At 49.1% G+C, this 71306-nt stretch overlaps 1 long non-coding RNA gene across 5 annotated transcripts; it reads left to right on the top strand.

The window, feature by feature from the left end:
* Positions 1-11262: 11262 nt before the first annotated feature.
* On the top strand, positions 11263-61403 carry LOC119060702 (uncharacterized). Of its 5 annotated transcripts, none has more exons than XR_008390537.1 (7): positions 14673-18211; positions 20927-21147; positions 41949-42095; positions 46238-46337; positions 47836-47973; positions 56635-56775; positions 60311-61403. It is a non-coding gene; the product is annotated as an uncharacterized LOC119060702 (long non-coding RNA). The 5 variants fall into 5 exon arrangements; XR_008390536.1 differs by lacking the exon at positions 14673-18211 and adding an exon at positions 19213-20240; XR_008390534.1 differs by lacking the exons at positions 14673-18211; positions 20927-21147 and adding an exon at positions 11263-11454.
* Positions 61404-71306: the final 9903 nt, after the last annotated feature.

Genomic DNA, 71306 nt, shown 5'->3' with positions numbered 1-71306 from the left:
CTCTCTCCTTGCTGTTAGTTAGCGTTTCCCTCCCTCCTTTTCTCCAGAATGGCTCTCACTCCCCGACTCAGGGTGTCTCGCGTTCCTCCCCTCATTTTCTAGGGTGTTGGAGAGATTCTCTAATGCCTTTGGTTACACACCCTCACCGTTCTCCTCTGCCGGGACAAACCAAAGCCAGGCAGCCCTGCTCCCTGGCCTGCTGCCCCACCCCGGGCCCCCTCGATCCGCCCGCCCTCTCCCACTCTCTCCTTCATCACACCACGCTGTACACCAAGCAGAGGTTAATGGCAGTTTCTGCCCTGGTTTTTCCCTGACCCGGCCCTGTTATCTGGCCTTTTTGCCTACTGATCCAGAGGACAGGCTGAGACACACAGTCCCCAAGGCCATATTTACTCATCACAGAACAAGGACAAATTCCACCGGGGAGGCAATGCACACATCACACAATGCAAACACCCGGTGGGCCCCACAGCGGGAGTCTCACCCGCCCAGACCAGCTCGGAGGCTCTTTGATCTTAACTTTTTAGTTTAAACCAGTTCTGGGGCCGTTTAGTCTGCACTTAAAACACCCGGTGTCCGGTCAGGCCGCAGTACCTAGGAATGCTCCATCTCAAGGCTTCTCTAAACAGAAATGGAGCTTTCTGAGGTGTAAGGAGACTGAGGTTTGTCAAAGGAAAACGAGAAATCTGTGCACATGCAAAGCCTGCCCCTCGGCCGCCCGTCCCAGCACGTAGGCGAATTACACCAGTTCAATCCTTGTGTTGCCCCCAGAGCTCTGGCCCTAGACACAAATGAATAAATCTGATTTGAATGTCTTACTCTTTTTCTCGTAGCTCCGAGCCCTTCATTTATAAACCATCATAGCCTTTTGGGTCTTCTTTTAGACCACCTGAATCTAAAAATACCCCTTCCGAGAAGCCTTCTTTAAACCTGCCTAGAACGTAGTCAGTCACTCCTTCCTGTGCGAGGTTCTCCTCGGAAAACACGCGAAATAAGAACATGAGGTTTCCTTATTGGGTCGGTTTGTTATTTAGCTCTCTCTGCAGAGTGCTGCTGGATTTTTTTCTTTTATGGCAAATAGATCATTTCTCATAAAGTCAAGTAACCTGACGCAGGAAAAACTGAACATACGCAACCACAGCGGGCAGATTCGCAGCAATCTGCTTGGAAAGTCTGGTGTAAAAGTTAAAAACCTCTCAGGGTTGGCACCGACGTCAGCTGGAAGGGTTAGCAAGCGCCCCTGCGCGCCCTGCCCCCAGCTTTCCGGTGACGTCACTTAGCGCCGTCAGGAAGATTTGCGTCATAGCAGATTTGCATCATAGCAGATCTGCGCCCTGGAAATCAGCAGTGGCTGTGAACCCGGGCTCCTTCCCAGAGTCCCACGCTCCACGAGAAACATCCCTGCTTAAAAACCCACTCCGCATGCATTTCTGTCAGCCTCATCACCAAATTTTCAGTCGGATCATCGGATTTTGTAAAGAGCGAGTCTTCGTTCGCAACGCGGTGCCCTCCGCGGCAGTGTCGGCTCACCCTTTGGGGTTGCTGCCACAACCGCCTGGAGTTCAGCTAACAACAGAGTCGGTGTGACTGATAAGATAAGTCTTAATCTCAAAATCAATATTTTATATCTTTCTTCTGGGAGAAGAGTGTGTAAAAACTCTAATGCGAGTGTGCACCCAAGCTAAACATTATTTATAAGAATAAGTGAATGGTTTGGATACATCAGGAAATATCATGTAGCGTTTCTATTATTTTTCACTTGTTTTCCTTGCCCTTGAACACCACGAAGCGTAGTTCTGAGACAAATAGAGGTCATTCGCGTGCCGGTCTGGTGGCTGCTGTAAGTGACAAATCGTCACAGACTTAGTGACTTAAAATAGGCATTTCGTCACAGTTCCAGAGGCCGGAGTCCTAGATCAGTGTCACTGGGCCAAGATCGCGGTGCCAACAGGGCCACACCCCTCCAGAGGTCCTGCTGGGGAGCCCCCTCTGCTCCAGCCCCCAGGGGCTGCTGCCCCATGTGAGCCGGACTCCGCCCTCTGTCTCCCCATCACTTCCCTTCTGCATGTGGCAGGTGGTCCTGGCCTTGGAGACTTTTCCGGTTCCCCGTGAATAATCTGGAGACGCCCCATCTGAAGACACGGAATCACGCCGGATACCATGGAAGGTCCCCTCCGCAGAGTGTAGGGATTAGAGTTCAGCATCAGCCCGGTTCTATCACCCCACTGCCTTGAGAAAAATTGAATACCTGTAGAGGTCAATTCCAAGGAAGCCTGGGTGTTTCAGCCGTTTTTCAGAGGTGCGCACAGAGCTCCCCAGTATTGCCAAGTGTTCACGGAGCACTAGGGCGGCTAACGTGAAACCAGGAGAGATCCATCTTGTTGATATTTGGGGGCTTATTTGGATTATGTTTCAATGTCAGCGTACCCAGTTCTCATTTTCATGTTTATATGTAAAAAATATCTTGTCTTTTCCTTCCATCAGCACCGTGTAACAATACGCTGTCCGTTTTTAAGTCACGTTATTTATTCACAAACAACCATATTTTTAACACTCATCTTGGGTACTTTTTTAGTTCTTACCTAAAGATTTTATGACAGGCGTTACCAATGACATATTTATTTAAGTTCTAATACACACAAATCAATTGGATTTGCCTAAATTCCTTATGATCCCGGCTCGAAGTCGCACGCTCCCACTGGGAATGTTCTCTGTTGAATGCCAAGTCCTCAGGGTTTCACTGTCTTCTGGAAAGAGTAACCGCACACCATGCGCCAGCACGGTGGGGCCGAAACGCCCGTGCACACTCGTTCATCTTCCTCCGGCCAGTGCTGCACGCCCAGTCACTAACACAGGAGTGTGTCAACGGAGAAAGTCCTCAGGCGATATACCGTGAAGGGGGCGAGTGTCCGAACTCAGACATGGTTTTCTTTTGAGCCTGGCACACACGTAAGAGAAGACAGATCTCTGACCTTGCTGTTTTTGTTTATGCCAAGTGACCAGACGGGGTAAGCCTTTCAATACAGGATAAGGAAGGAAGCATAGAAGACCCATAATATGTGGTTAGGGACTCCTGGGCCTACGTGTGCAGGGATCTTTTTAAGATGACCATTTTTCTTGAGGGAGTGAGAGAAGGCTTTCTAGGGAGAAGGGTCATCCGCTTTTAAGGAGCAAAGGAGAGGGGTGAGGAGGAAGAAGAGGGGGGTGAGGCTGGCCCGACCTACTTACGAGGCAGTGGGCAGTCCCGTTAGATAGAGCAGGGGCAATACCAGGGAGACATACCGCAGCACTGAGGAAAAGCCCAGGTACCGGAGAGCGTGAGAGGCAGGCAGACGTGACCCCATGCGCTGTGACAGGGGACGGGGCCCCATGACGGTCATTGACAAGGAGAGCGATGTGCTGGAGATCGTCGGTAATCTGCCTATAGGAAGAGTCTAAAGAACACCGATCAAATGAAATCGGGAACTGAGAAAAACATTTCGTCCAGAACAGACGCTTTCATGGAAAATTGTGACAGTCTCCACGTAAAGAGCGTAACAAGAAAAAGACTGCAGAACATCGATTTGATGCCTCACTTAAGCAAGAGGAAACCTCCAACCTGCATTACCTCTGCTCTATTTCCTCCTGCCTTGGACTGTGCAGCTGTTAACCTCCCTCCCAAGAACCGGCACGTATTTCCGCCTCGGTTGTTTGCTCGGGAGGTGCAGCGTCTAACAGTAGGACAAATTGCGCCTCACAGAGATTTCGGCACTCTTAGAAGTCCCTCTAAATACTCTTTTAATATGCCGTGGATTAGAATATCATGAATAAAAAATGACTGAAATTAAATTCAGACCCGCAGAGGGTAACTGCCATCAACGTCATCTGCTGGAAATGTGGCCCCGCCGCAGGAATCGCTCGCTGTGCGCACACAAGTTTGTAAATTGCAATCTGACCCCATTGTGGAAATCTCAATAGTCATGCGAAACGTGCAGAAGGACCCATTTAAAATAATTATGTTGATTCTCAGTTGCGCATTCAAATGACAGGCTCGGTTCACAGACTGAGTGCACATGCCCTAAAATTGGGATGAAAAGCTGAAGCCAGAGACAAAGGCCTATTGTTAATTTTTTCAGATGCACGGAAGAAAAGTCTTCCTCTGCAAAGTAAGAGGACTAATCAGAAAAGCAAACAAACAGAAGTTGTGTGTTTATTTCTGCATAGTTACTGAGAGTAGAGATAAAATTAGCCTTTGTTGCAATGAAAACTCCTTGGAATTCTTTTAGGGTAAGGCAAATACAGTCATTCCCCATTGAAATGAAGCAAGCAAATGCCTTATTTGGTCAAAGCAGCATGCATAATTTAATTAGATGCCCTAATATTCTGGAAAATGGCATTAAAGGGCAGCTCGGATGTATTTATTTACCGGTCCTGAGTTGTAGAGACACTACGGCAAAAAGACGCGGTCTCTACAAACCCTTTGTGACCGCAGCGTGCCTGCTCAGGAGGACAGGGGACCCCAGCCAACTTCTCCTCCCCTAAAATGGCAGAGCAGATCGGAGCGGGAGGGCAGGGAGGTCAAAGCCAGGAGGCAGAGGCTGAAAATCTCACCTCCGGCCGGCCCCTGAGCGGAACTCGGTCTGGCGTGGTCTGGACCTGCTACCCGTCCGGAGGACGCGGCTTTGAGAGGCGAGGGCAGAGGCAGAAAAGCCCTTGTAATTGACATTCACTGGGCGGGTGAGAAGTTGGGTCCCACTCCGGCTTTCATGAGTATACGCAAAAAAGAGAAGTGATATCTTATTATTTCTAAAATGCTGACTGTCTGGGGGGACACCTTCCATTTAGCATTGGAAGGGAGAATCAGAGGTGAGTTCCCTGTCTCTCTGGGGAGCTGATGTGACCGCCGTTCAGGGAGAGGACCCATGGAGTGGAAATGAAGCAGATGAACTGGGAACGTTGATAGCAAACGCCCCCAAAGAACTTCAGCGGAATCATGGAACGGACTCGCACCAGAGAACATCAGAAAGCCAACGGACACGTCCTGAGACATGGCTGCTGGGCCTGGTCTCGGGGCTTGGGAACGCGTGTGGACGTCCTCGAGACATCCACGTGTGCTTCCCGGTGTACACACAGCGACCCCTTTCCTAACCGATGCTTTTTACTGCTTATTCTACAGCTTAAAAGTGTTAAGCTTCACTCACAAAACTTCCTTTGTAAATTATTAATCCACTTTAATTTAAAATTTTATGTCATTAAAGGAGACTTCATGGGAGTTGGCAATCTTCAGTTTGGGAAGATCTAATTCAAGACAGTGCTGATGTGAAGCCTTTGGGTATTGACTTTCTTTAAGTAAAGCATGAAATAATTTCTTTCATCCAAGACAAAATGTGGATGGCAGATGCTTTTCAAAGAGTTTAATTAATGACCTCAATTTTCGACCACCCAGGAGTTGGAAGTGGCGTTGGGAGTGAGTGGAGTTGCAGATCAGAAGTGCTGTGATGTCTGGTAGGCCTAACAATTTTCCTAATTGGAGACCTCCACAGCCAATTCGCCGTGTCTGTGAAAAAGCCACGTGCCCACCCAGGGGAAGAGGCCGGAGTCGCGGGGCGCGCAGTAATCCCCGTGCCTTCTCTGTTTTATTTTCTAGGCTCAAACCGATCATTTCTCTAAGCAGATGGCCTTTAAGGTGCTTGTTTTCATTAAATTGAGTCTCCAGTCGTTTTCATGGCCTGAAGAATATTTTTGAAGCTAAGTAAGAAAAAAACAGAAAGAAGGCACAGGGATTTTTGTAAGAAGATGATGCAGGAAGAGTAAAAGAATATTCAGCAGAAGTTCCATGAATATTTATGATGCTCCAAATAGGGTTAGACGTGCTTTAACCTTGACACACCATGATGTTACGGCCACCCGGACGTCCAATTTACACCCAGGGAGCTACAGCCCCTTCGGTTAATCACAGGTGTGGGCATCAGAAGAACTAGAAATACGAAAACCAGAACACAGTAGAGAGTCACTTGGTAAGACTACTTGGTGATTCTCCCACGGGGTTCTTTGACCAAAACGTTTCTCTCCAGGTGGTTATCGCCTAGAATTTTCACCACCGGACAACCAGGTGGACAAACTCACTCGCACGGGCGCCGTGGGGCAGAACACCCCCATGAGAAAGCTTCTCTGCAAGATCCGTGCAGCAGAGCGCTGAGCAAACCTTTCAGAAAAACTCTCAGTTATTCTCAAACTCACTTTGGCGTGGAAACAAAGCTAAAACAAGCTCTATATTTGAGCCCCCAAAATAAAATCAAAATCTAGAGCTGAGTGAAAGCCGACCAGAGTTCAAGTTGTGAATGAAAGAGAAGCTCCAAAGCTGGGAGAGATACACGAGGCAGGAGAACCGGAAAAGCAAGCCGCAGGGTCGTTCGGCTGAATTTCTGTAGGTTCTGTTTTGCTCCATGAGGCCTCTCAGAAAATTAGATAAGCATTCTCATGATCCTGGGATTGGGCAACTGCATGAGGTGCCTCATGCTGTCAGGGGATGGGGCTTGGAGGGTGAGGGTGAGAGTCCACGGCAGCCGAGAAAAAGGAACAGGGTCCTGGCGGGGGCGGGGGGGGGGTGCTGTCTCATTGCAGGTGATCAGAGAGGCCGACTGGGTAGGTGCTCTGGGGTTCTGTCCTGATCTACTACTTCTGGATGGCCTCCAAGGCAGCACCTGGGAGATGGTTCTAGAGACGGACAGAGTCCAAGACCCCCCCTCCCCCCTCCCCCTGCAGAGTCCGTCTCTGCATTTGAACAAAGTGCAGGTAACGGAGGTATTTCCCACCCACCAATTGGTGGTTACTATTGGAAAAGCGTGGCCGTTTGGTGTCTAGATATAAACCCTCAAAGGATGTACTGATCAGTGAAATTAGGACTCTGATAAAATTATCTAGCCCGGGTCGATAGAATTGCGTTATTTTAACTTGGGGTTAACTAATAATGGTGCTTTGTTTTGGTAAATTTAATTCTCAACATTCAAGTCTCTGTTCATAAGTTCGTGCTGTCTACATAGATGATTCCGTATGATTGGAAGAAAACAGAACATATATTTTTGCCTTTCATCAACTAAGGCATTGGAAATTGGGAGATTTAAGACAATAGTTGCTCAACTATTTTTTTTCCTTTTCCACACAGAAAATGAAAACCAAAATAGTGAGTTTTTTACTTTATTCTATATAAATCATACGCATACTTGGAAAATCCTTTATGCTGAAATGTTTAACTTTTACTTACTTGTAGGAAATGTGGTCTACATACTCAAGACAGGAAAATAAACCAAGAAAAACCTAAAGTACTTTAGTCACTTAAATGTAAAAACCTAACTTCATAAAAAGGTTTGTCTCTTACAGAGTTCAAAAAAAAAAAAAAGCCCAAAGAGAGAGAGAGAGAGACTTCTTTAGCGTGTTTGGCTCAACTTCCAAAGATCTGACCGCACACCCTAATTTGTGCCCATTATAAATTCAGCCCAGTTGAGAAACTTCCTGCACAGATATCTCTCATTCTCATCTGATTCCAATTTTCCCACCCAAGTCTCAGACCACCCATGACAAACAAGCAAAATTACTCCCAAGAGCTAAGTTCACAATGTGAAAGGCGGACATTTCTATGTATCCTTCCTTTTCGAGCTCAAGGTTGAGGCCAAGTTAGGAGTCTGAACATCCTCCAATAAATCACGTGCTTGCCCAAGTTACAGAAGGCGACATTGTCCTTGCCTTCGCAGTCCCACGTGCGGGGGGCCGGTGACACAGTGCTGCCCCGGGGTCGTGCTGTGCGTTTCTCAAACCCTGTGATTTTCCATATCTCTGGGTCCCTATACGTGGCACAGGGGGGAATGATTCTTCTTCCACCTTCATTGTGTTCCTGTAAATATTCAGAAATATGAGTGGGCGGCCGGAGAGCATCGAGAGGTGTCAAATCCTGTATATGTGTAAGAGATTTTTATTGGTAAGTCTGTTTTCTTGAAGACGTTTTGGAATTTGTATAATGTAGTACGTGTCCCAGGCGTATTTAATAGCGTGCCTTTTGGGAAGTCCAGTTCCGCACTCAGTGACGCTCCTTCTTGAAGGCGAAAGGTGAAAAGCAGCCATACGCCTCTTGTGTTTACTGCGCCTCTTGATGGCGAGGTTTTCTCCCAGGCTGGGTTTCATCCTGTGTTGTCTTACTGACTCAGTGTAGCCTAAGTGTACCGTGCTTAGCGAGTCCATGTCGTGTACAGCGGTGGCCCACACCCTCGCGTCACTCCCCACTCACTCATGGCTCACCCGGAGCAGCGGCCAGGCCTGCAGACTCCGTTCACGGTCAGCGTCCTGCGCAGGCGCACCGCTTCCATCTCCCACGGCGCATTTCTACTGCACCCCTTCCACACTGAACTACGTTTAGAGACGCAAGTACCGTTGTGTTACAGTCGCCGGCGGTACGCGGCACAGTGGCCCGCTGCACAGGCGTGTGGCCCAGGAGCAGCAGGCCCTGCCGTACATATTGGGGGGAGGACTAGACCCCCTGGGTGTGTGATGTGCCCTCTGCGCTGTCAGCGCAGGGACAAAATCGCCTAAGGACACTTCTCAGGACACATTTCTCGGGACATAGTCCCATCGTGGAGTGGTGTGTGACGGCACGGAGTCGGGAGGTAGATATGAACAGAGCGGGAAGCACCCAGAGAACCCCAGGCAAGCAGGCGCCGCGATGTGTTAATGCTTTAAGTGCCTGCCACTCTGTGGAGCGAGCTGGGGTGGGCGTGAGGGCTCACGGAGCCAGAGCGCTCCGAGCGCCGAGTGCACTAATGCACGAGAGAGGCTCGTGGTTTGAACGCGCACAGCAGCAGAGGGCCTGGCGAGAGGTGATTGCATTTAAGGTTCATTTTGCAGATAAGCTCCCCGCCGTATTCACTTATGAGTGGAACGGGAGGGTGTGGCCGTCTCAGCCTCGGTCTCCGATGACACATCTGTGCTCTTGGTGACCTTTCCTGACTTTCCTGCCACCGCCCTTCTGGGTCTGGGCCATCTCTCCAGCTCTTGGCCGAGTCTCGGTTTGAATCGACCACTAAGCCAAGGTGAGCAACGGCTCTCCAATTTCGAGGTCTTCGTCACCTGCGCTGAAGTTGGGTGTCTCCTCGGTGTTGAGACGCAGTCCTGCTCTAGCACGTTCCTCCTGCACTTCCACCAGAGGTCATTTCAGATCACCCCAGCCCTCCGCCAGGAAGACACGGTCATCTGCACATCTTGAGTTGTCGGGGTGGGGTGGGGGGACCGCAAGCACCATTCAGTGAAAGAAAAAAAGGAAAAAAAAGGCAAGGACTACAAGCCGGCTTCCAATCCACCTAGGACTTGCCTAACCTGCCCTGGCTCGCCCTCCCTGCAGTCACGTCCGCAGCAGTCAGACCGCTCCAGGGTGGACGAAGGTTCTCCTACTTTGTACAAAGTTGGCTGCAGTGGGGGAGGGGCCCACCCAGGCAGCTCCCCGAGGGCTGCTGTGCTTCCAGGCCTGAAATGGGGCTGTTGGTGCCATTTCGGGAAGAGCCCGTGTTTGTGTGTCCCACGAGTGGACGGTTTCCAGTCTCAGCCAGTGGGGGACCTGTTAGGCCCAAACTAACGTGCTGGGGGACCCCCACAATACGGGTCTTTGACTGTCCCTCTAGCTGATGCCTGTTTACGGTCCAATGTGGGGTCACCTCATGGTGTGATCCGGGTCTGAACCAAACACGCTTACACAACAAGGGTGATATTCTTATGTAGGCTGAAATACTCCAATGTGTTACACCAGAAAAAACAAAAATTAAAAATCCTAATGCCACACCATGATGAGAATCCACGTGGAGTGTGAAAGAGGGAGAGAGTTGGTGTGAACAAGAGCCACCAGCTCCCAGCGAGCTGGGGCCACAAACCCCAGTGCCCCCTCTTCATTGGGGTTCAGAGGAGAGCACACAGGGCAGCAGTGGGCAGACTGGCCGGTGATTTAAGGTGCTTCCCCACCCGGCACGCACAGCGGGAGGGCAGCTGCGGGAGACACGCACTAGTGTTTGGGAAGGACCCGTCCTTGTGGAAAACGTGGGCGTGCGATGGGCCCCATATGGATTCCAATGAGGCTCTACAGCAACAGTGCAGGGTCCACGCCCGTTGGTGCCTCCAAGAAATGGAAGTAATAAAACTGAGTCTCTGGGCTGTTGTGACGATTATAAATCCAGCTCCCAGTGGGTATGCTAGAGAGACCCAACTACTGCTTAGTTCGACATCCCCTCCGTTAATTTGGGGTTACAGAGTTAATTTTAATAACTCTGTGGAGACGTGCAGGTGAGCACAGTGTCATTCGACAGAGCCCAGTGGGCTCCCCTTTCACCCGAAGAACGTGGGGGCTGAGGACCGCCTAGGTAATTTACGCCTCTAACCCTTCCACATGCGCCAGAGATGGCTTGGACTCCAGTGAATAAAATAATCTGGAAATCACTGAAAACAATACCTCCTGACTGCCAGTTTTACGGACCTTCTGCATTACCCAAAGAGATAAATTAAGAATGACTTTGGGAAAATTATATTTCCTCTTGATCTCGTCTTCACTGAAGCCCTTGCTTTGATTTATTTGACATGGCTGCCTTTTAATATTCTCCCATTATTCTTCCCCTGCGTTTTCCAAAATGTAATTGCTACTTGAAAAAGTTAATTCCGTTTCTAGTGTCACGAGTGAACAATTTAGAACTGGATTGTTGGTTTAGGACTGAAATAAAGCTTCTGCAAACACCAAAATCAGAGTTGAACTTGCATTCTTAAGAAAAGAATTGCATTTGTGCCCGAAAACAGGACCGAGTTCCGCCGAGGAATGAGACGAGAGTTTGCTTACGAAGTTGACCGAGGAAGGAAAAGAAAAAACAAAACCCAAATCCACAACTGAGTCTTTTTTTCTGACAAGAAACTGGCAAATCACAGTCCAAATGCAGGGCAGAGGGGATAGGAAGGGGGGAAAAAAAACCTTGAAAAAGCTCAGCTCCCAGTCCCCTCCCCCACCGGCCCCTGCGAAGGGCAGCTTCCCTCCCTTTCCTAACGAAGTCTGTCACTGTAAAATCCTACAGTCATTCTTCCACACATAAAGGACAAATAAGCCCAAGGGGCGGACCTCCATGCTTTCAGTTTTAACTCCTCGCCAATGCGCGGAGCGGGCAGAAGGCCCGAGCTGGGTGCCCGGCCAATGGGCGGGCTGCGTGCGCCCCACGTGACCCGCGGCCCCTGCCTTTCACAGGCGCTGCGCTGGAGTTCAATTCAGAACTGCGGCCAGTGCAGCCGGAGCGGGACGTCGGAGCGCCCGCGCTGCGTCCCGGGGACCCGACCGGGCCGAGCACCCCCCCACCCTTCCCCCCGCCGGGCGCGGGGCTCTGCACCTGTGGCGGGCGCAGTCTGGCTCCAGCCCCCGCGCTGCCCCGGGGACCAGGAGCCAGCGCCGAGGGCCATCTGCAGACGGTGAGTGCGCCTCCCTCCCCCTCCAGCGCCCCGGCTCCGAGAGTTTGAGGTCATCCGCCCCGAACGCTGGGCGATTTCGAAGGCTCCCCTTTCCTGCGCGGGGTCGGAAGGGTATCCCAGCGGCAGGGAGATCCCCGGGGCACAATTGTTGCTTGGGGCGGGGAGGGACGAAGAATGGAAGAGAAAGGCGGGCCCTGCACGGCGCGGCCGCGGGCGCCTCGGTCCCGGAACGGAGCCCCCGCGTGGTGCTTTGTTCCCAGGATCGACGAAGGCGCACACGCGTGCCCGCCCTCCGCGCCCCGCCCTCCGCGCCCGCCGTCCCAGCAGGTCCGCCCTGGCCCCCGGGGAAATAAAAGACAAACTTTGCTAACGCCACCGACCAGAGCCCCCTCGAGCCCCCCACCCATCCGACGGGCATTATGATTAGCGACGAAAGACGGCCGAGGCACTTGGGGCAAAGAGCGCTTCCATTCTGAACAATGGCTTCAGGCCAGGGCTTCCTTCGAATTTATTTTTTAGCCACCCCTTGGCACTTCGTATTAACGATGGAGGCCGAACTGTTTTCAGTGTTTTTTGCCCACAAAATGGACAGTCAGGTCCTGGCAGAAGCGAAGGGCAGGTCCCAGACGGCCAGTGTGGAGACCGGAGGGAGGAGGGAGGAGGGAGGAGGCGGCTTCCGTCCCACGACCCAGCCTTCCCTGTAGAAAGGTTTTTTTTGAAATTCCTAATGGGGCGGAGTGAGGGTGTGGGGGTGGGGAGGAAGCATGCGGAAGCTCCTTTATGGAAGAATGCTGGAAGGATAAAATAATTTGGGGTCTCTTCCCACAGCAGGCAGAAGGTAGCCTCCAAGTTACGTTCACGGTAAGATTTTTTTTTTTTTGGTGGAGTTTCAAACAGAAGCAACCTACCAAGCAGGTTTTTTTTTTTTTTTAATTTATAAAATAATTTGGAAACAAATGGGGTGGGGGGAATGCTGGCCACGGCTTCTCTTTTACGTGCAGCGAGCGTAATCCGGCCATGTTTGCGCCTTTACTTCTGGAATCAGCCAAAGCCTTCGAAAGTTACGAGCTAAGTCTGGTAAGAAATTAAAAAGGCAGCCCAAACGGACGCGGTTGTGGGTGATGAAGGTTTCGAACAACAAAGCTCCGAGAGAAAGAGAGTTGGTGAGGAGCTGTTGCCCTCCTCGTTTTTAAAAGAAGGATATTAACTCCATCAATTATTGAAAGGAATTATTCGCAGGCTCCAGACATAACTAATTATGGCTTCGAGAGCTCTGCCAGAGCAGAGCCTGCGTGCTCTAATTATAAAAGTCCAAGACGTTAGGATTCTTTTTTTTTTTTTCTTTTTTCTTAAAGAGGACCCGGACACACATTTTCACATAATCTGTGAAATACACCATTTTTTTTCCTTTGTCTGCTCTCACATTATCCCCACCCCAGCCACCAGCACCAACACCCCCCCCCCCCCCCCCCCCGCATGTGAGGACACCTGAAGGCGAGACACGTAATGACCCGCAGAGCTCCAGCCGCCCTGGCCTCCAGCCAGATCCCCCGCCCTGCAGCCAGCAGCCTGCACGCAGTGCCTGCTCAACCCTCGCCCCAGCTCCCCGCTCCCAGCTCCCCGCTCCCCGCTCCCCGCTCCCCGCTTGCTCGGTGCAGAGGGGCTGGGAATCCGGCCGCGGCTGCGGGAAGATTAAAGACAATATCCCCTTTCTCTTACCCCAGAGAGCCTGGGCGCTTAACCCTTTCATGGCCTCGAAAAGCAAGGCTCCTTCCCCCCTCCAGGGCAGCTCTCAGGGACCCTGCACGCGCGCGAGGCTCAGGCACAGACCCACCCCAGTCACCTCGGGCTCTGCCGTGTGCCCCCCAACCGGAGCCTGCTCTGCTCGTGCGGGGAGGCGCGTTCTTGATGAACTTGAGCTGTCTGAAATCTGGAACAAGCCAAAGATCCGGGGAAAGATTTTTGCAAACCTTGCAGAAGGTTGTGCTATTTCTGACGGTGCTGTTTTTTAAGCAACGCCCCCCCCCCCCCCCCCGTGTGTGTCTCTCTCTCTCTCTCTCACACACACACACACTCACACTCACACTCACACTCTCAAGAGACACACTCAGCCAGGCAACCCTATCATGGTATGGCAGAGAAACCAGGTTTGCGGGTGATGTCACCAGAACACTTCGCCTTTGTGGGCGCCGCTCGCAACCCCCTTCTCGCCCCCCCCCCCCTTCTCGCCAGGGTCCGTTGAGTGTGCGCGCAAAGGAACCTCCTGCGGCTGCGGGGCCGCCCGACCCCCACAGGAAGGGACTGTTTTGTTTGCAGCGCGCTCTTTCCTGAAGATGCGTTTGTGGGGCAGTGTGGGCATGTTTTTCAAGATTGTACCTCGCCAGGCAGAGTTTGCTGGTTCTAGGAAGCCTCATTAACATGCAGGCGGAAGACGGGAGAGGTGGCTGAATTTCAATGGCATGCCTAGGGTGCAGGAATGGTGAGCCTCTTTGAAATCACTTGGAGGAAAATGCCACAGTACGGACCATGGGTGTGAGGACCTAGTGATTCTTACTTGCCATTGAAATTTTTGCAACCGTGAAAGCTTTTTGACCGTTTCTGCTTAAGGAGGGGTTATACACAAATGATTTAAAAGTAATGCTGGTTTCATGTACTCTTGTTCCCATGGTCGTTGGGCTAAAACGGTATGGCTGGGACAGCGTTTGGATTTATTTTCTGTTTTATGGGTCTTACACTAAACAGTTCTCTACAAAACAAGTGTTCACATTTTAAGAATATGTAGATTTAAGTACATTATTTTACTTAAATAGAAAAAGTTTACTAATTTTACCAAAACATTACTATATTTGAGGTGTAAATATAAAAAACTATGTACGCAGTGTCTCTTAATTACCAAGTCTTAATGCATAAATAAGTTAATCTTTGTTCATAAAGGATTGCTGGGTATACTTACCAGTTCTCACATACCAAGTACCTGATACATTATTTTCTTCATACTATGATTTGCCCCGAAAACTTCTTTCTCGAATACTTAAAAGAGGATTAATTTTGAAAGGATTACGAGGCAAGCGTATAGGGACAGCACAGTTTTTTACGGCACGCCATAATGAGATTAATTTTGCCGATGGATTGTGTGATTGTTTTCAAACAAGCGAAGAGTGTTTTGTTGTTTTTTTTTTTTTTTTTTTTTTTGCTGTTGTGTTCTATTGTTGAGAAAAGTATAGAGAGCTTAAAGAACCGACACATTTTGTCCTGGGGGGGGGGGGAAACAAGCCACACGAGTTAGGTTACATTCTAAGGGGGTAAGACAGCCATGTGGAGGAACAAATAACTTTGAGAAATTCTGGGGCCTGGCGCAATGTGCTCATAAACAGTTTTCTCCTCGTCCAGTGGGGCTCTTGCCTGGGGATGAATTATGCAATTGTTTCATCAGAGATCAAAAACGAAGGAAGAGTTAGACTTCAATTTCACCTACTTTCTGAAAACAAACTGTCCACAGGGAACACTCCTTACTGAAAAGGCATCTACTAAAAAGGCATGTTTCAAAGAAAACAAGATCACGGACTGATTGAAACAGTTGAACTACGTAACGCCCATTCGGAACAAATGGTTTTTCAGATCCCGATGAGGAAGAACAATTTGCTACAGTGCAGTCCATTCTGCCCACACAATAGTAACAATTTATTGGAAAGGGCTGAACAAAGTAAATACACAAAAAACAGCCAGTGATGTGTTCCGCCAGGGACCTATCAGGATTCTCGTGTTCCATGTGTTAGAATACTCTTAATCCAAGTATTTATTTATCGGAAGACTTCAGTTAAAACGACACTCTTGCTCACCCCACGTGAGTAGTCACGTACCCTTCTATTTGCATGTAAGCGTGTGCAGTATGTACAATATGTCTATTTGAATATAGCCATATGGACAAAATAAGCGTTGGTATTGTCTTATGACCAGAGTTTTTTTCAATGCTCTGGAGTTAGGATATTAGCATGTTTTAATACAGTGAAATTTGGGAGCGGCCATCAGCCAGCTGTGTGTCTGCCAGTGGTGGGCCTTGTTCTGATACCGGCCAGGTTAGTGTAGGGAGGATGTAATTACTGCAAGTGCTTCGAATCAGAAAAAAATCGAATCCTATCAAAAGACACGGCTCTAATTTAGCATAGAGTGTAAAATGTTCTTTTCACTAATATCTCTTTTTCTTACCAGGATGAAGCTGATTTCTAAAAGCGCATTCACACACATTTTCCCTTTGTGGAAAGAGAGATTAGGGTTCCCCAAAACTTAGCCCGAGGGCACAGGGCCTGAAATTGTTTTGAGTGCAGTAGGCCCCTCCACACAAAGCAGGCGGGGGGCCGGGGGGCCGGGGGCGGCTCCAGCCTCAGTGAGCAAAGGCTCGGAGCTGGTTTGGCTGCTTCCTGCCTCAAATGGTCGTCTCCCAAATCACTCACGTCTGTGAAAACTATCAGGTTGTTCTCACAGTTTTCCAAAGACCCCTGGCCCTGGTGGTACCATGAAGGCAGTGTGTTTGTGCAGTGATGGGACATTCAGCCGGGTTCCAGGGGGCTCCTGTATCCCGGACCGGGCCTGGAGGTTCAGAAAGAAACATTGAGGGTATTTCACCGTCGAGGGATTTGGGGTTGATTTGGGGCCCATCTTTTTCCACAGCCAGCCCCCAGTTCAGCTGAAACAACTTCTCTGTACAGCTCGGACCAGGTGGCCACGTGTGCCTGTCCCATCTTTTCTCATTTAGATGAGATGCTTCCTTTCAATACCATCTTTCTTCTTGACCTGCTTAAAAATTCCAGCGAATGAAATCAGCCCAGGGTTTTCAATGCTAATTGGCCATGTGCGGGGGGCGGGGGGGGGGCGGGGGGTGAGCTCAGTGGCAGCATTGTGAGGCTGGCTGCTGCCGGGGTGACCCTGCCCGCTTCCCCCGCCCGCCGGCCTAAGCCTGTAGACCGCGCTTCCTTTGTATTAATATTAATAGAGCCCCGTGCAAACTGTTTGAGTTGGCTGTTTCTGCTGGGTATGACCACAAGTAATAAAAAAAACAAAGTCATACGCTTCCACAGCCTCCCGACTAGATAGTAAGCAACTCATTGGTTCCAAGTACATGAGCACATTGGCATCGTGATCGAATCAAGACAAAAGCCTGATGGCGCCACATTTAGTTTCCTTGTCACTTGAATAAATCACCATTTTTGGAGTGTGTATAAATACACACACTTTTACATACACCGTGAAAATAGCCAATACCTAAAATTCTTGGTCCATTATCTGCATAGTCATTATATAAACAAAAAGTCTTTCTGACTGGGGATTCTATTTGGACTTGGATTAGTAAAAAAATGTCGGGTTGAAGGTGGTAAGCTCGGCAGCCTGGTACATGGTCTCTGCAGTATGACTGGGCATGCGTGTTTTTAGCTGTTTTCTCTCCCCCATGAGTTCTGGGAGTTCTGGACTCCAATAATTTCCCCCTTGTTTGTTACTGCAAAGACTCAAAAGATGTTGCCTTTTTAAAAATTGACCTTAAAATCGTGAGATGAAAACAAGGCACCTTTCTGATAGTGATAGTATTTTTGCTGATATAAGATAGAAGCCTGCGCTGTATCTGCCTATTTTAAAAACGTGTAATAGAGATGAGAAAAACCTTAAAGTTGGGTCGGCCCTGTGCTCCTCCCCCAGGTAACTTCCTGTCTCAGGAAAATCGGGGCGTCAGGGGCGTCCCACCAAGGGCCTCACTGGTGGGAGTGCTCGGGACTGGGGTCGAGGACGGTTTGTCTGCATCCGAACCACACAACATGTGTGTGCATTTGCCTGTGGCCTTCACAGCTGTGAACAGGCCTGTTCTCAGTCACCGCCGTGTGACGACACAGAAGTCAGTTATTTGTGAGCCTTGTGAAGTTTACATTTCTGACTTCATCATGTATGTGTGCCTGTGTGCGTGCACACACGTGTCAATTTATGTTACCAAAATAGAAGAGCTCTCCTCATGCCATTAAGAATGTGTTGGTGAATACACCTCATATTTAATTCTTTCCCCACTGATTCATCAATGATAAAAATCCACCAGAAAAATGGATACGTGGGAGTGATTTAGTCTTGTTCTAAATCACTGCCCCAAATGCACAAAACATTTGTCAAAGAAGTCAAAATGTAAACAGAAAACCTAAGCGTAATACTGAGTCTAAGGTGACTCAGTGACACATTTTCAGCTTGGTTTTACTCCCATAACAACAGATTAATTAGTGAATCTAGCCCCGGACGTGAGAGCGGACGGTTGATGGGGTCTTGGGGAAAATTGCAGAAATTGCATTGGCATGGCGATTGCAGCTACGATGCTCGCAAACATATAAACGGGGGAGAGCTTGGAGCCTCTCCGGGTCTTGGCTCCGTAGGAGCACAGATCATCTCAAACACCGAGGGGGTTTTGATGTTTCCGTTCGTGTGGGGTCCTGGTGGGGGGGCCGCTGCATCTCCCTGTTTATCCGGGTTCTTTAGGTGGCGTGCAGCTGTGTGCGGTGCCTGCCCCTCCCACGCTCCTTTCCTGTCCCGTGGGACTGTCTCGATCAGTCGGAGATGGGGTCCGTGACACCTGCAGCCCCCTTCCCCTCCCCCAGGACACCCTGTCCGTTCCCTGGCTCCTTCTGAAGGGATCTGCCCTGGACCAGCGCACACACCTGCTCCTGAGGCTTCCCACCCCGGACGCGGGCTCCTCCGGCCACAGCTGCCTCTGTAAGGCTTCACCTCGCCCGTAAGTGTGCAGCTTTGGTTCAGTCAGGGCTGCGGGTTTTTTTTTTTTTTTTTTTCCACGTTCTGTATTTTTAGACTGTGAAGGAGGTGGTGCTAAGGGAGCAAGTGAGGCCCAGGTGTGAGGAGCAGGCTGCATCCCTCAACCTGTGAGTGGGCAGTGAGCTCACACTGAACTTGACCAGACCGGACAGCTCCCCCTGGTGCTGGCCTACAGGGGCCGCCTCAGGGTGGGGCCGGAGGGAGGCTGACTCGGCCGATTTCCTGCAGGGAAATGGCTGTTTTCATTTAAAGGGCCTAACTTCTCTGTGCGGAGCTGTTGACCCACAGAGGAAAAAAAACCCCAGGTATCCAAAGAGACGGCGTCCATAGGAATATGAGAGTGTGGACGGTACCTGACAATCCAGAGTGAGGGGACGGGTTGGGAAGTCGGTCAGATGTTTGCCGCACACGCGTGGATTGTCTGGAAGCCTGTCGGTGAGACCTCAGTGTGCAGGGAAGCCACACTGAAACAGATAATCCCATTCAAAGCCTTAAGTACTAAAGTTTGTTGCTTAGAAACATTCATGGAACAGACAAGTTCCCTGGTTGGGACAGTCGTCCAGTGGTCTCGTCACCATTGGTCACCTGTCAGGATATTACTCGGGGTGTGTGTTGGAAAAATGAGGTGTTCAGCCACTTCCCCAAGTCCCTCTGGCCCTGGAGGGACTTGAAGATTTAAGCCGACAGCAGGCACTAGGGTGAGGCTGAGGGCAGAAAGGGTTAACGTTTCAAACTTCTGTCCAGGCGTGGGTTCGGGGGAGCAAAGGGGAAGCTGCTGGTGAGTTGGTTGTATTTATGGATTGTCCACATCTTGAAAAGGAGATAGAAGAGCTGGGAGGTGACTGGCAGGGGGTCCCCAGGACCCCTCTCTGAGTCTCCAGGCTGGGTGGTCAGTGCTTCTTAAGGCCCCCCTCTGACCTCTGCTCCCCTCGCCCCTTCCTGTTCTGGGGCAGCATTTTTTTTTTTTTTGCAAGTGCTGTGAATTTCTGAGCCGACAGAGGGCGCTGAGCTGCAAACCAGCCTGGCAGAGATGGCTCCTGCATTAAGTTAAGATCCACTAACTTCCATCCCTGTCCTTTTATAGTTAATAAACGGTGAAGACAGTTCAGATTATAACTGAGGCTATTCAAGTGCAAATTACATGTAAACAGCTGGGTATGGTGGCCGCTAGGATGAACCTTTGCAGGAGTTTTCACAATGGCAATTTCTGTCTAAACAGATTCTCTTTGACAGGAATTTACAAAAGCATCTTTAATGATTTTTTTCTCATTTTCACGTACACACTCTTAGTAAGGTACACATGACGTTCTCATGCTCTAGCTTTGAAAATTAATTTTACTTTTAAAAACTGCATTAACTAAGAGAAGAAAACACAAAATGTTCTAGTGTTTTACCCTGAGATATAGTAAAACATTGATTTTACCTTTCTGCTGAAGGTTTTCTTTAGCAATTCTCTAAATTATGTAAATTTGCTCATTTCATATATATTTTTGAACTCTGAAGAAAATGAAATCTCTAACTTACGAGGGAAGCAAGGGTTTTAAAATTTCACCAAAGGAGCCATGTATAAATGTGTCCTTTCAGCTGCGATAAAAAAGTAGAAAGAAACTATTTTTAACTTACAGATATTTCAGACCACACCAAAAAGATGTATTTGTCCTGCTTCAGTTAACTTCCCTGGTGGCAGAAATCAAGAAAATAGACCCCCCTACCTTCCTCTTATTAAAATTCTTTAGAATTCTTTTAAATTCTGCCTATGTTCACATTACATAGAGGATTGGTAATATGGTTAAATCATTACATTTTAACATTGTCCCCACTGCTCTCCTTTTATCGGTTACAGGTAGCTTCACACCTGCATGTTAATTTTCATATTTCATACGCTCGTGGTGTGTTGTAAGGATGCTTATTTCAAAATCTTCTAAGAAGCCAGAGAAGTCCCCTTTGGCTCAGTGTGTTAAGAAGGTACCAGCAACATCACAGTTAAAGAAGTGAGTGCTTACAGCGAGGTTGGGTTTTGCCTCTTCATGTGGAGTCAGATTTCTTTTGAAAAGGAGCAAATGCATTTCTGAAAAAGTGGATTGAGACCCACCCAGAGCCGCATGCAGATGCGGTATCGCTGTGGATTTGCACAGACCGTGCTGTCATGTGTTTTGGCCACAGGGACCTGAGGGCACCTTGCTGCCCTGTGTTACCATAAACATCATCTGAAGAGAGAAAACTCACTTTCCCCCACACGCCCTTTGCCAGCTATTTGGGTAGCGATACAGAAAGAGATGCCAGCTGTCCATCAAAAACTAAGTCAAGGTCTTGATGCCTCTTTATAGGGAAAAGGTGCCACCAAAGTCCCTCATCAGGCACCTGAGGTCGCTCACCACCTGAGCTATTTCCAGCCCACGTCTGTGGACTAGAGGTTATTTCAGGAGCGGACAGTAGGTCCCCACTAGGAAGTACTTGCTCTAGGTGATATTTAGGCAGATGATGGCATCAAATGGTGAAGACAGACAGGGGTGCAGGACTCTCTCAGGCTCACACCTGAGGAGCGTGTGCCCTCCATCAGTGGTATGCCTGGTCTTTTGTGTTAGGTGCAAATAAAGATGATTCCGTGACTGTGACCGCACCGTTTCTTAAACAGTATTTTGGATGCAATGTCTTTAGATCTGACTTCTTTTCTCAGGGCCGTGCACAAAATGGTTCATTCAAAGACAGCATTTTCACCCCACAAGTGGAGGGGTGCAGAAAGCTGGTCTCTAAAGGCTCTTCCACGGACACAAGACACGCAAGCTCCACACATCTACACGTTCACGGGAGTCCTCTCCATCCCTCCGCTGTCCATCTCCTCCATTAGCCGTTCAGGTCCCCAAATGACCTAAGATTAACACGTCTGTTTCTTGCTGGGTAAGTAGTGAGAAGATGTGTTAACTCCTTACCTGGGCGACACGTTAGGACCTCAAGTTCCCCACCAGCAGGTTAGGGAGTCAGGGCTGGTAAGTCTCCCAGGTCCTGGGATATACCTCCCCGGTTCACTGAAATGGAGACGATTCGTGGGTGTGTTCCAAGAGCTCAGAGCAGCCTCGTGTCCCTTACACAGTGGTCCACAGCAGTACCCTGTGGTCACACTGATACTGAATCCAGACTGGTCCTTTTCAGCACTGAGTTTTCCCCTTTCAGATTCCTTTGTATATAAACCTGAACTGTACATGTTCCCCCAGAGCGTGTTTTTCACGAGAATTCCTGCCCATGTCTCTTCAAAGTGTCTTATGGAAATAAGCGCCCAGCTTAAGGAGGACGTAGCTCGTTCTGACGGTGCGCTTTCCGGACAAGCCACGTAAGGGCAGGAAACAGCACAGTCACCTCTACAGGCCCTTTCCAACTCAGGTGTCTGGGCAAACTCAGTAACAGCCTGGGGCTGCCGGGCCACTCAGCAAAAAGGATACACCAAAGGGGACAGACCTTCACGTTCATTACTTTGGTCATGTGACTGTCTAGGGAGTTTCCCGGATGCTGATTTAGACATTGACGCCAGCAGTTACAAAACAGGTCCTAGAGATGTTACAAAGTGACTATTGCTGTTTTATAGGGAAGTTGGCCACGGAGAGCCTGCTAAGGGATCTTGCTCATGTTTTGACCCTGAATTCTAGCGATGCAAAGTTACTCAGATTTCTGGTTTATGAACAACCTAGATAAGTCATAAATTCTGCTAATTCAGGCTGTGCCTTGGGTTTTAGCTAATCTGTAATGGTGGTGTGTGCGTCCCAAACATCCACAGGGAGTGAGTGGGTGAACGGAACTTACTGTTCCACATGTCAGAAGCCAAGATGGTATTAAAAATCCAAAAATCAAGGGTACAGCCTGGTAACAGGCACCCAGGGAGGAATAATAAATACAAAATGAATTCCAAAGACATACTTTCTATATGAAGTTGTAACTCCGTGGAGATTTTTTTTTCTACTAAAGTCTGCACAAAAGATTTAATTTCTTGTAAGAAATTGTAATCAGAAACTATTCAGATCATGTCAATAAAGCAGACAATTAGAAACTAATTTCTTAAACTTATTTGTCCACCAAAATTATCTCTGGCTCTAGAATATTGTGTAAACAAAGAATAGATGCAAATTAAACTGCTGTTGTAGATAAGAAACCCAGTCATCAGAATAGCTGTCGCATGAAATGGGAGAAATGTCTCATTTTCTCCATCCTTATTAAAAAGTAGCATTTTGTTCAAATAGTCATATAATATAAGCCTATCTATGAGATGGGGGGACATGAAGGAGAAAACTAACAGATGTAACAGCAGATCATATGGAATCTAGAAAGTAGTCTCTTCGGAAGTAGTTGCTCATTTCAGGTTTGGGTGTTTGTACTTGTTGGAAGCTGTAATGCCTTGTAGACAGGGACGCATTCATAAATACCGGGTTATTATTCACGGTGACACTTGGCCTTGGTAGAAAGAACTTTAATTCTGTAAGTGCTGTCCAGGGTAAATTGAATTTATGCATCTGAGTTTTCATTACAATTTTTCTTTTCAATGGGGTGGGAAGAACTGACCTAACACATAGCAGTGCCTAGGTAAAATGCACAAAATAAAGCGCATCAACATTTTTTATGATCAAAATGAAAATTCCTTGTCTTTTGACATTTATTAAGTCACACCTCAGAGCTTTGGGGTTGGCTTATCTACTCCGTGAAATCATACTATTTTCAACCAGAAAGGGGCCTTCAGGTTCACTAGCAGACCAAGAAACTGAGGCCCGCAGGTCGTGTCTGGTTATCCAAATTCCTGGGGTCAATTATCTGCAATGATACGATAGAATTCTTTCAATTGCTTTTTACAAATGGCGGGATAAAGGGAGACACAGAGATGAAAGCCCAGTGGGGCCTTGGGTTAATCACATTAGTTCTGATAAAAGTCCAGCTCAAGATAAAACAGAGCCCACTTGTTTTAATGAGGAACATCAAACCCAGCAGAAGCACTTAGGCCCTCTGTACTCGGCTTCCTCACTGGTCAGCCCGACAGCACACGCCCTGCCTGCCTCCTGCCTCCGGGGAGGTTTACGAAGTGCTTTCTACCAGTAAAGCACAGTGTCATGCGTGCGCAGCATCTAGTCCGCAAACACTACAAGTCCGATGGCCTCTGTCCACTATGCTCCCTATTTTTGGAACTGAGGGGACCTAGGAACAGACTGGCTAAGTAGCAAATTCAGGGGTGCCCTGACGCCTTTGGGGTGGGGGGGTATTTGGACCCAAAGACCAGCCTCACCCTCTGCATCAGATGGCTCTTCCATTATGGCGCTGAAATGTGTGATAAAATGGGCGGGGAAACATACGTGCAGTGAAGCGTTTTATGAATGTAAGTGTTCATTTTAGAGGGGATGCTGCATTAGAGTGATGAAGATACAACCAGGCAAAAGCCCATGTGTTTTCCTTCTTTGTTTAAACTTCCTGTGCACTGAAAACTCGAGAAAGTCACCATAGTAAGACCTTGACCATGTGGACAATTATGTACCTTGTTTCCACACCAGTTGCATTTCTTCTTTGAAATCAGTCCTTGGTTAAGTTACTTATGGCTCATCACTTTCCTCTTTTTTAGCTCCTTTACATAATCAGCATACTACATTCTGCTATTCCATCTAAACTGAAGTCAGGTCTACAAAAGTATATCAGTAATGGTGGCCAGTTTCAAAAGTAACCTTGGGACATTTTCGTAAATGCAGTGCACGTGGCTGTAGGAGAATTTGACAAGTAGCAAAGAAGTCCAGGCTGTACTGGCCTCCACCCTAATGAATGCAGCCACCTATTAGTCTTGCAAGGGGGGAGGTTGCATCTCCGGAGGTTCTCAGACCGTTACAATGTAGCTCTTCCCTAGCCAGTTGGAGTGTTTGTTGGAGGCTGCCTCTGAGGGGGTAAATTGGACATGAACCCAGTCTGTTCGCAGGGTTTAAAAAGAAAATCTGCCCACAATCATAACCTTGGACCCGGGTCTTTGCAGAATTAAAACTGTGCTTAGCAATGCTGCAGTCTCACATCTCTCCATTTCCCCCAGTTTCTGTGCACGACGGAAATTTGTTTGGGTTGGAGCCCTGGCTGTGCTCACAAGACCCTCTCGTGATTCTTTAAACAACTGGACGTTTCTAGATGTGAAACTCTCAGCTCAAAAATCAACTTCTTTCTTGGAGAAGAAATGTTAAGTCATTGCCAGAAAGTTTTCTTGTTGGTTCTCAGTTTTCTACCAAAAAAAAAAAAAGTTCTCGCTTTTATGTCAGGTAGTGAAACTCGCTACAGAAATTCATCTGTGCCACAAACAACAGAAGAGTTTTCTGTTTATCACTTGCTACATGGGAAGGAATTCCTGCTGTATACGCAGGATGTTTTTATTCACTTGAAAATACTGTTGAAGGTATTCACTACTTAACATAACAACACACGTCTAGTGTGCAGTCTCGGCTGCTATGGTGCAGTCTTTTATTGAAAGTCAAGAGCAACATAGTAACAAGTGACCGGAAGCTACTGTGGCAGCTTCCTGTCTGCAGGATCTTCTAAAATCTAAGAAAGTTTAGAGTAGGTGGGAAGTTGTCTTCTAAAGTCATGTTGGCTGTCCTGAAGAAGGCTTATTAAAGTTTTATCCCTAAAAAAATAAGTTCTCTGATCTTTCAGATGATACTACACAGTTATTGGTAAGGCTACTAAAGGAACTTTTATTAGGAAGTTTTTGTAGTTGAGTATTTGTTCATTGTTTATACCCAGTTTTCTGTCCAGCCTTCAAGGACATGTGATTTTTTAATTATTCAGCAAAACATTCATGGGTTATCATAGTTCTTTTTTTATCGCATGTAAAGAGTAAAGTTAAAGTAACATGATGTCTCTAGGAGGAGAAAGAGATGTTGAGCAAAGTGCGTAGCTTCTGGTCAAGGTGAAACGCTGTCCCTTCACTGGGTTCTTGTTTATTCTCAACACGAGGGCTGCGTGGGAAGGAGGGCATTGAAACTTGAGGGAAACTCTCCCTCCTCGAGGTGTTCATAACTAAGTTGATTCAAAATGGAATAACAGATTGCTCAAAGTAAGTAACTTTTTTAAAAAATCAAAATAGAGGCTGAAATTAAAAAATAAAAACCAACTTTCTATCAGGGAGAAAAAAATTTTATGCTAAACATCTTAAATCTGAGGGTAGCAACTTACAAAGCATTCACAGTCCCAAAGTGAGCAGAAATTTCAAGGAATTACATTTTCAAAATTGTCCTTATTCAGTCATTTTCAAGGATGATTGATCCTCACAGTGAAGACCAGACAAGTACAGGGGTGGGCGGAAGTGGTTAGAGTTGTGAGTACATGAAACAGTTTATTCGTGTTGTTATTCATGCATTAATGATTGTATTACTTATTAGTATTTAAAACCTACTTTTGCCCAGCCCTGTGAATATACTGAACTCTCAGAATTCTAAAACTAAACACTGTATTATGTTCAGTATTTTGGGGTAATTTTTTTTCTTTGGTCCCTAAAGTATTTTAAAATGGGGACTGGAGGATTAACCAAATGTATCAGTTCATTTTCAGAAAAAGGCATAGCGTACCTGCATTCACGTTGCTCGTTCCCGGGAACTCAAAATACTTCCACCGCCCCCCCCCCCCCTTACGGCCCCCCGGTGTGGATGGCGGGTGGAGACTTGCGGTCCAGGCCCTGCTTGCTGCTGCAACCACGCTCTCTGGGGTCGTGCGGCAGGTGTTTCGAGAGAGGAACAAGTACCTTCTGCTGAGGGAGGTGCCCAGATACCTTCTGGAGAGGCCCTGGCATCTTCCAGTGCGTGGGTGTCGCCCTGCATGGGCCCCAGGGCCCGTCTCGGAGAGAGCAGGCGGGTTCACCTGGAGCGCCTGAGGGTGTGCGCTGAACGCGTGCTCTGTCGGGGGCGCCTTGGCCCCCGTGTTTGCTTCAAGCACACTGGCCACTGGCCTGCGCTTGGCTTTCTGCTTCGGAACGCCCTCCCAGGTAATCTTTTCCGAGGACCAGAGCTCGCTGGCCTCCAGATTCAGTGCAGGGTGCGAAATGGGTGGGGTTCCCAGAGGCCCCAGGGTCAGGCCGGGCGGAGACACAGCACTGTAGCTTCTGGAAGGATCTGGAGGCCCCTGGTGACGGTGGCTCATGGCATCATTGGGTTTAGAGTCATTGGTCCAGTTGACAGTGGGGCTTGTTTCTTGGATGCTTTCTTTTCCTCACATTAACCCCTCCCCTCGGCGACATCCTGGTCATCACCTGTGGTCCCTTCTCTGCAGGGAAGACGGGAGGGGCTTCTTTTGGTGTGGACTCATCCACGGCCAACCCTCAGGGTACCTGAGCCAGGTGATGGAATCCAAGTGCTAGAAATTGCTAGCGTGTGCGTCGCTGTGGGCAGGGACCTAGGAGGGGACCTGCTCTCTAAAGAGAACAGTGCTCCGGGGGGGAGGAGAGGGGCCCTCTGGGACCCCGTGGGGGCACGCTCCCTCAAACACATGGCGGGGGTCACCAAAGGTCGCCCCAGGAACATGAGTTCTTCCCTTTGGTGGAAGTGGCACCTGGGTGTAGGTGGGGTTCAGCTCCGATGCCCCCTGGGAGCGAGTGACCCCGCTTCATGCCCGCTCGGCTCCTTCCCCGCCCGGGAGCCTCCCGTATGGAGGTGGTTGGTTCTTCAGGGGCCGCCTCAGAAGTGCAGACTGTGTCCCACGTGTGGTCTCGGGTCACGTCCTTCAGTCCACGCCCATGTCCCTGCACTCCCTAGGGGACCAGTGTCCAGAGTTTTCACTCCATCGCTGCCGGTTTTATTGAGTAAACGGTGTGAGTCTAGAGTTGGAGCCAGGTTTCATTGGCTGAGACAAGGAATGAGAGGGGAGAGTTGTGTTTTACTCCTTATCCTCGCGGGTTTTCTCACGGGGGGTGATACACCACCCCCGAGTTAGCGGGGAGGCTCAGCAGTACCTGGGGAGCACCCCCCCATCCTTGGCTGCTCCTCGTGGGTCTACGAGGCGGGCGGAGTTAAAGGTTCGCAGTGGCAACAGCGTCAGCCCTGCCAAACAGCACCGTCTCGGTGCTAAAACTCAGAAAGGGAAGTTGGTAAAGCCGTGTGCCCTGTGTCTGGTCAAATTCATATTCCCTGACAGCAAAGGCAGGCATCGCGATACAGGTGTGTCCCATCAACAGTCCTAATCGGTATTCATTTGATTTATTATCCTAATTTAGCAACAGATTACCATTTGAGCGCCGAGAAAATGAGGTGTCGGCGCAACTCGACGTAGAAATTGATTTAGGGGGTTTAAGGAATAAATAAGATGTCACGTCAGGTCCCGCGCCCCACGTGGTGCTGAGTCGCAATTAAAAAAGAAAATGGTTTATCATCATCATAATGGGAAACGTGGCTAGAATATGTTGGCGATGCTTTGTTTCAGGCAGAAGACGACGGGCCTTTGTGCGTGCGGCGGCGCGGACTCTCGAGGCAGGCAGGCAGCCGCGCCCCCTTCCCCACTCAGGTTCTGAAATAAAACGGGACGTCAAGCAGGTGGAGACGCTGTCGCCTGCCTTGATTCCTGTTGCCGCAGGTCATTTTGAAGAGTGTGGCTTGTACCTCCAGCACGAGGGCTGATGTGGCCCGTGGGGACGGTCACCCAGGACCGTGGGTTGTGCAGACAGACCAGTTCTCTGGGGCAGAGGGACACGCAGACACACGGAGGGGAGAGGGGAGGGAGACCAGCCCGCACGCCTGGGCTTCCCTCCAGACTTTCCAACAAAATGCCTGCCTGTGGTGGAAGGAGTAAGGCGGGCAGCTCGGGATTGTTATAACTGGTAGAGTCGCTACCCGGAAAAGTCTAGGGTAGAAGACACTTCTCTCCACACGGATACTCGTAAAAGTCGAATGTAAAGAAGATGAAACAGTGGAAGACGGCTTTAAAGTAAAAAGAAAAAATTCCGTCTTTAATTCTTTAAGTAAATGTTCATGAAGAGAGCTAACGATCTACACAGACATGGTGGTGTGGGGGGAGCTCCCCACAGAATTGTGAGCAGAGGCTGTTGTGATTGCTAGAAGTTTCCACAGAGAGCCGTGGTGAAGAGCGCTGGGAGGTGGGCGCCACAGGCACATGCCCGTCACTCCCCCGGGACTCGGGCGGGTTTCCGAACCGTAAAGGGCAGGGAAGGTCGATGCTCCCCCCCGAGCAGCCCTGTGGACCTTCCGTCCCCCCCTCTGCCAGCCACTCAGCACTGGCTTCGCCGTCAAATTGAGCATGTCCTTTAAGATAAAGGATTCCATTCAGCACGTCCGCAGAAGCTCCTCAAACTGCCTCACTGTCGTTAGTCCTCACCGGCATAATACACAGCAAGTGTCTAGGAAACACATTTTGTTGTGTGAAGAATCTTCTTGCCCGAGATTCGTAGTCCACCAACACTGGAAAGTCCTGCATCATAATCTCAAGAGGAAAATGTCTCTAGCCAAGTCACCCCACGAAGTAGAATTAATTAATTTTTTTTGCAGAGGATAGAAATGATTTCACCCACTGGGTTGGGGGGGCGGCCCCTCTTCTTTGTTCTCTGCTCTTCCAGGGCTGTCTACCCGCAGGTCTTCTCGGGCAGACATCCAGCCAAACAGCCTTCAAAATCGCCCCTTTCGGGGGGAGGGCAGCCTGGGGAGGGTTCGTTCGTGCCCCCAGGGACAGTCCCGGGGGGGCCGGCACACCTGGCAGATTCCCATGCAGTTTCTTGCTCTAAAACAGGAGAGCACACCTGAAGGGCTGGTCGGTATCACAGAGACATGTTTTAATCTATTGGGTTGCCGTTGAGTAATTATATGGGTTTTAACTGTGCGCTCCTGTAAGACGGGATCAGTATGTGGCCCTGGGTGCCCACCACCCAAGGTCAAATCTTCCGTCACCATGTGTTGGACCCCTTCACTCCTTACTGACCCTCATCCCCTTCCCTCCAGTCACCTCCACACTGTTTGTCTCTGTGAGCTTCAGTTTTGCATCCCATGTGAATGAATGAAACATGGCTCTTAACTTTTTCCATCTGACACTTTCGCTTAGCACAGTATTCTTGAGATCCATGCATGTTATCACAAAGGGCTGAGGAGTGTTCTACCTTCCTGTGTCCCTCGGGGTTCTCCACGGAGACAGGTGACACTGCGTGTGTGCGCGTGTGCGCGTGTGGAGAGAGCTCGAGAGAAAGACGGGTGTTAATTTTCAGGAGTTGGCCGTGCAGGGAGGCACACCTCTTGCCGTATAAGCGAAGGTCTGATCCTCTCAACACATTTAAAATGTGACCAAATGTGAGTAGCACAGGCCCTAATTAAACTGACTGTAAAGAAGAGTTTAACATTTATGCTATTTTTTTTTCCTCTATTTTCCTGCAAAGGCTCAAAGCCTAGTGCCTGGATGTAGCTATTACTTATCGAATATCCTAATCTACCTTGGTTATTGAGAATTTCCTTTTTGAGCTACACAACTAGAGAAAGAGTAGAAGGTTCTTATTTCTTCCCGTGCGTGTGACCAGGTGTACAGCAGGTGCAGGGACAGGGAGGCCGCGTGCATGGCAGCGTGCACCTCCGCGGAGAGCCGGAGTGTGTAAGCATCCAGAGCCCAAGGTCCTGCATCGTCCTGGGAACCTATTGTTCTGCTCTCCATACACCTCCTGAGTTTGCCGACACAGTTTCCTGCCATTGAGCTCATTTCCCCCTGCTCTTCTCGGAATGCCCAGATGGAGCCCAGCCCGAGCGCCACCTTCTCCTCCGCGTCTCCCCTGCCTGCTCCTACCTGATCTCACCCCTTTAGTAGCTTGCTCTGCCCCTTGGGTTGTTGTGTTTCACCGGCGGAAGACCAGTCCCTGAGGGCGGTCCCCCACTGCTCAGCACGCGATCTCAGTCCCGCAGGTGGGAAGTGCACGGCTGCTGAAGTGTTGAATGCTGGGTAAAGATTCAGAAAACCCTGCAGAAATCCAAGAGCCTGTTATTAGGATGGAAATAGCTTTAGCAGTTCTGGGAGTATGAAGATTTCGCTGCCTAAATTGTAATCACGAAACGGCCCTAGTTTTCTTTCCAAAAACCTTAGGAAACTGAGGGAGAGCAGATAGAAGTTGTTTGATTTTATTACATGAACTGCATTTCCTCTCTTTCCTGTGACTTCACGAATCTGTGCTCAGTCCACAGCCCATATTGAAGACCACGATTGCGTTTACAGACCGTAATGTGAACTGCGTGCAGGTATCAGTCGTTAAAAAGTACAGAGAAAGCTCATCAGGAAGAAACCTCGGGATATAAAGGGGTGACGTGGAACAGACCTGCCCTTAGGAGGCGCGGAGAGGACGTGGCCGCGGGGCACGGGAACAGGCAGGACCCTAGACTTTTGTGCTTCTGCACCTTAGAGGCTGACCGCTGTCCAAGTCTTTTTTTTTCACACCTGTGTTCTGATCACTGATGCCTGGAGTCCGGCGCCCCAAGGAGACGGTGGTAAACGGACAAACGCCCTCTGATCACGGTAAACACGTACAGGTCCCGGAAGGGGCCAGGAAGTCAACTAGGGCGTTTTCTGTAAAGCGATCGGGGGACCTCTGGGATGAGGCCACACGTGAGAAGAGCCTTAAGTGAAAGGGAGGCCGGAGCAGCAGAAATGCTCAAACGGGCTTTCCAGGCCAGGCACAGCACGTGCCAATGGCCTGGGGTCAGAATGTATTAGGTGCTTGGGGACGTGTAAGAGCCTGTGAGAGTCAAAGCCGAGTGAACGAGGGGTCAGTGGCAGGGGACTCTGTGAAGGGGTTGGGGGGACATCGTGTCAGGCTTTGCAGGACATGATTGAGACTGGGGGCTTCGTTCTGAGAGGGGCAGGAGCCTGTGGGAGAGCTGTGGCAGATGACACGATGTGACCTGCCTGCAGCTTTTACCAGGGCTGTCTGGCTTCTGAGCATGTGCAGCTTGGGCTGGGGCGGGGAGGGGGGTGTGAGCAAGGAATGAAGAGGGGGTCCATTGCAGTAGGGGACCTTGCGGTGTCCCCCAGAGGAGGAGGTGACAAGTGGCTGGTTTCTGGAGATAGCTTAAGTTAGAACCAAGTCACATTATTTTTTAAGATGTTTACAAAGTAGGAGTCTACCAGGTGGAGATGAAAGGTAAGTCCCTTTTCTCGGGGCAGGGGGAACCCCAGGAAACCGTATTTATAGAGGCAGTTATCCTGACTCATCCGCTGGGGACCTCGCGTGTTAGGGCCCCCAGTTGTACGGAGACCCGGGGGACCGAGGTCTAGCCAGGCCCCAGAGCTCCGAAATTGCTGTCCTTGTCACTGAAGTGTCACACAGTCCTTCTGCCTTTTTTCTTTTTCACACCTAGGAGTTTTGATCTAAAAGGCCATATGTGAAGTGTTTCAGGCATAAGGAGAATTCTGTGTTGCCTGAATGGGCAGTTAGCCTCATAAAAAAGCCATCAGCGGCTCTTCTGTTCAAAAGATCAGAGTGGGGGTTTTCAGCACTGCTTTGAATTTTGTGGGCCCCAAGCAATAATGCAGTAATTCTTATTTGGGCAATTTAGGAAGCCCACAACATGAAGGGACCCTTACATTCACTTAGTGATGTGTTCCGCGATGCCTTCTTTTTAATATGTGTTTAAAATATAAATGTTACTAAAAGCATTACCTGGAGGTAACTTTTAAACAACATTCCTGAGGGTAGAAAATGGAAGTTTATTCTCAGTCCTGACTAGGCAGGAACTTATTCACCCTGAACATTCTGGAAAATTTCTAACTCGCCCCTGCGTTGACTCTAAAACCTCGCGGCAGCTGTCGAGTGGGTTTATCGTGGCGATACCACTGTGTCAGACGGTGCTGTCCCCGGAACGGGAGTCCTGTGGAGCACCTTTCCTTTCTGTTCCCGAATAACTGTTCATTCTTGGAGACTCTGTGCTGCTATTCTGTTTAGAACACTAGCGTGTGAGGCACGTGTCCGTATTTTGATCAGAAAATGGGGGCCTTGGCATTCCGCAGTCTCCCCCCCCACCACGTCTGAGGGTCACGTTCTCCCCCCAAGAGTCTTGTCTTCGTGTTTCTCTGGGGCCACACCCAACTCACATAATCGTGCAGCCTCTCGAGTCAACTGTTCGTTTCCCTCTTCCCCCTCCCCTTCCCCTGGAAGTTCACAGAGAATCCAACGTGCTTTTGTGCATCTAGGGAGGGTCCCTAAAGGACATGTTGGCCAAGACCTGGGGGCGGGTAACAGAACTGTCCGGAGCTTCTGCCTTTGAAGGCCCCACGTCCGAGTCATCGCCGGGGCCCAGTATCTAAGGGAGCACACGCCGTGGCCTCCAGAGGCTGAGTAACTGCTTCCCGGTGGCTCCCACCAACTGCGTGTTCTCCAGGGAGAAAAGGGAACATTCTGTCAAGTGTCCAGGGAGCATTTTCCACCTTTCCTTCTGTCTCATCAGAGATGAGTTCTGTCACCTCTGTGAAGCTGTTTGCTCCCCTGTGGCGTGCTAATTCTTGAGGACAGGGGAGGACTCGGGTGGAAGAGAACGGGACACAGGAAGGTCACCCGTTTTCTAGCCAGGAGGTTTGCTCAGTGCATGTGGACTGGAGAAAGGAGGCGGCCCCGTGTACGCGGGCCCGAGGGCTTTGTCTCACTGAGGGTGTGTTCTGTGTTCAGGAGGGCCCTGCGTGTCTGTGGGGAGGGAGCTCTGCCATTGGGCAGGCGGTTCTAGCGCCTCCTCCACTGGAAGCCTCTGTGCTCCCGGACTGATGTTAAGGGAACCCTCTCTGGTCTTGGAAGATGCCATAAGGGATGCATGTGGTTCCACTGTAGGTCCAGGGGTTTATTGTGTCAGGGTTACTGATGCTTAGTATCAGGCTTACTTAGCCCCATCCTTATGGAAATTAAATTCGGGGACAGTCAGCTTAAACCCTGATTGCTTGTTGGAGGTGTTTTCAAGATTATGTAAGAGTAGAAATTGGCATGTATTGTCTGTCCTTTGTGTCTTCTGTTTAGCACTGTTTGTTCCATTTTTGGCACATACGCTAAATGTTATGAGGGACTATGATGAAATGGCTCTTGGGTAGTTTGTTAGGTTCCTGGGTCCAAAGTTTTCTAACCCATTAACACACACACACACACACACACACACACACACACACCACCCCTTAAAACCACAAATGTCTCAAATATTTAAGTTTGTGAAACTAATAATTAGTATTAGAAATATTTTCTTACAGAGCTTTAAGACTATAACCAAGTAATTCTTCTTCAAATTGTACATGAAAATATAGTAACGTAATGTAAAAAATAGGGAAGTTCTCCATTTATGTTTTGACAATAAATTTTATAATCTGCACAGTTAGCTTAGTAAGAGCTAATTATTAGAAAAAAAGATTCGCTGCATTACATATAATTAAAATTGTGTATTACGGTGAAGGAAAAATAAACATTGAATGGCTCTGCTTAACAGCCGTTCTAAACAGGAAGAATTTTTACTACATGAAATTGTAATTTAAACTCAGAGGAGGTTGGCTCGATTACTGTTTATTGACACAGAATTTACAAGAAAAACTGCAAAACATACCCCAGAAAGAGAAGATCTGAGGTTTCCCTGTTTAATGAGGCTTTTCCCCAGAGACATTAATGGCAGTTGACTCCGTCCCTATCCTGTGAGATGTGGGAGGCAGGGAAGACAGGATCTTAAAGAAAAGCCTTATTAAAAGGGTGTGAGCTCCTACATAAAGAACACACGCCCTGTTTTAGGAGACACTTACTGAGGGAAGGAGGGGACGGCAGGAGGAGGCTGAGCCGATGCCTGTGCTGTTCTCTCCCCCAATTCGTCGGCCCATTTGTCCCACTTCAATAAAAGCCGGAGGAAGCCTTCCGGGGAGAGGGGACCCCATGTGGAGTGAAAACATGGAATGGACGGCAAGCCGCTCCAGTTTTCTTCCCGGGAGAACTCGGGTCCCGCGTTTTGCGGGTTTCAATAAACCTTATTTCTGGAAGCAAGTAAAATCCAACAAAGTTTGTGGGGGCACACTTAGCTTTTCTAAGTGGCCTTTAAGCAAATTCGGTTTCTTAAAAAGCTGGGAATTCTTGTAAGCAACATCATTAACATGTTTTATTTGAACTGGAAATATAATTTGTACTAAAAAACGACTTTATTCTTAAATATTTATAGATTTTGTAAAGCAGAACTAAATCAGCTTGTGTGAATATATTAGAGATAAAGCACACTCTCCCTGTTAGACCACCCAACAAACTTCTGCTTTTACTTTCTGAAATGAAAATTTATAATTTCCCCTCTAGCAAAGCAAATGGGATTTCTTTTGAAGGTGGAAGTGGTGGGAAAGGAAGAAGAATATTAACTGCTTGGCAGTGATAGGTCACCATTTTGCTCTTACTGAAGGCAAAAAAAAATTTTTTTTAATATTTTATTTATTTTTAGAGAGAGAGGGAGGGAGAAAGAGGGAGAGAAACGTCAGTGTGTGGTTGCCTCTCACACGCCCCCTACTGGGGACCTGGCCTGCAACCCAGGCCTGTGCCCTGACTGGGAAGGGAACCAGCGACCCTTAGGTTCACGGGCCTGTGCTCTATCCACTGAGCTACACCAGCCAGGGCTGAAGGCAAAAAAAATTTCTTAAAAAGATGACTTTTACATCTGAGGCATAATCTGTTGTTTACAACAGAAGAGTCAGCATCCCTAAGGTCTGCAGACCACGCCCCTGTCCACCCTGACCTATACTTACCCTGTGAATAAAATCTTAATTGCTGCTTGCACGCCAGCCCCATCCCACCACCACTTACTCCTACGTGGCTGCGTGCACCCCGCCCTTTCATCCTCGCCGCCCCGCCTCCAGCACGGTATTAACGCAATAACACGTTCCCACCGCTTGGTCTGGTGCATTGCAGGGGGCGGCATTTGGGAAGAGGCGGTTGACCCAGACGGAGATGTGCCGACTGCCGTGCACAGGGTAACACACACATCAGACTCCCAGATCCGCAGGCACCCACGCAGGGCTGGAAGGGCGCCCCTGCTCCCAGGAGCAGGGACTGGTCTGAGAGCTGTGCCTGCAGATGACCACGCAGCGTGTGCATGGGTGGGCAGGGTTTGGAACGGGGGTCCTGTGTGGAAGACTCAGGCCATCCCCGCGGGTTCCTGGGCTCCCCAGCCAGTGGAGGACAGTTCCCTGTTCCCGGCTGGGGCTGGACCCACTCCAGGCACCAAGCAGACCCCAGGGGGCGCTAGAGGGGCAGGGGGCAGGAAAAGCGCTCCAGCTTCCACTCCCGTTTGTGTACTTTTTTTCTCTAAACTGCCCTTTAGAGAATATTTACAAGGGACTAAATAGACAAATACATACATACACAGATGAAAATTTAAAAATATAGAAGGACAAAGTCAGGAAGTCTACTTTCAGTTTCTCCCGAGGGAGGTTCCATAAAGGCCCATAGAAACCAGAAAACAGGGTGACAAAGAAACCCCCCAGCACCCCAGAGGTGAGGGCAAACTTCACACACAGCACTCACCCCTTTGCCCAACATAGGTGACGGTCACATAATTGACACAGGCTGACCTGGAACTTTGGTTTCTAGTGAGCTTCATGGGTGTAATTATTTTTTGTTTGTTCAGACTTCATTTTAAAGACAGGAACCTTAGTGTGTACTTTCCCACACACCCAAGAGGAAGCGCCGACCCTGCAGTTCTGTGCAGGGGGTCCCAGCTGCCCTGAGGCTGCAGCCTGTGCCTCCCCATCCCGCCCACTGGGAGGCCCACAACTGCCGCTCCGACGGAGCCAAAGAATGGAGGGGGCCCGCATCCTGGCCAGGGGCTGGTCATTATGTTCGGCACAACCTACCTGAGCAGCAGACCCCACCAGCTCTGGGGGGCGGGGGGCCTAGGGAGGAGGTGTCATTCCACCGGACGGGTGGCCCATAGAATCAGCAGGGTCTTTTTGATGGCCCACTTTAAGAGCAACATCAAAGAGTGTGACAATCTGCCCGTGAAAAGGGTTATTTTTAAATTGGCTGCTCTTTCTTGTTTCCATAAAAACTTGTGTTTAATACTTAAAAGTCTGTAGTTTATACGTAAAAGTCTTCCAAGAATCCTTACCTAAAAATTTTAGAAAAATAGTTTATATTTCTCAAACCATTAGTTTGCAAGTGGTGTAATTATGGCATTAGCCCTGCTGGGCTTTGCATTTGTTCCCGGAAGAGCTAACAAAAGAGGGCTGTGGCTACTTTTTTTTTTGTAATTTAGGATTCCTTAACGTGGCTTTTTTTTTTTTTTTTTTTTTTGAACAAACGCCACTCTGAGCGGTTGGTATAACTAACCCCAGTTACCAGCATGCGTGGTGCATTCTCTTCAGCAAAACCCCGAATCAGCACCCTTGGAATTTTGGCCCTTCAAGCTTTCACGTTTTCCTTACTTGTCTACAAACTCTCTGCAGTGTTACACCTTAATGTCTTCCTTTCACTTGTGATTAACAAGCCTCACGCTGACATTTTTTCCGTAAGATTGTGGGGTTTTTTAAATTTGGTAGGCTCCAAATTTCCCAATAAATACAGGATTCCGGAGCTAGAAGTTCTCATGCTCATATTTCTTCATGTAAGTGTGCACAAAATAGGAAGCAGTAAATGCATTTTTACTCACACCTAATCAGCTCTGAGCATAACTCCTCTGCTTTACATTTGTGTCTGCTGCCGACTTAGCTTAAAAAAAAAAAAAGGCAAGTGTGAATTTCAGCAATGAGGTCATTTGTGTGGATGGACAGGGTCGGACAGAAGCTGGCGGGCGATCCCACGAAGGTCATAATGACAGTTTTAACTTGACTATGTCATGCGGTGTGCTGGAGTGTGATAGCGCGACGTTCCAGAATTACCTGCTTGTGATTTTGTAATGACAGAGTTTGTGATGAGGGGGCACGGTTTGTGCCGCACCCTGTGCCTTAGATATGGTCAAAAGCCTCTGGCCCTGACTGCCAGGTCCCACCACCCCCCTCACTGGTCCAGCTTTGAGACGTCACTTCCTAGGGGCTTACCAGCAATGCTCCCACCTCAGGCCACGGGAGATCAGTGTAGGTTTCTCATCAGGACCCTGGAATCGTCAGCCCCCTGCCCTTTGCCAACGCAGTGCGTCCCAGAGCACAGGCAGGCCCCTCTGTCGCTGTCACCTCGACTTGCCTGCTCCTCCCACAGAACTGGAAATAAACAGTTTGGGTTCATCTGCCTTTGACGTAATACACATTTTTCACGTTGAAGGGTCAAGACACGCATCCCTAAAACTTAACTTCAGAATAAGCAGCAAACTGAAAATTCTCCAAAGTCACACTGAGCTCAGTGTTTCTAGGAAAGCAGGAAACCGCACCGCGGGTCGGCCCACTGCGCGCAGGGTGCCACAGGGGGTGAAGACACGCACACGCCATCCCGGGGAGCTCGGTCTGGGCCTTTGAGCATGCGTGGGGTAAGCTCTGCCCCGTGATCCTTTGTGTCTAATTAATGACTGGCATGTAATTTGCCTAAGGTCTCGAGAATATGCTCCCCCCACCCCTAAAGCAACAACAGATACACTCCAAGGTCATCCTCTCCGGCCTTCGAATTTCCAGAGCAGCCTTCAGAAACCTAATAATTTTTTAATAAGGAAAAGGTTGTCCTTTGTCACGTCCGCTCGACTGTCTGGAAAAGCTGCCCTCCAGGAAATGAGGGTTTTCTGCCTGGATATTTAACGCACGTCAGCAGCCTGACACCACGGTGTTCACACAGTGGCTGCTGGGAGAAATGGTTCCGTTCTGCAAGCGTGTATTTAAATGGTCAGAAATTGCCTTGAAATGTGAAAGGAGTTGACCGTTTTCCACGGGGTTTTATGGCAGTTTTGCCTGCGGACTTGGGCACCAGGCCCCTTTGGGGGTAAATGCACAGTGCCTCCCACGCCTCTGTGTGCGTGTGTGCACGCGTGTGTGGCTCTTTCAGTTGTCAGCAAATGTCTGTTTACCCCACTTCCTGTTATTAATTATGGGAAACAGGTTTTCTCGAAATACATTCAAGATTCTTTTAACGCATCCAGACACTTCAAGGCAAGACACTGATGAAGCTTTTGTATGCATAGGAAGCCGGAAACCGAATTAAAATACATTGTTGTCTCACGTAGCTTACAACTTCTTGTTTCTCAGAAAAAAAAAATTAAAAAGACAGAACTGAAAAAACAAAAACGGCAACTTCTTTTCCTATTCCTAGACCTGCAGGTAACAGAGTTGGAGACTTTCTTCATTGGACGTGACAGTGAATGGAGCAATCACAGTATCAGTTTTGAACTCTTTCGTAGCCCAGAAAAATGTTTCAGACCCCAAGGCAGTAAGATACATTCTAACGTGAAGGTGATGCTGAAAAGACAGCAACAGTGACCTGATCACCAGCGTCTCACAAAGCTTTTCCTGTGGAAATGTCTGGTCAGCTTGTCCTGCTCTGTCTCTGAAATAGCAGCAAATATACTTGCATGCATTAAAGTTATGAAGGAGCCAGGACATCTGGAAATTTTAGAAGAAAAGCAAAATAGTTTTGGGGGGGGGTCCAGATTAAAAAATGCAGATGTTTAATTGGGCTGTCAGTGAGGGTACAGGGAAATGAGGGCAGAAAGAACCAGAAGCCGCCGGTGGAAAATTAAACCAGCTGCGCGGGCCCGGGCCAGGCAGAGAGCCATGAAACCCGTAACCTAATGCGGAGAGAGACTTTCTGCCCTGAGATCTGGAAATGTTACCATGTGCAATTTTGTAAATGAGCCATTTCCAAAGAGTCCTTTTCATTAGAGCCCCGTAAAAGTTTCTCCGAAGCCCCCTCTCCCCGTGGTCATTAGCATGGGCAGTCCTCCGAGTCAGGCTTTCATCAGTGAAAAGCCGCCCTCCCTCCGGGCCCCTCTCTGAGACCTTCGAATAAATACTGCTGAGTGGCCAGAAATGACAGAAACAGAGCAGGGGGGGGCTGGCAGGCCCCACCCCCACCCCATGCCTCGACAGTGCTGGCTCTGGCAGGACTCAGCACAGAGCAGCGCCCACAGACAAAGGCACAAAGACCCCGTTTTTCTCGGGGAAAATAGATTGCATGTGCACGACGCCCAGGAGGAGCGCTGCGAGCCGTCACACATGTGTGACGCTGGGGGGAGGGGGGAGGGCGGAGCCGTGCGTTTCAAGGAGGCTGAAATTGCATCTGATTGCATCAAAGCCTAACAAATGTTGTTGAACCTAAAAGTCTTTTCAGCCTGTAAAAAGACATTCAGTGGCGAGAATTTTTTTTTTTTTAAGCACATGGTGAAAAAGATCTTGAGCTCAGCAGAGAGACGTTGTTGCATAAAAATGAACCCAGGCTTCCTTCACCGGGTCTGCAGAATAAAGGGAGGAAGCCAGAAGAAACCCTGTTGAATCAAAGGATTCAGCAAGATAATATTACATCCTTGTGAGTGTGTTTCCTATGAAAGGATGCCCCTCCCAGCAGCCCCAAGCTGTCGCTGCCGGAGAGGCAGCGAGGGTTTATTGGAGATGCAGACCTCAGCATCTGGGCCCTGCCAAGCAGGCAGGCTGGAGCTTGTGAGCCCAGGGCCCTTGGCTCCCACGGCCCCTTCTGGCGTCTCTCGGGGAGGGCTGTCTGCTCGGCCTCCACGCCACGCCAGGCGAGTGGGTGCAAAGGCAGGCCCAGGGACAAAGGAAAGCCATTGCTCACCCCCGAAGGGCAGGCTGCTTTGCTTCCTGAACTCACATAGGCCAGGACGACTTTCAGAGATGAAAAGGCAAATGTGTGGGGAAAGAAAAAAATGAGGAAAAGGACTTGGTCATTAATTCATAGCATAGCCAGAAGTAATGGGGTGGGGTGGGGGGAGGGAGAAAGCTTGAAATACTCATTTAAAATCATCTTTTTTTATGCAAAGGATGGGTCTTCTCCCAGCTGCCCTCTGAGATTTGTGACTCTGCTGTGTGCTTGTGTTCTTTAATCCGCATGGGACGCAGATTCTGTTGTATGTGAGGAGGGGCTTTTAAATGGCGGGGTTCTGTCGAAGTTGTCATTGGACGGTGTGACGGTGTCTCGTCCCCCTTCACATGCGCCTGAGCTCAGGCGACATCTTCCGCCAGCCCTCGGTCTCAGAACACGTCGCTCCCCTCCCGTCCTGTCCATGCAGTGGTGCCGTTCTGAGTGGACAGGTTCAAGGCCTCTGGAATAGTTGGAATGGGCTTCCTGTGACTTTTAATTTTAAAAAATCACAGCACATTTTTTTAATTAAGAACACGGGTTTGGACTCTACTACTTTCTTTCAAGCTCCTGAGATTCTTAAACTTCTTTATTCGAAGGGAGTGTCAGTGACAGAGAACAGAAGCTGGTGGGGGGCACAGGCGTCCCCCAGTGCGAGGTGACCGAGGACAGCCCCAGGACCATTCCAGGGTTCTGCACAAACTCCTCATTGCCACCCCAGCGTCCCCATCAGGATCCATTCTAGGGACCCTCCCCAGGCTGCTTGCTCCTAATTCTCCATGGCATTTTGAATGAGGTCCTGGTACTCACTGATGAAACTGTTATGTCCTCGTGGTCTCTAAAATAATCTAAGTGCAGCAAAGCGTTCGTCTGTTTGCCGTCAAAAGGGTATGGCCGAGCACCCGTGCAGAAGTCGGGGGACCTTGTTAGCATGCCTTGGGGAGTCTCTGAGCCTCAGTTTCCCCCTCTGAAATGAGTTTTGCCGATCCCTGGAAGTTCTTGAGCAGTGAGCTATCGAAGCAGTGTTGCCTCCTAAACTCAAGGGGCCCGTGTGTGGGAGGAAAGGGCAGGATGCAGGCCGTGTTTGGAGACTCCAGCTGTAAGGTGGGGCTCGAGGCAGCGGCCCTGATGGCGTGAGGGAGGCCCTCTGGGTAGAATCGGTAACGGGGTCAGTCCACCACCGCGGGATTGTCACCATGCGGGCCGGTTGGTCGGTGTTCCTGTGACCTTTTCAGAATGTGTCAGCTTCTGTAACAGCAAGCCTGATTCCCTGTGATTTTTGCATGTCTTCAAGTATATCTGACCTATTTATTTATATTGACCCTTTGTCTGAACAGCGTCTCTTATAGTATTTTTTAAGCAAAATACCAGAACTCTCTAATTCATTAGTAAAAAGGAAAGAAACACATTTGCTTGCTTTCATTTAGTCTAATTGAAAGGGGCACATATTGCTTAATCGCATTCAAGATTTTCTTTTTGAAAATTCAACTGTTATCATGAGCTAGAAAGATGATATGGAGATATCATTGTATAATTCAGATGGATTAATTAATCTCCTTAGAGAAATGGTAAAAGGCAAAGCAAATATACTTAATATGTTTGGCAATGAAACCCAGATTTATTTAACAAATGTCTGAATATGATTTAATAATTTCAAACCTTTTTCCAATGGGAGATGCATCCAAGTGAAAACTGATTCTCACAATTAATTACGCAGCCAAAACTGTTTGTTTCATCTTTTCCTCAGGCCCTGGCTATTGTTCTACCAGACCTACTAAATGTGGGCTGAACCCAAACAGTGTTTTCTGGGGCCAGATTGGTAGCCCCAGAAAGGAGAACATTTGGGATGTGAAAAGTTGGCGGACCTCTATGAATGGGTTGGATAGAAATCAGTTTGGGCTAATGGATTGATTTGGGGGTAAAAATCAGTTTTAACCTCCACGAACGGCTCATTTGCCTAGAGTGGCCTGAGTTTCACGTCCTGTCTCCCTTTGTGTTTTGTTTTTTTCGGCAGGGATGTTGGCAACATCATCGGCCCGTCCGTCAAGGAACCCGAAGGCCGAGATCTGCATCTCGGACGGCGGTCCCCCAGACACTGAACAGAGAGATGGTTCCTCTCCAAAGACCAGCGGGCAGCGCCCGAGACGTGGGCTGGGCTCAGGTGCGTCGGTCCCTCTCCCAGGGCAGTTGACACACTTGTTCTCTCCGTACAGACCACTGTCCCCCAACCTGGCTCTCTTCCCTTTGCTTTTTCCCGAAATGCTGGCCAGGTCACCGAGCCAGCCTTGCAGGGGGACACGTAAATACACTGGGGACCGCAGGGAGCTGGGGCCATGATAACACGCATTTCAGTGCCACTGAATGTGACACGTGTCAGATGATAGCTTTCATCTTCGCTGTCTTTGAACGTAGGAGTAGATGCATAGAAGTGAACCGCGGAGCTCTCCCTGGGCCCAGCCTATTGGGGCGCACGCGCAGGCCTTCGGGAGGCCCTCGGTCTGGTCTGCCCTCGGTCTGGTCTGCCCGGCCTCAGAGCGGGTTTGGGAGGAAGGCCTGCAGCAGGTGGTGGCTTTTAGTGACACCGTGACAGTCTCTGTTACGAGAGGCGGTCCCATGTGTCTTTCGTGCCCCTGCACGTCCCGGCAGGGCGTTCTTCCTCATTGAGGGTTTCCAGGGCGGGCTTCTGCTTCTTCTGCGTGGAGAGCGTATGGGGGGGTCTCCCAAAGCTGCACGCATGTGTTTTTAAAAGAAAAAAAAAGACACCCTAAAAAAAACCCCACAACTTTGCTGAGTAGTCAGACAGACTGGAACTGGGGGATTATAGGTAAGAGGGGAAATGATGGGTTGGAAGCTATCATTTCTCTTTCTGCGGCTGCAGCCGCGGCTGGAACCAGGCAGTGAAAGGTGTGGCCGCCCCGTGGAGTCTGGGGAGAAGGTCCCTCAGATTGTCACGGGGAGCCAGGCCACTGTCCTCTCCCCGCTTCCCCACACTGCACCCCCACCTCCCCTCTGATCCCATGTCTGTCTTGGACAGTTTGGTGTCTTGCTCTCCCTCCTCCCACTTGGTTACTTTTCTCACCTTTTTTTTTTTTAACATGAGTTGCTTGGCTCCAGACTGCAGCCCATGGTGCGGACGACGTCACTCACCTGAGTCTCGTTCATGTTTAAACAAGCTGTGGCTGCAGCCCAGAAAGATTTCAGAGAACGTGATGCCCCTGTGGGGGTCCGAAAGCCCAAGGTGTGGACGGGTGGTTTGTAGGACGAATCACAGCGACAGACTCAGTAACATGATGAGACAGGGGCGCCTGTCTAGCTTACGTGATATTCACTGTGATTTGGGGCCTTTCCTTAGAGTTTCACTAACGTGAACGGAGTCACCGAGCTGACGAGAGCGGAGGGAGTCTGTAATTCGGCGCTCGTCAAAATGACGCACAGGAAGCCTGCAGAACAGCCTGTTCTAAGTCATTCTGCTTGTTTGTGCGTGCTTCTAGTTTTGCCTAGACTTAGGCCAAGAAAATATTTTCCCAGAAACTGGTTAGGGATGTTTGAGAAGAGACATAATCATTAAACTGTATATGCGATGCCATGTTAACTACTATTCAGCGGAAGTGCCGGGGTTGGCGTTTCTCAGCAGAAGCACGGGGACATTGCAGACCCGGTCGTTTGGGTGAGGGTGGTACGGCTTTTCCCAGCCTCCTCGGCCTCCCTCCACTCACTGCTGCCCGTAGCGTCCCTCCCCGCCCCCCACTGCTACCCCCAGACATCGCCCCTGCGTGAGAAGCCCTTGTCACGAGGGGTTTTTGTATTTTGCATAAAGAACTCCCGCCCTGGTCGGAGAGCAGCTCCGTAATGCAGGTGTTTCTGCAGGAAACACTCGGCGGAGCTCCCTCACCTAAAACACTCCTCCTCGCACTGAAACGCACACATTTCAAGAGGCAGCGAACGTGAGCTCGTGTCTTGTGCCACGTTCGAAAGCCTGCGGTGGAGACCAGGTCAGTGTAGGCGGAACACGGGAGCTTCTGAGTGCACGGGAACGGCTTTCCTGCAGGCCATCAAATACGGTGGCCTGCTTTCAGAGGGCACCTTCCCAGCGGGGAACAAGTAAGACCCCACGAGACGATTTTTCACAGAACTCCTGACAGTACAAGATTAGCTCTGGCCCTTCCTGTAGACATGGCATTACCTGTGCATTACGCCACCGCTCTCCTGGGACGGTCCCCAAAATACTGAGGGTGGAAGAAAGCAATCAGCAGAGAACCCGAGCCGTCAGCCTGCAGACGGGCTGAAGGCCATACGTCTGAAATACGGACGTCCACTAGTTTTTTAAGGAATAACAGGGAGGAATAGAGAGGGTACTAACTTGCTGTGTTTGGAATGTGCTGTGTGTGTGTGTGAAGATATTGAAAGGAAGGGAAAACATAATAGGCACAAGGAAATCTGGGAGGCAAGACAAGTCCTTGGAATCCAGGAATGAAGGAATCTTAACACTTAGGCCATGGGGGAAATATACTACATTATTCTTCTACCTGTGGATGTTGTTAAATAAACCAGGAAGTCTTAGCTTGGTTTGGCTTAAACGGAACAAGCTACATGAACGATTCCAGTGATTAAATCGTGAAGGTTTTTCTGTTTGGGTCCACCTGAGTAAATGCCCAGTGAGTGTGTACGGACTCCCAGTGAGAACCTGGAAGACTGAGCCCTGCTCCCCCTGTTTAAAAAAAATGCCTGCGTGTCATTTTCCTGAACTATCAATATTTGGTTCACACGGTTTCTTAGTCATCCTCTGTCCACCTGCCAGGAAAGAAATTAATCATCCGCCCCCTTTGAGGTCCCCTCCTGAAGCGTGCATAGCTGTTGTCCCGATAGATTTTGTAGCTTTTGAAAGTGCTGCGAAACCGTCTGAATTCATATTTAAACTTTGGTGAGGTCCTGTGAAATGTGAGATGCCAGTCAACTACAGAACATCTAACGTATTGAACGAATCATTCAGGATTCAATGTATATATATATGTATGTGTATATATATACACACACACATTTTCAGAGGTATTCAAGGCTGTCCCACGTGGCCATGGAGCCACGCACTGGACATCTCCCGGTGGTATGTGGGTACAGATGATGGTGTGATGGGCACTCTCTGGGGCTGTGCCCTCGGGAGTTCCTTAGTCGGAAACAATAGGCCAGATTTAAAAAGACAGGCACGCTATTCTTGTAACTCCAGAATTCGCCAGAGCGAGGGAGACGAGGCCCAGGAGTTGCCCACGACGGTCGGCGGCTGTTGAGTGGCCCACCGTTCGTTAGCTCAGTGCGAGTCAGCGAACAGTGGCCCGCGCTGTTCCCGCAGCCCAGGGAGAGCCTGGCATCTGGGCAGGACAGGGTTTCCGGGGCGGAGGAGAGGGCAGGTCCCCCGTCTCTGGGATGGATCTAGAACTGACCGTTGGGAGGTGAACTGAAGTGTCCCCTGTGCTGTTCACTGCAAAAAAGAGTCAGCCAATGCCCCGTGCTCAGCGGTGAGTAACTGAGAACCTCAGAAAAGCAAGGGATTGTTCAGTTGACTTTTTCCAGTTGGTCTCAGTAACCTGTGCATGAATGTGCCCTGGTTTCCCCAGTGAAATGTGCCCACGTCCATGTCGTGTTAAAAATCCTCTTACAGAAGTACGGCCCCTTGATTCTCGCCTGGGCATAAAGGCTCGTAGAGGGTTTGATCACTTGTTGACTTTTGGGAACAGTGGGAGATGATGACAGAGAAGCTGTTCTCGGTTCCATACAGGCAGATTGGCCTCCTGTTCGCTCTTCTCAGACACTAATAAGCAAAGACAGCTTCACGGAGAGCTGCCACTTATTAAATCTGTGTCGAAACATTATCTTCTTAGGAGATGGACAAGCCATAGTTCTGGGGTACTTAGAGATAAACCTCATTATTTGGTTCTTGTCTTCGCAAGCCCAGCGTTGGCTGATAACATGTCCTAGCCCTCAGCCGTCCTGGAAGTCCAACAACACTCTCCTACACACTCAGTGCTTGGGGCCTGTCCCATCCCACAGGGGCAGGGTCCCACGCCCACCCCCTCCCCACTATGACCTCCGGTTCGCACGTGCGTCCCCGAAGTGCTGACGTCAGTGCCAGGGCCACGGAGTTCAACGGGGAGGGTGATCTTGTGATAACGAAGTTGTGTCCCTGTCTGCAGCCCTGACATCTGGGGACCCGGCCCTGTCACAGTAGCAGCCACGACTCCTGTCTGTCCTACGGGAGGAATTAGCTACACATCCTAAGAGCCCTAACTGTTTGCATCTTTTCTCCGGCAGGTCCAGAAGCTGCAATACCGGAGAACGCGCCACTTGGGACCCACCCCGTTTTGGAACCGGACACAGAAGTGTAACTTGTCACCGTGGGGAGCACTTGCAGGTACTGCCCTCGATGACACCCTCTGTGCCTTGGGGACCTATTCCCAGTTCCCCCATGTAGAGTGGAGGGGGTGTTCTTCGAGAGTGACACCAGATTCTGTTCCTGCCCTTGGTTCTCTCCACGGTTTAGTCACAATTCTGTCTCTTCTCATTTTCTCAAGTGCTTATGGTGCAAGAAGCACCCCCCCGCCCCCGCAAAGATAGGCTCCTCCCGAAGTATTTTGAAGAGAATCGACTCATTTAAGTTAGAGATGGGTGCTCGTGGTACGCTGAGACCTGGATGCCCCGTTTGGGCTCCCGTGGTGCCTCGTTCGTCAGATTTAATCTGTCTGGTTTAATCTCTCTGATTGGTGTCTTTTAGACACCTATCCGTTTGCTAAAAATCAGGAGATGCCCCGGAGACCTGCAGAATTGTTGAATGTTGAGCAAAACCCACTGTATGTCGGGCTTCCTCGATGCCTAGAACAATTTTCTGGTTTCAGGCTGGTAACATCTACATGTCGTTTATTCAGGATGCTTTTATTCTTTAAAAAGGGCATGACAACTGAATTAACCTGTCTTTAAAGTGGAATAAGTTACCTTATTCATCAAAATTCCGACCGGCGAGTCGGGGCCGGCCGCAGACCAGGCCGAGGGGCCCTCGAAGTCGGCGTGAACCTCTGCAAAAAGCAGTGACGAGGTGTTTGTTTTGTTTACAAATGCTCTAGTGATTTCCTCCTTCCCACGCGTCTTCCAAAACTGAGCAGCGTTCTCCATGATATACTTTTATTTGCCTTCATCGCCAGTTTGATTCAGTCCCTCTCTTTGTTGAATGATTTCTTCTGGAATTTTACACTCCTAGTGGTTCAAGCCCTCTCGTGATGTAATAGTCGATTTTAAATAATGACCGTGCCTTCTGTCCCAGTGCCTGTATCATCTTCTGATGAGAGATGTCTCTGGTGTCGTCTTCTGATTAGAGATGGTTTGACACTATTCTGCACGTTTCCAACGCTGCTGATTCTGTCTGCACACACACACGGTGTCGGGTCTATGGAACTGTCCCTGTGGTGACCGGCAGATGTTTTAACGCTCCGGTGTCCACTGAGTATTTTACCAGCCATGAAAGCCACGTGGGCTTGCGTAGTCTTCGGTTCGCTTGCCTTCCCTGCTCCAAAGATCTTGTCAGGAAATTAGCCTTGGGCTGATCCTTGCAACCAGAGCAATTGTGGATTCCAGGAAAGTGTCGACGCAAATTTTTTAAAAATCAATTTTGAAGACAGACATAAGATATCCAGTGTTTTGTCCACGGTCTTTCCCCGCCAAGGACACACGTCTTGCATTTCTCGCCGTATTTGCTGTTGTTCCCTTTTAACCACGGTGCCCTGGGTCTCGGGAACTTCTACGTCTGTCTTGGGCTGTTCCTAGACTTGTGTAGATAGATAACTTCTTTTTAGAATCCATAGCAGAGTTCATTTCTTTTTTGTATCCTAGCATTTTTACATATCGTTTGTGTTTTGCAGAGGTTTGGACTCGTGATTGGCCAGGAATCCATCCGCAGCTGGGAAGCTCCGCACCTGTCGCCAGGTGGGGGCTGGCGCCACGGGACCGGTCCTGAGCTCCGGGAGGTGCAGCGCTGGAGCCTTCGCCGTCCGCCGCAGGTGGGTGGCTCGCACGCCGGGAGCGCCCCTGCGGTGCCCACCGGGAGGCCTTTCCGCTGAGCGCCCGGCACTCAGACGTGTGGCATGGGCTTCTGCTCAGAGGTGGCCGGTTGTCTGTTGATGGGCGTTTTGTGAAAACGTCCAAGGCGATTGGGTCGTTTTACTTTGATTGGTTCTGGAATCCTACCGACTAAGCTTTTAAATTTTTTTCATTAACTTTTAAAGTCACTGCTCGCGTTCCAGAAAATTCCCACTCAGAAACAGGACTTTAGGAATGTGTGATGCAGTGATATAATAAAATAGGTCAAGGCAGAAAGAGGAAAACGAGGCAGGCGAGGGGGCGGGGGGGCAGCTTTTCCTCATTCACACCAACTCCAATCATTTATTGGCAAGGCCCCCCTGCCGAGAACATAGGTTTGACAGAGTAAAAGTGTCATTTTGGGTCATGAGACAGGCTGCTTTCAATCATCCCCAAATTGTCACCTAGAAGACAAACTAGAAGTCGTACTGATGTGTAATGAGATTAAAGAGATGGGTAGAAGTGATATTTATAATATTAGATTCAGTCTTGGCAAAAATAGTCCTCACTCAGTGTCTACTTTTTTTTAAAAAAAATACTTCTCATTTTTAACATTAAAAAAATCAAACTATAAACGCTTAAGACGTAAGGTTCAGTATAACCTGGAAATACCGCTGTCATTCTGCGGTCCGGAGACACCTGTGTGTTTCTGACCCAAGTGTCAGCCGGGCCCAGGGAACGAGGGACAGAGACCGGATGCAGGACCGGGGCTCAGACTCCGTCTGGTTTCAGAGGACGAGACGTCGTGAGCTTGCTGGAAAACTTCCCGAGCAGAGTTTCCTCTGAGCGTGTAACACACGCCTTTGAAATCATAATTTAAAACCCCCGAGTGTTTGGTTTCACCATGTTCCAGTAACGCTTGTTCCTGTTGGTGAGTGGCTGCACTTCCTCCCGAGTCAGACACGCGTGTGTGCGCGTGTGTGTTCCGCCGAGTCTCAGGAACAAAACGTGCCCCCATTCTTCAAGGGGAAAAACGTATACAAAAGAGAGGAAATCAACAGGGTTCTTCATTTCTAAGCTACAGACGCTGCTTGACGGCTCACACGGAGACATTGGAAGTTCATGTCTCATCACTTTGAACCCAGATGTGGGGATTTGGGGCACATGTTTTTGAGCGCTACACAGTCATAAAGTAACCTAAAATAATGACGGGGAACGCTCCGCCCTGCTGATGCGGTACACCTTGCTTTGTATGTGGTGTTAACGAAATGATGTGGATGGAAGACGAACTCTGTCTTAGCTTGAGACAGGCGCACGAAGACGTCTCCCTTCTGGACAGCAGGCTCCGGCAGGGCACCACCAAAGGAACCATTTCATCTGCATCGCAACTGCAGACCAAATACACTTCTGCAGGGCTCCCGTGTCCGCGATCGGGCCTATGTGTCTCGGATGGCATCTCAGTGACAGCCTTGCGCAGCCCGGCGGTCCGGACACCGCGTCAGCGGAGCGGACACCCGGTTATAATCTGTCAGGGCGTCTTTCAAACCTCTCCTCTCCCGGGCCTGCCCTTGTCCTTCTCTGCTGGTAGAAAAATCGAGCAAATTATCTTTCAGACCTGGCTTATCAGTTGGCTTAAGCAATCCGGGGGGAAAAAGACATTAATTTAACTACTTTATAGACCCCCCCTTTTTTCTGCAGTCTCCCCTCCATTTTGTTTGTTTGATTTTAAGATTGTCATCTTATACCTGACATGGTGATGGTATATTATAGACACACATTAACTGGTGGTCAAGAATTAGAGAATTATAGGCAAAATATTTTTCTCTCAAAGGGAAGTGGTTTATGTCAAACCGATGTATAATAGGGTGATTATTATATATAAATGAACATTGGTCTCCGAATTAATTCTTCTATAGCACACAACACAGATCGTGTTTCAGATGTCACCAGAGAGAAAAGTTTAAATTTGAAGATGTTCTTTTGAAAGTTTATTATAATGACTTAACAGTAAAAACCTTCTAAAAATTAATGCTTTACTTAAAATGTTCCTGCAGATATAAAAATGAGGGGTTACATTCTTCCAGAAGTAGTGAGCATTTTCTCAAATACAGATAGGCAGAAATATGTGATCAGGTATTTTACACCTTCATACTATCCAATGTTTTATATATATATATTATAGTTATTAAAAACAAAACATTTTGTCTAGGAGGAGGCGTTAGATTAGTAACTGATGGATGACTTTGCTTTCATGCTCCAAACATACAACAGGAGACTTCATGTATTTTCCAGTAATTTAAATAATTTGAAAATCTAATGAGTTTTTAAATCATACCAAGATTGAGATGCAAGAGGCTTGTTGAGAATAAGTGACTTTAACACGCCCTTGGGATGCATTTCTGTTTATTTTTTTAATTAAAATGACGCTGCTCCAGCTGAAACAGCAGAGAGCATGTGTTACTGGAACGTGTCTCTCTGCTTTGGAAAAAGACAAGCCCTACGAACACATGACTTGCTAGATTCCCAAGTGATTTGGCCAGCTTTTATTCCTAGTATTTTTGGTCGGGAAATCCCACCTTCTACAGGCTTCTTGCAGGCAGCGTAGAATTGAAGGGCTCGGCAGTCAGGCAGGACGTTTGGGGAGCGCACTGCGTTCCCGGAAATGCCCGGGCCCTTTGCGTGCTTCCTACACCGGGGCAGCCACCGGGGGTGCTTGTGTGGCGTGGGGACGAGTGGACGCACCCCCTTTCACAGCATCAGGACAGAGGTCACCACACTGAGTTGATGTTGGGAGGAAAATCATGACTCGTAGAATCTGATGTAGCTCAATGGGGATATAGATGTAGATATAGATATAGATATAGATATAGATATAGATATAGATATAGATATATAGTGCAGTTATATATATAGTGCAGTATTTTGATTTGAAGTATCTGTTTTTCTTATATTGGAAGCAAAAAAAAAAAAATAGAGATTCTGGGGGCGAAAGAATAGAGAAGATTGAAAAACCTTCCGTAGGTGGAACACGGTTGGTTCGTACCTGCACTCTCTCCTACCCAAAGCCCAGCCGACAGGCTCGGGTGACTTCTGGGAATCTGTTCCCTGGTGAACACCAAGGATCAGACGCTGCCCTGTGACACTGCGTCATCTACCACCGGGCTGAGAACCAGAACAGCGCGAAACGCGCCCCCTCCTCCCTCCCCCACCCCAGACGGTCCCACTGCCAAGGCCGCCACGCACAGGTGTGCAAGGTGAGTCCTTCACAAATGGAGGAGCTGCCTACCCTCACACCCACCTGGGCCTGATCGGAACGATGCCCTTGGAGTGTGTGCTGCGTGACCCACGCAGGTTTTCGCAGTGGCCTTGCCGCTGGCCTGAGCTGATTCTGTGTATGGGATCGTTTTGCCTCTCTGACCTTTGCAAAAACGGTTTTCTGCATGGTCCCACTAGAACTAGCATTTCTCACTCAGCATGGTGTTTCTACACCGTGTCGACGTTGTTGCGTGTAGTTACATGTTGACTTCCTTCCCTGCTGTATGATCTTGCTCGGTATGTATATACGTCCTCGTTTTATTTTGTGTGCTGTTGCTAGACCTAGTTCAGGTCGTTGTAATCCAATCACTTGGGCTGTTACACTAAAGCCCCTTGCGGGGGGGGGGGGTGCCTTCTGGGACCCACAGGCCAGAAACTCTCTAAAGGATTCCTACAATAGGAATTTCTGAGTCTCTGAATGAGTAGAAAGAATGTCGGGCTGTGCAAGGCTTTGTTTTTAAAGACCTGACGAGGTCTTTGTGCCACATCAGTACAACTGCTGCCACATCCGTACAGCTGCTGCTCGCACAGAGTTGTGAGTTGGTCTTCGGGCCACTCTGTAAGACGCCAGCCTCGCTAATCCATCATCCATCCTCTCCAGACCCATTAGACACAAGGGGACTTAAAGCCAGAAACCCTTTCGGTCCCATTAATACGGACGAGCTGCGTTTATTTTCAACGTGGGAAATGGGGATTAAAGTTGGAGGATCCGGCCAAAGCAAAGAAAGACCCGTTTTCCTCCCGCACCCCGTTCAGGCTATTTTGGGGGGTTTCGGGGGAGGTGCCGGGGTGCAGCTCACCTGTGTCGGGGGACTAGTGTGCAGGGGCCAGGCGGGTGTGACTGGACTGCAGAGGCCGAGAGAGGCCAGGTCCGGAGAGGCAAGGGGGAGTCTGAAGAAGCCGAGTTCCTCTCTCCCCGGCGCATCTCTGTCCGTTTTTTTCCGGGGTCATTTCTGCTCATCTTTTTAATGGGCGACAGTTGTTCAGTGCTTCCCAGAGCACTTTCAGGGACCTAATGGTTAGAGAAAAGAGACTGTTAAAATGGAGGCAGATGGAGGGGCTATCCAGCCCACCCTTTTCATTCTGCAACTGGGAAACTGAGGCAGGACAGGGAGCGAATGACGTGGCCAGTCTCCAGTGGGGACCACATCTGCTTAGAATTAACCCAGGGAAGGGTGCCACCCTTTCCGAGACTGAACTTAAACTTGTGAACAAAAAGAGGCCATCCAGAGTCGTTCTTTTCTTCTCCATGCCGTTGGCTAAGGCACCGTCCCGCTCCTGGCCGCCTCTGTCCCTGATTCAAGCGCTGAGTCCTCCCAGGAGGGACAGCCTGGGCAGGAACGACACACAGCCCGAAGGCAGGTGACAGCGCTGTCACCTGAGAGCAGTCTCTGGAAGACAGAAACCCTTTCCCCTTCCCTGCCTTCAGGTTGCAGCTGCCATTTCACACCCAGACACAGAGGGGTGCGGGGGAGGGTGCAGCCCTCACCTGGGCCTAGGCAGGGCCGGGCCGCTGGCTCTCGGGGTTGTCTTCCTGCACGACCACTCTGTTTCGGGGGGTGGAGGGTGGCCTTCAACTTGGGTTACTGTCCAGCTGCACAGGAGAAGGAGGCATTCTCTCTGACCGGTTTCAATAGTGTTCCTTAGACGTCGGATGATAATGCAGGGACATGGCTCACAGTGAATGATGTGTTCACATGTGCACACTCACGCACAGAGAGAGAAACCCCACGTCCTGGACCACCTAGTTCTTGGGTTCTGGGAAACCTGCTCCCCGAGTCCTCTTGTCCAGGGTCATGGAGAAACGGCTCGCACATGGTCACGCTCAGGGATTCTTCTGGTCACTGTGGGCGGGGCCCGGGTTTGCGGGGACAAAGCAGCCAGGCTCTGCCGAGAACTGGTGACCTCAGGGTAGGCTTGTACGGGCTCATTTGGGTTTTTTCCATATTTGTGGACTTTCTGCTTCCCATATTCCCTTTTTCTGTACATTTAGAGTGGATTTGTCTTTAAGAATCCATTGATCTATTTGTGGGCTGGGGAGAATGTAAGGCAAGGTTAGCCCTAACGAGCAAAATTCAAACTAGTGTCCGAGTCGCCCTGAATATCTGTCTGAATAATAGATGTTGGCAGAACCCCCTCACGGCATACTGTGAATCCTGCCGCGCGTGCGCCCAGTAGGGCTGAAGGTCTTTCGCGGTTTCTGGCTGTTGACGGGAAACTATGTGGAGACCGTACATAGTGGGGGGGCTCGTGTTTCCCCAGCATTTTCTCCTGTTTCTGACTTTGGATCTATTCTCCTTAATTTCAAATGTGGGGAAGTGACTTAGCTGCTTTTGAAAAAGGAGGAGGGGGAGGGACGGTGATGTGTCCAGAGGTTTCAGAACGACATAAAAGTTTTATTTATTGCAAAAACAGAAGGCATTCGACTCCATGTCCTAGGGAAAAATAACAAAGGAAAAGCCCATTAGGCCTCCCTGCTCTTCAAAGGAAACATAAATGGAGGTTTATGTGTTATGACATTTTGAGATCAAGTGTCTTTGCCGGTGGCTTTGGGGACATGGGAGGGAAGGGCTGGCTGGAGAGCACACTCACTGTCCAGGGGGCACCAGAATGTGACGCTGATTGGAGGGGACTGCCAAATGCTAGGTTCTCAAATGCATTAAGAAAAGAGAGCTAGAAAGAACCAGAATAGGGATAAATTATGTCACTAAGTATTATAAAACTGTAGGTACTACTTTTTGACTGAAACAGCATGAACAGTAAACTCATAAGATGAACCATAAGTCACACAAAGGTTGGAGCAATGATGAGGGTTTTGAAAGCTAGGAGAAGAGGTTCAGCTTGACCATGAACTTGACTGAGTGCCTCAAGGAGGAAGTGAGCCCGGGAAAGGGCCCTGGTTAGGAACTGCATGCAGGCTCTGTCTCTGTACTTAGAGAACATAAGGAGACTCACTTAAATTTTGGAAGTACCCATTTCCTCTTCTATGAGGTAAACTTACTTATACTAGGTGAATAAAAAAATCCAAGGAACTGGAAGTTTAGTTACTAATCTATTTTGATAGGAAATATAACCTTAGGATATGTTTTGTAATAATGGGAATAGAATAACTTTGAACAATTGGTGGGCATTTTTTAATAAATCATTAATTTAGGAGTTATTTCTTAAGATCCCATTTTACGAGAATGAATGTTTAAGCTCTTAACTGAATGGGAAATAATTCAAATTTATACTCACTTTCTGTTAATCATCTATAACCCAGGAAGCAGAACAGATCTATTTAAAGTAAAACACATGCCCTATTTGGTATCAATTCCTCATTTGATACTCTCTAAAATTAAACCATAGACTTTCATAACTTTGAATTTCACGAAAACAAAGAGAAGGCGATTTCAGTTTCTTTTCCATTTTTTTTTTTTTGCGGTAAAACTGCCAGGGCATGGTACCCTGCTCGTTTAGAGGCCTTCCCTGTCCCCCCGCCCCCGCCAGCCTGTCTTCTCGGTTGCACTGTGCCGAGGGACCGACTTGAGTCCCAGCAGCTTCGGTGGACGGATATTTTCCCCGAGTCGGGGGCAGTGGAGTTGCTAAGTAGGCAGGGAGGCGGCAGGGGGCTCTTCCACTCACTGCTTTCTAGTCCAACAGACGGTTCCTGTTTGGGACCGTGAACTTCCGATTCCAGAAGAGTCTCCTTACGTTCCCAAGGTCTTGCTTCAGCTACCTGAACAGACTCTGCTGGGAGTTTCAAAGCAAACGGTAAAAGCGTTGAGCCAGGGAATGAACAACGCCTCCCACTTCAGCCCATTGCTGTAGGAACAGACGTAAGGAACGCAGCTCCAGATTGGGAAGGACCAGTCTCTGAGACCTTCGAAAACACGAAACCAGGAGTGAGTGATGAGCAAACCGCCTGCTGGACCTGTACGAAGGCAGGGCAGTACGCATCTCCGTGCAGACCGTCAATCTGTATTCGCTCAGATTCTCCATCAGAGAGAAGCGCTCGGTTGCACTTTGAGCAACTGCCTTAGGGCGGCTTCGAGAGGAGAACTGGGAATAAATGTGGGCCACCCCCGCCCTCCCACAAATGCACATGAACTGCCCTAAAGAAGAAATGCCACGTTATGGAAAAATATACTATTTACCAGTGTATAAATACGCTGAAATTTAGGAGACATCTGTTTTGTGTTTCTCAGTATGCCGCGTATATTTTTATTCCATTATTTCTCCTAAAATATTCCAGGCTCGTGATAATGGATGTACATCTAAATTTAAAAGTTTACTGTCCGTTCCGGTAAGGTCTCTTTAGTAACCACAGAGGTTTACAAAAGTTGCCCTTCCAATACAATACTGATTTCAACCGACGTAAAAAGCTCTATTTAAAGGTTGTGGGGAAACAGGCCCCTTCCTTCTACTTGAGCTGCTGCCCAAATAGAAAAGGAAAGCTGATTGGTTGATAACTCTTGTCTCCCACAGACGTCTTTAACTGCCTCGTACTGATTTTTAATAACAAAGAAATGATAACGTGTGTCCGGAATGCCCAAAGGTCTCCGGTGGAGCTCGGAAACTCAGAAGAGCTCGGTGGAATACTGCGTGGGGCTAATCTCGTTGGTTGGAGCTGCAGCCTTGTAGTTCGGGCCCACAGAGTGGTGCGCTTTCAGGGTTCCTCTTACATCAGCAATCACATGTTACGATTTTGTATGTGAGCAAAATGATGCACCGTTCAGGTGATCTTACAGAACAGGGCGCTGTTTAGAACCGAGAATGTGAAAGGAACTTTAAAAAAATGAATATTTAGCTCAAAAAACTCCACCGAGCCAACTATTTTCGTTACTCCCAAAACCACTAAAAAAAGAATGGAGGAGTTTTCTTTGACCAGTTATTGCCAGAAAATAAAAGCTGAAAATAGCCTGAAGCATAAAGTATTTTTATAGCTCTCCGTCCAGAAGGACAACTTCATAATGGGAAGTCTGCCTCCCCGGGGTGAGGAAGGGGTGAGGGCAGATTCTGACTGACTTTGTCGAATGAGTTGGTAACTATTGGAAGGTGTTCAGCCTTCCAGGTAACTGTTATAATAGAATGTGTTGCTTTGGGGTCAGAGTTTCTTGTGTTGAGCCATAAGCAGGAATTCACTGTCACGTGAAGAATTGCCATTTGGGTCACCGTGTGTCTAGTGTAGAGGACACGGAGTGAATCCGCATCTTGGCGGGAAAGCCGTGTCGAAGCACGACACAGCGTGAAAGCTGGACAGTGAAATAGTCACCCACTTTTGAGACATGGAGGTGCTGGAAAAAGAAGGCTCTAGAATACACTGACTTCCAGTGTTTCTGTGTCAGGTCCAAGATGTGCCTGCCCCCGTTTGACGCTGCCTTGGAGGGCGACCACCTGCGGAGACCAGCATTCGGGTTCCAGAACATCCAGCCGCAGGCGCCCCCCTGGGAAGTCTGCAGCTGCCACACCGCTCCCCAGAGAGTCAGGTAAATAGTAAAGAGGGGACACAGGCTGCGTCTTGTTGGGCACCAGCTATTTGAGGGAGAGGCAGCACGCACCTCCTGAGCCCCTGCTGTCTTCAAGGAAAGACAGGGGCTCCGGCCCAGAGAGGAACCAGGTACCATTCCCGTCCTGGGGGACCCACTGCCCGCAGGGGAAACGGACTAAGAAAGAGGCACGTGGGCGGAGACCTCATTTTTAAGAAATGGCCTGCTGCAGCAGCCGTTTGCTTCTGAAGGACGTTTCCCGGGGATGGTGGTCCAGCACGGGAGCCAGATGGGTGCTGGGGTCCTCCTTCCATTCCAGGTCCCTCTTCTGCCTCGTTTTAAAGCTCAGACAGGGTGGGTCAGATGGCCTGGAAGTCTCAGGGTACACGTCCTGTTGTCTTCGTATAAGTTTGGAAAAAACTGAGCTGATACTTCCACAACCAAAAAGGTGTTAAAGATAGAAGCTCCTGCCTGCTCGTCTGTCGGGCACTTGGGCCGCTTCCAAAGCTCTTGCTGCTGTGGATGATGCCGCAGTGAACCCGGGGTGCCTGCGTGCCGTCGAATTGGGGTTTCAGGGTCTCCAGGTGAATCCCCAGAAGTGGAGTCACTGGCTCCGCTTTCCATTTTCTTTGAGGAAACTCCGTACTGCTTTCCACGGTGGCTGCACCGGTCTGCATTCCCACCCATGCTCGTGTGTTGGTTTCTCGAGGGTGGGCATTCTGACCCATGTGAAATGATAGCTCACTGTGGTGTAAATGTGCATTTCTCTGATGCCTAGTGACGTGAAACATCTTTTCAAAAAGTCTTGGTACCTACACACAATGGAATATCACTTGGCCACAAAAATAATTAAATCCTACCATTTGCCACAGCATGGATGGACCTACAGGGGTTTATGCTAAGGGAAGTAAGCCAGACAAAGACAAATACCCCATGATCTCACTGATGTGTGGATTCTAAAGAACAAAACAAGCAAAGTGGAACAGACTGACAGCTGGTGGGGGGTGGGGTGGATTTGGGGGGCTGTGTGAAAAGGAGGAAGGGGACTGGGAGGTGTAGACTGGTAGTCACAGCAGCCAAAGGGCTACAAAGTTCCGAGCAGGGAACAGTCGATAACATCCCGATAACTCTGGGGCCACGTGGGCACCGGCAATATGGGGGTGCATTTTGTAAAGTATATGATTGTCTAACCTCTAAGCTGTACACATGCAGCAAATACAAGTAATACAGTTTATAAACTAATTGAAAAAAGTTTAAGAAAAAGAAAAGGGAAGCAGCTCAAGACTGAAGATTTGACAGTTTGTGTGGAAGGGTTCACTCTCTCCCCCCCTCCTCGTTCTCTCCCCTTCCCCCTCCCCCACCCACCCTCCTCTCTCTATATATATTTCTGCATGACTTTTTTGGAAGAGAAACAGGCATAAAGGGTACGGCGAGTTGTTGAAAGTTGCTAAAGTGTTTGGATTACTGCTGTACATTTCATAAGGAATGCTCCTGGTCGGCACAGACATGGAGTGACCACTGAATGAAGGAAGTCTTTGTTTTTCTGTCCTCAATTATGATCTCAATGAACCGAGTTGCCCTGTGGTCTTATTGTTCAAGGAACAAGCTGACCCATTAATATTTCATAAAAGAAAACGCATGTGAGCTGCTAACTAAATTGTACCGAGTTGGGGCCTGTGTGTCTGCTGAAATGAGGGATGAAGAAAATGCTAATTGAGCCCTATAGAATCATTCTCTTTGATTAAGGAAATGAAAAGTAGGAAAAACGACAAAAAAAATACAGACTCTCAGGTTTGGAAAAGGTCATTAACAAGGCTCAAAATCAATGCATAAATTCTTAATCCATGCACATCGCATGGTGCGTGTTTGATGAAGACCTCATGCTGAAGTATTTCGTTTCAGTGAGAGTTCCTGAGTGACGTGATCTGTAGCTGTAGCGGCCCCTTGGCTGTTTTGGCTGGGACCCGGATCTCACTCAGCCCACAGTCTCCTGCGGAGGGAGGGGTGGGGGGCGTGGCCCCGCTCCCTCCCGCCCCTGGCCACTCTGGGCGAGGCTCCTGATTGGCCAAGCCCACTTTCGATCCCATGTTCTTCAAGGTCAGTCCCTACAGTGGGGACTTGGCTGGAGGAAACCAGCATCCGCATAACGGACATCAGAACTCAGTATCGAAAAGTCTTGCCAACTTTCCTCTTCTCCAGCGATACTGTTTTATATGGTAGTAAAGCCGGGAGGGAGAGACTTGCAGGAGCAGTGCCGCTGTGTCCGTCCAAATGGCCACGTTCTGCTAATCTCACCTCGTTTGAAAATTTCTCTGCAGACTAGAAACCTGGAATGTAGTCACATCTATTTCAATATCATGTTTTTTTCTGAAATTCCTACAGATGGGACTTTGGAGTGCATTTGGTATTTGCTATTTTGCATCCTTCCTCCTCCATCCTATCCTAATCATGCAAACATTTCTTTTATTACCAAGTCAGTATTCACGAACAGCTCATGGGAAATAAAATTTGTATTATATACATTGTTTCACACAGGTTGATGCAAAAAACATTCCATCCTGTCGATCGAAAGAACAGATGCTTGTATAATTTATGAGGCCAGGAATACATTCACAATATCTCCCCAGAAATAGTAAGGCATGCAAATAACATCATTAGTGGGGAATGAAGTCAAAAAGCTTGGGAGAGCTAGGTTGTAAACTGAATTTTGAATGGAGCGTTGAAAGTCTGAAAGATGTTATCAATATTCTAATACAATGAGCACTCTCGGCGTATCGGCACATAATGGAGTATGATGTAATCATAAAGTCAGAGTGGATTGTGTCACGTGAAGATTTTAAAAACCCAAGCCTCTGTTTCTCACTGATGCAATTCTGCTCTCCCCCACCAACATTTTAAAGTCTACATAAGCAAGAGTTCTACCATCATTTTAAAAACAAATACTTTTTTTCCGAGAGAGAAAGGCCTATTTTCTGTTACACGCATGTTACCGTTAATTTTCCAAGGTTCATTTCCATGGTCAATCGTAACAGCAGAGCGGTGCCCGCGGCAGCAGTGGTGCTGGGGGTTAACTTTGAAATTATTTTGACTCCCAGCCCACAAGACCTCCGAGGGATTCATCGCACATTCCTGCAAAGTCGCAGATCAAGGAGGCTGGTTTCTCCCCTAAAAATAAACCCTGCTGACCACGGCCTGGCACGGCTTCTGCAAGTCACCATGGCAGCGCTAGTGACAGTGGCTTTTCAGTATAAAAATGTAAAAAAAAAAAGCAAAATCTAGCTCCAAGTATGACTTCAATTTTTTTATTATATTTGCTTCGCTCCAAACTTCATATTATCCTTGGGGTCTTTTCTATTCAAAAAGGTTTTTCTCTTTTTTTAAAAAAAAAGGCTTTGTTCTTGTAAATTGGCTCTTTAAATGATTAATTATTCATAGAGGAGTAGTTTTGAAAGACCGATATAATTTAACTTCAATATACGCTCTGGGGGCATTGAGGACAATATAGTAATGTATATATTTTCTTTTTTTCCTTCAGGAGGAAGTCTAAATTTGAAAGCAAAGGAACACAACTATTTTTCTGGTAGACAAACCCTTGAAACACTAAAAAAAAAAATACGGAGAGCTGATGAATGTTTAAGAATGTGATGATACACTAGTCTCACTCTGTGCTGGGCTGATGGCGTGTTAATTTGATTTAAAATAACTTAGAGCGTAAGCTCAGGGGTGAGAAACGATTTTGAACGGGGATCAGCCACAGCTGTCCTGAGTCCACCCGAGTCCCCAAGGCTGTGTCGCTACATTAAGTCATGGGGGCTCCTGAGTTCAGGGGGTTTGAGTGACAGCACCTTTTGAGTAGAGACATCACATGAGTCGTCCAGAGAGCTGCCTGCCTGTCAGTCAGTGAGTGCACCTGCCAGGTAAGAAAGGGCACGGCGGCCTGCTGAACTCACTGGGACATTACGATGCTGCGTTTCTTTCTTTTTTTTTTTTTTTTAAGATATATTTTGAGGCAATTTGGAAAATAACTACCTAGATTCTAGACCTAAGTCTGTGGCAGAATGTCCATTGTGAAGGATTACATAGGGGAAACATGAATGGGTGTCTGTGAGGGGGATTTTAGCACCCACATTTTACGTAGGAGATTGAAGATGGGCGAGGGGACAAAACCCAGCCAGGGAGCGGTGGTCTCATCCACGAACTTGGCCTGCTGCTTCATCACACGGAGCTGCCCGGGAAAAGAGCACCTTTGAAACCGCTACGAATCTCGCACACACAAACCTTCATCCGCGTGGACCCGGGTCGCACGGCTGCACTCCAAGAAGCAAAGTTGAAATCAGCTTGTGATAGTAAATCGTGGATACACGAAGGACAGTAAGATACACAAACACTATTGATGATTCCAGGCTCTTACTAAAGGACCTTCATGTTGGAGCTGCGGAGTTTCTTAAAAAAAAAACAAAAAACAAAAAACAACCTTCATTAGAATAAACTCAAGTACTGGGGGCACTATATAGTTTTTCAACAAACAGCACACGTATATTGATGTCCAAAAACAAACACTGCAAAGATTGCTAGAATGTAGATTTCCAAATCTTTCCAGAAAATACAATTTCCTTTTAAAATTGTAAGAGCTTAGTCTGTGCCAGTTGGACTGATTTGTTTGTGAAAAATACTTTTAAATCCTTCACGGTCTCTTCGGGAATATATATGGCACGGGTTTTATGCCTAAATCCAGTTAATACGCATATTAAAAGTCAGCCAGTTTTTTTCCCAATGCCAAGTAGTCCAAAGGTGCTGGAAATGTCTTTGCTCCAAAGCGAATCCAGACCCCTTTCCCAAAGTGAGTTGTACAAAATTGTTTCCTCCATGTTTTGGGGAAGAGCACCCAGAAGTGTCCCGGAGAGCGGCAGCGGGTACCCACGAAGCTCAGGGCCACGCCCCTAGGGTTGGTCGCCCCTGCCCAGCGCCCACGGCCTGGTCCTCGGCCCTCCCAGCGCAGGGAAGGGCGTGTCCCCCTTGCACCTCAGCTGTCCGCATGGATGGGCGGGGTCTGCCCTCCACCGCCTACCCCTGCTAAAGTGTCGGGTCCCCAGTTCATGACCACGCCCCCAGCCTGGGCGTTTGCGACAGGCAGGGTTGCCACGTCATCTGTAGGGGGACGGCCTGGTGCTGGAACGTGTCATAAGCGTCTGCGTCGTGAGCGGCGGGAGAAGCCCTTCAAGAAAGTAGAGACGGACGCCAGGACACGGGGTCTTGGGACCCTACACAACGGTCACCTTTCCTAACGCTCCTTCGTGACTCATTTCCATGAACATTAAGTAGCACGGGTTAAACTACCAATGCGCGGCTCTGGCCGCCCCTAAAATGTTCGCACTAACCAGAGCGAAGGGTCCCCTCCGACTGAGCCGCTTTCACCGGCCGCGTCCCGCCGTTCCCTGTAGGTCCAGGCGTCCGGCGTAGGGAGGGGCTGGGGGCGGGGCGCAGACGCGCCGGTTCTCGCACCTGCCCCGCGGAAGGACTGTGGAGGCGTCACTAAAACATGGGTGGTCAGAGCAGCTAGAACGTCATGCCCGAAACGGACAGCTGCCGCGGCCCGCAGCCTGCGGCCCTGTGGCCTACGCGGCACGCGCCCCAGGTCCCCTTGCGCCCGTGTCGGGCCACGTCAGCTTGGCGGTGCGCACGCGGGCGCTTTCGCGCAGCCTGTGACCCTCTTGTTCAGAAATCGTTGTGGTCTATTTACGATCTCCAAACCATAAGCCACGCCGAAATGCCGCGCGTGTTCCGCGGCCGCCGCGGGAGGAGGAATCACAGCTAAAATGCGTCTGGAGAGGACGCGAGTCGGTCCGTCCCGCTGGCACGCCCCTCCTAAGCTGAGGGTGGGGCGAGGGAGGTCTCTATCCCCAAATGGCCTGTCGCTGGCGGCGCTTGTCATTCCAGGGGAGCTGTGCGGGAAGGGCGACCGCCGCCATCGACTTAGAGTCCTGGGACTGTGACCGGTCACTGAAAAAGGCACCCCGCGTCCTCGCGGCAAGCGGGACCACTGGGTGCCGCGCGCTTGCCGCGCTCGCGACACCCGCGGCTCACGGCCCGGGAATCGGTCGGGAAAACCGAGGCGGAAGTTGGAGCCCGGGGATGCGCAGGAAGCGCGCACACGCGCGGGCAGGACACGGAGCTGACCGGCCAGGAGGAGGGTTTTTCTAGGTGGAACTCGGATGTTGGAGAACGCGGGGCCCTCCGGTTTCCTCCGTGCCCCCGGAGTGCGCGGAAGCCCGAGTCCCAGCGGGCGTGTTTCCGTTGTGGAAAACGGTTCAAGCGCCCGGAGACGAGCTTTCGCCTTCCATGAACGCCGCCCGTGGGAAGCGCGCCCCCAGTCCAGTCCTGGGACAGACGGGAACTGGCTGCTGTGCAGGCTCCTGCGACTTTACGCGCACAGGACATTTAACGTAATGTCCTACTGTCCCAAGCAAATCCTTCTATATGTAAGAATTTTCAGCTAACTGAACTCTGCAGAGGACCTCTAGGGAAGTATTTTAGGGAACAAATCGGAACGCGGCCATGCAGTGCCCTCCAGCTTTGCCAAGTGGGAGGCCACACGCCTCCTTCGTGTTGATGCCAGTACACAGTTCGGTCTCTTATCAAGGCGTCCGGGTCCCGCAAATGCTCCCAGCTGCCGCAGGAGGCGGGCAGGCACGACGCGAAACGTCGGCGCACCGACCTGGCACTCGCGCCCCCATTGCGCAGGACGCCGGCCGGCCAGGCGCGAGATGCCCTCCGCGGTCCGCAGGCAGCCGAGTCCGGGCCAGGGAAACATCTTCCAAGGAGCGACGCAGCAACGCCTACGGAGAAGGAGGCCGTCTGAGGAGTCTTATTCAGTAGGGGAGAGAAATCGCTTCGTTCAAAAGACTTCGACGCAGCCAAATCCGGATTAGTCTACGTTCTCATCCTCCCCTCCATATACGTGCTCAGTACACCCCAAAGCGTCTTCCCCTAAAAAAATACCGGGTTCTGTGTAAGCAATGTCTAGAAAGCACTAAAAATTAGTGGCTGTAAAATATTCTGAATGCTCAAAACTTAAATACTTCTCACAGCACTTGGAAAACATATTTTGATAAGTGACACATTTTGGTTTTTTCAGTGCCATAGATGTTTATTTAGCAATATCTTTTTCTAACATTTTTTATTGTTGTTCAAGTACACTTTTCTGCCTTTCCCCCCACCGTCCCCACCACTTCAGCCCTGTCCACCCCTGTCTCCCCTTCCACCAATTCCCTTGTTATTGTGCATGTGTCCTTTACACTTGCTCCTGCAAACCCTTCGCTCTTTTCCCCCATTATCCCCTCCCCTCTCCCCTCTGGTCACTGTCCACCAGTTCTCCATTTCAGTGTCTTTGGTTATATTTTGCTTGCTCATTTGTTCTGTTGATTAGGTTCCTATTGAGTATAGCAATATTATTTACAGCGACTGTTACAAACATTTTACAAAGCCAACTACTGAAGATTCTGGTTAATTAATGTTAAAGGCAGTTTTTGGTTGTATTTCTTAGCAATATACTTGTTTTTGTTTTTTGAAAAGAAAAAATATTTCTATTTTGATTTTTTTGTTAAATAATTTCTAGATTGTAACTGAAAATAAGTTAAAAGTCATATATTTTATTATACAGATACAAAATAATGTTCTGAATGAAATACTAGAATGCATAATGTTTGAGGGTGAAAGTGTCCCTTCTGCATCGAGAACAGTTGCCTCACTTGTGCAGATGACGGCCACCTTCAGATTAGGGTCCCACGTGGCTGTGGGCTGGCCGACTGTAGCCAGTTCTGACCACTTTGGATGCTGGTCATGTAGGAAAGGGCGGCTTCCCGTCTTGGTTTGGGGACATCCAAAGTGACTTTTTTAGGATCCATGATAGAAAATTATTGGAAGTGGTCTAAACATGTATCCAACTGAGCTGGTAGTAATTTAACAAATAAACAGCTCACAAAGCACTCTGGGAGAAAGGGGGCAGGCAAAGTGTTGGGGGGGGGGAGTGCAAGGGTTCTCACACCCGAACCAGCGTGGCTGCGTCACACACAGACCACATTCACCTTCCGAGCACCCGTGGCGTCTCTGCTGTGAGCTAAGAAAAATGCGTTCAGCGGGTTCTTCACTTACTGTCATTCAGAAGTTTCCTGTACTCATTCTATAACCTTCTATGAGAGAAAAATATAAAATACTAGAGGGTAGCACTGACTCACATTCATTTGATTTTAGGGAATCTAAGAAAATTCTATTTAATCGGCGTGATCTAAATACTTCATGTTTACCTCCTCTAAGCATAGCAATATTTAAATGATAAGATATTGTTTTGATCGGATACCTCCTGCTACTCAGAATAACACATTCTCTCTGTCATTAACCATGTGATAATTCCGTCTCTGTAACTAAGCCAAGGTGAGCTTTTTTTTTTTTAATTCAGTGAAACATACGTACTTTTCCCACAATGTGACAGGGAGATTTGCCAAGCTCTTGGTTGGAAGAATCATGCTTCTTCATTCTTACTCTCTTTGAAATGGCTTCAAATGCACAGAATGTACAACCGAAAGCACTGTTGTTCGTCTCTAACCCCCTCCCCGCACTTGCAGAGACTGTGAGGTCGGCAGAACTCCAAGTATGAGGTTGCTCCGGGGAACATTCAACGCTGTCGGTGAGTTTGGAATTAAAGTCAAAACCATCGACCGTTGATTGTACCCTATGGCTAACCATTCTCTACGCACGACCCCGGAACGCGCCAGAGACCGGAGCCCAGGGCGGGCCATGCCAGGACATCCCTTCCCGGAGCAGAGAGGGCGTTTGTTTGAAGGTCACAATCAACATTCATTGCTGTCGGTGGGTTGGATTGTAAGAACAAGCTCGCTGAACAATGAATGGCACTGTGGCCCCGCTTTCGACAGTCGCCGCCGTGCAGGCCCGCCTCCGAGGGACACACCCGCAGTAAGAGCGCCTGTGTCTTGTTTTCCAGGTTTATCTGCTCTCTGTGTGTAGTGGGTTTAAGGTGCTAGATTTAAGAGGCATAGTTGGTCTCTCCACGTCTGTGTGGTATAAATAGAGAAGCTTTGAAAAAAGGGCTAATAATGCTTTGTGCATGGAGTCTGTATAGAATCTATCACACGCACGTTTAACCTTGCTAAACTTCAGTTTTCTAACCCATACACGTTCCCTCCTTGATACTTTTATTTTGAGCATACGTGAAATGATTCATGTGATGACTTTACCACGATGCCTGCCACTCTGTAGCTACTTAGCAATGGTAGTAAACGCCGTCCAGTCTGTGCTAGGATCCTGTGATGTAAAAGTTACTATGTTTCTTTAACTTACTGCTGGGATGTTGGTCATTTTTTTCTTTTGTTTGGCTTTTCTTTATTTTTGTTACAAACTGAGAAGATACACCTAGAGTCCCAGAAGACTCCAGGTTTGGGTTCAAAAAAAGAATCACACCCTGAATTATACTCAAATGTTACTCAGTTGCAAAAAGAAACATAGTTACATAGGATCGTTACTTCATTAAACTTGCTCGGGGGATCTATCTAGACTCAGCTCCCTGGAGTCCACCCAAGGACCAGGGAAGGAAGGACTGCTGTTTTGAGGAAGAGGACAGAGAGCAGCTGGGCTGCTTTCACGGCACAGGTGGGCCGATGGCCCCAAACCATCCCGCCCAGTGTACATTCACAACCTGAACCATTAGAATGTAATGGTTAGCGAGTTCTACAAAAAGGAAGAGTGGTATATTCTTTTCAAAACCACAGCTCAATCAAAGTTCACTTCACTGGGATTACAGTGAAGTATACGGACACGGTCTGAGGACAAAATTTGTCTTTCAGACTCCACGTTTAGAAGGATGGCTGTATCACCAAAGTGATTGGAAACCTGTTCTTGGTCATCAGAGCAAGCCCTCCGAATACGGGAGCGTTGGCCTGTTTCACGCGCTGTCCCAGCCTGGCACCAAATGCGTGGTTAGGGCTCAGTGGACCTGCCGCGTGACTGGGTCCAGAGCACCTCCGACCCCTGACCCCTGTAACAGCTTCAGCCAGGCACTCGGAGTCCAAGTTGAGGCTTATTTAAAGTGCAGGCTTTGTGTTTGTAGGTTGTTTTTCTTCCAGAAAACTACATACACCACAGTGGCATTTATTCTAGCCTAACATTTACTTACATATATTTACCATATAGGAATTCAATGACTGTATTTGTTCCCATCTCCTAGACCCTTGATGGTAAGACTAACCATCCTTGCATGAAGCAGTGAGAAGAGAAAGAATGAAAGCAAGACCCCCAGCCATGGCCGTCCATGACAAGATGCAACGTCAGACATGTGGACACAGAGAAGGTGCATCTCGGAGTTGGTGGTGCACAGCATCTGTTCTCAGAACTCCTCCAGTGATGGGCCACTGCCTTGTGTTAAACAACAGATGCAATTAAACCCGAAAAGGTAATTCATGTCAGGGGAATGATGGAAAGGTTTGGGGGTGACTTGAACTATTTTCTCTGCCAGGGACCACAGTGGACAGGCGTGGTTTGAACTTTACAAGTATTTAAAAGATGTCCGAGGGTGATTTGGGCTGTAAATAATTTTTGTCTTAGATGCTGACTTGGATATCTAACCTTAAGGTAAGAAAAATCCTTCATTATAAGCGGACTTTTTTTTATTTCCTAAGATTAGAAATTATAGTCAGTAAGAATAACTCCATGTATTTAGCAGCCAAATATGTATTTTCACTAATCCTTCCTTTTACTTTCGACAGAGCCACAGACAACCCAATATAACTGTCCTGGGTCTTAATCACAGTGTCCAAGTCACTCCCCATCCCAGAGACAGGTCACTCATTCTCCCCTCTCTCTATAGGAAATCAGACTGTGAATAATTTCAGAGTCCTTTCAACCTACCCTTCCATGCTCAAATTTTTCTGAAAAATCAATGCCAGGGAATAAGAATAAAAGATTCCACTCTGCTCACCCAGGGAAGTCTCTACGCCCTGGACAGACAGCTGGGGCTGCATGTGTGCAGCCCCAGCGAGGGCGCCAAGTGACACGAAGCCATTTCTGAGATGCCTGCTCTCTCTGCTCCGACCCCAGGCAAGCCCTCCTGCTGGGCGTGCTGATGCGGGCATTGCAAGGGCAGGAAGGGATATGGTTTAGAGATTCAAACGAGGCCAGAATGGAATTGCTCAGACACAGAAAAAACGGCGGGCGCTGGAAGGGGTGGACAAGGCTTCTGGGGCACACCGATGCTCGCACACACTCGGCTCCAAGCCTCGCGTCTCCACGAGCCTTTGTTAGAGCTCTGGGGCCATTTCTACGTGTGTTACTGAGGGTCACGTTCTGAGCGCAACACACAGAACCTGTCAAAGAATGCGCAGCCCCGTGACAATACGTGGGATTTCCAGCCAGGACAGATCTCCATGCCAGGTGCCAGCGCTGCCCGTGGAGAGCCAGGTCCAGTAACTTAATGACTGCTAATGACATTCGTAACTGTGCAGGCGACTATAATAAGAGTGATCGTATCTCAGGCTATGGTGTGTAATGTGATCGCCTGTGCTCTCCAGAAGGGCATGTCCATGCCCCAGAGGGCACCGCACAGTGGGCCAAGCACTTGGCCAGTGATGTCGCAAGCCAGGGGCGCCCACACCACCTTCTCCAAAGCGCTCAGTGCCTTTGCAGTGAGCAAACAGCAGTTAAGATAGAAGCATCTCCACCAAATGGAAAATGCTCGTTGTGGCCCAACCACCTAAGACCTAAACCCCTGGGGCTCCGGGGAGCAGGGGGTGAAGTTCACAATGGGCACTTCCTTAGTTTAGAATATAAACTCATAAGATGAAAAGTTGTTTAGTCTCCCATTCAACAAGTATACATCGGAGGCCTATTTATTTATTGGAATTTCATTCCGTGCGAGCACGGTCCCCACCTCCTCAGACGGACCCCTCCTGGGACCTGGAAAAGGCCAGAGAACTAAAGGAAAACCACCAGAACGTTAGAAATGACAAAAACAACCAAAGAGGAGTCTTATCAACTCAGAAAGCCAGGGAACACGCACCAGTGAAGAAACTCGCTGAGCCATCCCCCTGCAGGGACAAGAGACGGGTGAGTAAGTGCTAGACGGGTGTCCTTGCTGGCGCGCTCCGCAGGGACTGAAACGAAGCTCTGGGCGAGACCACCAGGGCAGCCCAGTTCAGGGCACGGTTGGGGGAACTAGTTATCGGTCGGCAGAGGGTCTTCTGTTGCGTCCGGAAAGAGTTTCGTGCACCGCGGTCATTCGAAGGTCAAGGTCTGTATGAGCTTTAGCTGGGTAGAGCTGGTGCAGGGGAAATTCAGTTTTGATACCGTCTAGGTGGGCATGGCTACACTGGAGAATCATCCATTGACAGGTGTAAAAGGGAACTGGTGAAGTTGTCAGGGACTCGGGGGCAGGAAAAGGAGACAAGGATGTCCCGGGGAAAAGGGACGAACATGACCAGACACCAGAACTGGGGTGAGAAAGGCAGTCTGAGGACAGGAGAGGGGACCGTGCGGTGTGGCTGGAATTCAAGGTCAAATGAGAGGGTACGAGCTGTGTTGAACATGTCGTCTGCGGTCCTGGGGACCTGCGGCAGGATTTTAAAACTGAAGGTGGGAGCAGAGGCTGGAGGGTGGGCGGTTCTGGTCTGTGTCTCCGAAGCCTTGCCTTGGCCACAGTTCAGGGTGAAGGGGAGTGTTTCCTGGCTGAGCTGCGGACGGAGTGGAGGAGGCACCTACCGGTCAGGGCAGAGGTGGCGGAGTTACCCGCAGGGAGGCTGTTCAGCTGCGAGTCTGGGTGGTTTCAGGATGAACGCAGGGGCGGATGGAGGAGAGAGGAGGCTGGGAAAAGCCGTACCACCCTCACCCAAACGACCAGGTCTGCAATGTCCCCGTGCTTCTGCTGAGAAACGCCAACCCCGGCATTTCCGTTGAATAGTAAACCCTTTCCTGCTGGCTTTACTGTCACAGAGAAGAGCTCTCTGCACAGTGAGTATTATGACCGCAGAGCTGCCAGGACACGTGTCCACCAGCTTTGCAAACAGCGAGGGACACAGAGTGACTCATAACGCACCCAGAGTACTTTGTATCCAAGGTCTCAGGACCGGACTCCGGTGGAATTGGTCCACATATGCCAGTCAACAATCACAACCTGATTGGCTAAGGAGTCAGAGTCCTGTAAATCCGTGACTGCTGATTGGCTAGGGGGCAGGGTCCTGTAAATCCATGACTGCCGATTGGCTAGGGGCAGGGTCCTGTAAATCCATGACCTCTTGGACTGAACTCCCACCCTTGAGCGCATGGGAAAGACCATTTTCCAGAAGACAGGTGGGAGGAGGTTCCGTCGGGTCCCTGCAGACACCATTGCCACGAAAGGCGGTGGACTCTTGGGGGACGTCAGCCCAGTGGTTCGTAAGTATGTGGCGGGATGTGCTCTTCAAAGTAGCATGAAGATGCTTCTTCAGACCGTGCGACTGGGACTGGGTTCAGTCTCCACCCTGTTACGGAGTCTCCGTTTCCCGCGGCTGCGCAGTGTCTGGTTCAGGTGAAGACTCTTCCGTGTAAGGACAGGTGAGTGCAAAGCAGGGAGTTCTGAGCCATCCCGCTGCCAATGGCGCAGGAACTCGGCCAGAAGTTTCTGAAATTAGCTATGTGGTTTCAGAGGGGCTGGGGTGGAAGAAGGTAGACGGGCGAGAGTCCGGGCGCCCACGTGTGGCTGCGGGGCCTGGGGAACACCACATGGAGCACGAAGTCCTACGGCGAAGAAGACCACGGTCCTCACGATGAAGAACCCCAGGACACAGGAGGTGTGTGCCCCCCCCCCCCCCCCCCCCCCAGACACACACAGTGGTGAGACGTCAGTCTTCGGAGTTTCCGTATCAGCTTCGGTTCCAGCAAACTCGTGCAAGCTCTTTGCGCTCTGCTGAGTGACACGCGGCTTGTGTGCTAACCCCCTGGGGTGCGGTGAGTTTAAATGCGGGCCGTCGGGTATGAACACGGAGCCTAGCCTGTAAGGAGACTCGGAACGTATTATTGGTCACGGTTAGAGGGATCTGAAGCCCTCAGGAGCTACAGCGGAAAACCGAGAGGGAGGAAATGTGAGTCCAAGAGGCTTCTGGGGCGGCGCCTGCGACTGCAAGGTCAGTTCAGGCTCCTCTGGGGCCCAGGGCTTCACGCGCAGGCCAGCAGGTGGGACCCTGAGGCTTTTGCTGTGCTGTGTGGGGCGGGGGGGGGGGGGCGACGCTTTATTAGACACTGTAAAGTCACAGTTCCGTGTAAACAAAAAAACTTTCTCCCCCGAGTTTACTCAATGGCTGCTTTGAGCTAAGATTCAAACGTGGCTGTTGCCAAGCCAGTCAGTGAGAACTTTGCTTAGTTCCTTCCCTACTTCTCAAGCTTCTTAAAATCTATTCTTAAGTGTGTCTTAATTGATTTTAAATAGAAGCATCCATAAACCACTTTCAAGAAGTGATTTTAAAGTATGTCGACAGTACAAATGTGTTCACGTT

This window comes from Artibeus jamaicensis, unplaced genomic scaffold, assembly GCF_021234435.1.
Source record: "Artibeus jamaicensis isolate MK-2021 breed Jamaican fruit bat unplaced genomic scaffold, CSHL_Jam_final scaffold_754, whole genome shotgun sequence".
Classification (NCBI taxonomy): Eukaryota; Metazoa; Chordata; class Mammalia; order Chiroptera; family Phyllostomidae; genus Artibeus; species Artibeus jamaicensis.
The sequence above is the reverse complement of the archived record's forward strand: the minus strand, read 5'-3'. Positions and strand labels throughout refer to the sequence as shown.